Genomic DNA, 53743 nt, shown 5'->3' on the forward strand with positions numbered 1-53743 from the left:
GTTCCCGAGGCGCATGAGTCAGAAAAATTCAACCCATATGAAGAAAACTTAACCACGGTAGAGACACAAGATGACATATGCCAGAGGCGTATGAGTCGGGAAAACCTGACATGTGTGAAGAAAAATCTATCACAACGGGGACACAATGTAAAATATGTCCGAGGCATATGAACCGAAAAAACTCGACCTGCATGAAGAGAAATTTGTCACGGTGGATGCACAAGATAAAATGCGTCCGAGGTATATGAGTAGGAAAAACCTAACCTGCGTGAAGAAAAATCTGCCATGACGAAGGCATAAGGTGAAATGTGCTCGAGGTACATGGGTAGGAAAAACCTAACACGTATGAAGAGAAATCTGCCACAATGGAGGTGTAAGACCAAATGTGTCTGAGGTGTGTGAGTCAAAAAAATTTAACCCCTATGAAGAGAAATCCATCACGTCGGAGGTACAAGATAAAATATATCTGAGGCACATGAGTCAGGAAAATCTAACAACATGAAGAGAAATCCATCACAACAGAGATATAAAGTAAAATGTGCATGTGTTAGGAAAATCCGTTTGCATGAAGAGAAATCCTTCATAGCAGAAACGTAGGACAAAACGTACTTGAGGCATATGAGTTGAGAAAACCTAACTATTAGGGCCCTTTTATTTTATGAGTTTTTGAATAATATTTATTGAGTTTGTTTAGTTTAGTTAGAGTTGGGTAGAGATTTATTTAATATTTATTTATTATTAAGAATCCAAGTCCTAGTGGACTCTAGGTGGAACTCTATAAATAGTGATGTAATCATTTCTTTTCGATAATTAATGAAATATTATTCCAGTCTGTGGATAAACCGTAGGAGGCCGATCCCCTCGAAGTGATCATCCCTTTTTCTCTTCTTTCTTTTATGATAAGACCTTAGGATCTTACCATTTGATATCAGAGCAACGATCCTTGGCATTCTCGTTATAGTGTTGCCATAGTTATAAAAAAAAGGGAAAGAGATCTTGTGAGAAAGGGTGAAGTCGGTAGCCACACACTTGTTGAATCTCAGATTTTGATGATGAAGTTAATTATAAATTATTTGATCTAATTTATATGTTGACAAAAATATGCAGGATTAATTACGATAGTAGTAAGACATAAAGTAGGTATTGTGCCGGAGTCAAGATTGAGATCTCATTGGGAGTTCGAGAGTTCGTTGGAAGTCTGGACATTCGTCGGAATTCTATCGGAACCAACCGAGAAGTCCAGGAGCTTGCCAAAGAAGCTTGTCGGAACTCGCCAAGCAGATCATCATAAAGTCCAAGAGCTTACCAGGAGTCCACCGGAATATTGTCGAGAGTTCATCGGATGTTCCCTAGAAGTACGCCGGAAGCTCGTTAGAAGAGCAATTGACACACTGGAACAAGAAGCGTTGTAATTATGTCTTAGTTATCGTAGTTAGAGCGTAAAAGTATAAATTAAGTTAGGATTGGGAGGTAATCCCACTAACTTAATTAGGGGCCAATTGGGCCCTTAATAGGACTGAATTGGGCCGAATTGAGCAGCTAATTCAGCCCTTGAAAACATGGTCGACGGTGGCACCGCATGGAAAGCAGTTCTCCAGGATTTCTGGTTGATGGTACCACCCAGACTGGGTGGTGGTACCGCCAATAGTGAAAGCTGTCAATGGTGGTACCACCCTTGTCAGGCGATGGTACTACCCAATGTCAAATCAGCGATGGTAGTACTGCCTAGTAATGGCGGTGGTACCGCCAGTACCCCATAATCCGAGGATGTGACACTTTTTAGCTCCAATTTTGAAGCTATTGGGGCCTATAGAAACCCCTCCCTTTTCTGCATGAAAGGGCACGAAAGTATTGGCTTATCTTAAATTCTTGAGTCTTAAAATTGTTGTAAAAGTTAGAAAGAGTTCTCCTCCTTTATCTCTTAGCCTTGTAACCATCCAAGAAAGAGGAGTATGACTTATAAGGGTTGTCTCCTAAACCTGAGAAAAGGAGAAAGCATTGTAAAAAGGTGTTTGGTCATCATCTATTGAAGGAAGGCCTTTAGTGGATGCCGGTGATCTCGTCGGAGGAGGAATCCAAAAGTGGATATAGGTCACATTGACCGAACCACTCTAAATTCTAGTTTGCTTTTTATTTGTGTAATTTACATTACTGTAAATCTTCTTAATCTTTACTTGCACTTTTACGAAAGCTTTCAAGTTCAACTTCTCTTTGAAATAGAATGAATCGAAACCATTTTTCGTTGAAATTAGTTTTAATCGAAACGAATATTTTTCTGAAATCGGGAAAGTTTTCCATTACACTAATTCATCCTCTCTCTTAGTGCTGCTCTTGATCCTAACAGCACGCCGATCCTTCTCAACCGAGAAGGAAACTCTGCTTCCCGGTCAGCGACCACCACCGCCACTATTTTCCAGCCAGCGACCACCGTCGTTGCCCCCTGCTAGTGACCGCCGCCGCTGCCTCCCTCCATGCTGCAACCGAAATAGGGCAACTCACCAATTGCCCTTATTCTTAGCCGTGCCGCCACCACTTCCCTTCCACATTAGCCATCATAGCACCGTCGCCTCCCAGCCAAGCCACCACCACTACCAGCCCCCATGTGCCATCGCCATCGGCTCCCTCTATGGTGTGACGGAAACAGAGTACCCTTTGTTGCCGTAGCCACCGGTCCCTCTGTTGTTGCAAGCGCTGGTTACCACTACCATCGCTCACTGCCCAATCGTGATCCTCATCGCCTCCCCCTTCCTCTGCATCCTTGGTGATAGAAACAGGGCAACTCAATGATTACCCTTGTTCCCCATAGTGCCACCGTAAATTCCTATTCTCCACCGCAGCCTCAACCCCGGCTGCTCGACGATCACTCCCTTGGGTCGCAACTACAGTCGCTCGACCATCCCTCCTCACAGTGATCAAAACAAGGAAACCACGACTGCCACAGCCACCGTCGTTTCCTCAACCACACGCGATCCCTCAGTGTCACTAGTGCCTCCTTCCATAGTGCGATAAAAACAGAGCAACGCTGCCTTCCATTTGCGCCGTCGTAGCCACCGCAGCAGTGAGCCCTTGGTGGCATTGCCTCCAGCCGCACCACCATCGCTGCCTCCCAGCCCTCAACAGTAGCGATCCCTCAACACAGCAACTGCAACAAGCATCGCTAGCTCCCACGCAGCAACCGTAGCTATATCCCCGTATCCTCGCAGCAACCCTTCATTCCCACAGTGCTACCACCGACTACATCACAACTGTAGCTTCGAATACGGCAGTGATTAATGCCCGAGTCCCGACACCAGAAATAGGAGTTGAGATTACATATGCAATCTTACATAATGACCACCAATAACTCAGTGAAAGCATAAATGGAAGCATCGGAAATCAGAATTGAGAACCGATTGCAAGAAACACTTAATGATTTAAAAAAGAGCCTACTAGGGAGTCTAAACAAATTTCAATATAATGGGCAGCTCACCAAAATTTGTCTGACTTCTATAGTGCTAGAATATCATAGCATATTTGAATAATTATCAAATCAAACAAGAGATTGATCTGAATGATAATTGGTGAGAACATTTATTGAAGGAATTAATCTAGATATCAGGTGTGAAGTTAAAGCTTGTCAACCCCGCACTGGCTGCGATCTCATTTGCACATCTACATGAGAAAAAAATTAATAGAGAAAATCATGGAAACAGAAGTGACAACAACCAGATGATCAGCAAGCTACTCGCCCCATCTATTCCCAACCAGAACCTTGACACCCGAAGACTAACCCAAGAAGAACTCAAGGAAAGATTAATAAAGGGTTTGTACTATGATGAAAAGTGGAGTATGGAGCACCGATGTAAATAAGGGCAACTTCTGATGATTAAACCAAATGGAGAGGAACCGAAAACTAAGAATGTGGACTCCGATTACGAAGGTATAGATTCTAATGAAGATGTTAGACCTACTATACACACAATACATGCATTAACTGGCTACTGTAACTCGCAAACTATGAAAGTTGGCAGAACTCTGGAATATTAGCATGTTATAGTTTTGATTGATATTAGTAGCACTAACAATTTTATGGACAGTGAAACTGTTGACCGATTGGCCCACCACATTAAAGGCGGTGACAGATTTGAAGTAAAGATCACTGATGGATGAATTTTAACTTATGATAGCAAATGTTCAAAGATAAAATTGATTATACAGAGCCAGGAGTTTCTTGCAATGATTACTACACTAAAATACTGATATATTGATTACACTATCAAAAAGTGGAGACCATACTTACTTGATCATTGGGTTGTAATGCGTTGCAGATAGCCTATGACTGTAGTGTTAGGAATGAGTCAGCACTAAGAGGGAGGGGGGGGGGGGTGGTGGGGTGAATCAGTGCAGCGGATAAAAACGTCGGTTTCGAAAAATCTCTTTCGTACGATTAAAACTGATCTCGGAAAATGTTAACTTGAAAGCGTAAGAGAGCGTAGGCGTAGTAAAAGCATAGTAAGGAGGAAAGACAGTTTGCTATAAAAGTAAATTGCTCAAAGTAAATACAAACTGAGTTTATAGTGGTTCAGTCGTTGTGACCTACATCCACTCCCAATTCCTCCTCTATCGAGGCCATTGGCATCCACTATCGATCTTCCTTTAATAGGCGAAGACTAAATATCCTTACAACTCAATTCTCTTTTGATAGGTTCAGGAGAGAACCTTTACAACCCCCTTCACTCCTCTCTTAAACTAACACTTAGAGCGTAAGAGGAGTTCTCATAAGATTACAATAGCGTTTTTGTATCTTTTTTTCACTCAATTCTTGTATATTTTAACTAGGGATGAGGAGGGTATTTATATGCCTCAAGTTGATTCAAACTTGGAGCCTAAAAATGTCTTATCCCGGGTCTCCCGGTGATAGGACCCTAGTAGGGTTGGGTCCTACTCAATTAAGAAGTAGCTAAAAAAACCCTGTGAGATTGTAATAAACCTCACCTAGCCACTTCTATCCTATAAAGAAGAGTTGCTAGGATTTATATTTGGGCCTATGGGCTTCCTAGTCGTTGCCCCTTTTATTGGGCTGGTTGGTTAGGGTTGAGGGCAAAAAGGGTAACTCACTTAGGAAGCAGCCCCTAAGGCTAGGGTTAGGAGGTTATTTCTTAGAGAAGTATTAGGAGTTGTAAAGGAATATAAGTCTTGAATAGGAGTCCTATAAGGAGTTGGCTAAAAGTCCTATTAGGAGTTAGGGTTTAGAAGTCCTATAAATAGCCATGTATTCATCCTCTTTTCTTAAGCAATAGATAAATCTTTTCTGCAGCCTTTGAGCGGTAATTTGGAGGAAGGAACCCCTATAGAGTTCTAAGGAGGTCGATCTCCTAAAGAGATCAACCCCAAGCTTAGAATCTACAAAGGTTCTAACATCTAGTATCAGAGCAGCGATCTTACCGCTTTTGCTACCATCCTTACCGCCCACCATCAGCCAAATAATTTTCACAATTGCTCTTGACATCACCATCTCTACTGTCATCTTCTGCTGTAGATCAAATCAATCTACTACCGTCACCTCCAATTGCATTAGAGATCTGGTATTCTCCTATCACTAATGCCTTTTGCTGCTATAATTTTCCATTCAAAATACCAAGAAGAAGTCTTCTTATCTACCTCGTGCTGCGAATTCCTTTCGTCGCAAAAGTTATCATCTTTGCGAACGAAGGATTGCTGCAAAAAATTTCAACCACATATTGTTACCTTAACCGATCAATTTGAAATCCTTTTTGAATGAAATTTCTTATGCACTTCATTGAGAAACTGTTGTTTCTTCAATGATAATTCTGCTATTATAAGACAACATATATCTGTAGCAACTTCTACTGATTTATATCAAACCTTTGCTGCCATCTACCACAGATCTAAAACTTTTTTCCCTAACTTTCATCCACTACTATCACAGCCCTAAAACTCTATTAAATCATACCCTCAAACTGCACCTAAAACAGCCACAAAACAAGCCTAAACCGCAGCCTACACCCACCAACTCTTTCGATCACCACTTCTCTCAACCTATACATGCCTTTAACCCGACAACAAAAGAAAGATCTTAATATTATAGATTTGGAGGCATATACTATGGCATCTAAGGAGGCAATTAATGCTAAATTCAAAGCCTTCGAGGCACGAATGGAGGATAAGATTCAGACTCTTTTTATCGACCACCAAGCCCGAAGAAATCACATCAAGGAGAGAGCTCTGACCAATCACATCAAGCCCGAAGAGATGATTTCCAACATAGGGGAGGCTCTATGACCGATCCCTACTATCTATGCATGAGGGTGGATTTCCCTAGATGGGAAGAAGGAGACCCAATTGGTTGGATCTCATGCGCGGAGCAATATTTTCGGTGCCACAAAACCACGGATGCATCTATGGTGGAAATTATGGCTATACATCTTAAAGGAGATGATATACAATAGTTTAACTGATTTAAACACACTCATGAAGTCCTCTCATGGTGACAATTCAAAGGAGGACTATTGATCCGCTTCGGACCAACCGATTACGAGAACATTGACGGATAACCAGCAAAGATCCGAAAAATCTCCACCATTCAGGAGTACTAAACTAGGTTTGAAAGGTTATCTAATCAAACTCATAATTGGTTTAAAAAATAGCTATTAGGAACCTTTATTGAGGGCTTGAAGCTAGAGATTCGGGGAGAAGTTAAAGCGCAACAACTGTACACGCTTATGGTAGCCATCTCTTTCACATGACTTCAAGAGGAGCGATTGAACCATGAAGTCCAGAGGACTAGAGTCGCTCCCCGACCAGCAATACCAAAGCCCCTAGTCCCCCCTACTATTAACTAAGCCCCTGCACCAAAAAGGTTGACAAGAAAAGAGCTTCGGGAGCGATCTGCGAAGGGGTTATATTGGCATTGCGATAAGCTGTGGAGCCACAAGCATCGCTGTAAAAAAGGGAGAATTCTTATGATTGAACTAGTAGAATAAGAGGCCATTGAATATCCAAAAAAGAGTCTTAAACATGAAGAAGAAAATGTGGAAGAAGAGCCATAACTGACTGACTTTACGGTACACACACTAGCCGGCTACTCAACCTACAAACGATGAAAGTAGGAGGCCTTCTCAAACAACAATCGATCACTGTTCTTATCGACACAAGCAGCACTAATAACTTTCTAAATAGTAAGGTTGCTGCTCGGATGGCGCTCTACATCAAAGGTTACAGCAAGTTCGACGTAAAGGTCACCAATGGAAGAATCCTAAAGTGCGACTAAAGATGTCCATAGGTGAAACTATTACTGCAAGACCAAGAAATTATCATCGATTTCTTCCTCCTACCAATTGATGATTATGAGGCCATGCTTGGCATAGAATGGCTGACGATGCTAGGTGATGTCTCTTGAAATTTTTTTAAATTAATTATGAAATTCTATTGCAAAGGCAAACATATCATCCTACGCGGGAAGTGCGAAATCAACGTAACCACCGTTTCGACCTAACGAATGGAGAAAGTTTTACACAAAGTAAATTGTAGCTTTTTTTATGTATATCTAGTAGCAACCATAGGGGAAAGAAAATATTATTGCAGATGCACTCTCACAACTACCTAAGCAAGCTAAGTTTTCAATCATCTCCTTTCCTACCACCAGCTTCCTCGAGGACACTAGGGAAGAATGGAAGAAGGATCCAGAGATCAGCAACATCATAAAAAAATTAGAGGATCCAAGTGCAATAGCCCACTACACTTGGGATTCGAGGGATCTATGCTACAAAGGTCGCATTGTGCTTATACCTGACCCCCCTTGCATCAAAATTATCCTGCATGAAATGCACTCCACACCTTCAGTAGGGCACTCAGAGATCAGCAACATCATAAAAAAATTAGAGGATCCAAGTACAATAGCCCACTACACTTGGGATTCGAGGGATCTATGCTACAAAGGTCGTATTGTGCTTATACCTGACCCCCCTTGCATCAAAATTATCCTGCATGAAATGCACACCACACCTTCAGTAGGGCACTTCGAATTCCTGAGAACCTACAAAAGAGTTAAGCAAATTTTTTATTGGAGAGGGATGAAAAAAATTATTGCTGAATATGTGACACAATGTGATATATGTCAATAGTACAAGGGTGAAACAGTGGCAAGTCCAGGGAAGCTACAACCACTACCCATACCGGACTCGGTATGGATTGACATCTCCATGGACTTCATCGAAGGGCTACCACCTTCCAAAGGTAAAAGCATAATTCTCATGGTGGTTGATCGACTTACGAAATATGCTCATTTTTGTGCTGTGCGAAATCCCTACACTGCTGATAGTATTGCCTAGATTTTTATAGAAAATATTATTCAACTACATGGGATGCTAAGGTCTATTGTAAGTGATCATGAAAAGATCTTCACCAGTAAATTTTGGATCGAGTTATTTCAATTACAAGGCACCAAAATCAAGATGAGTACAGCATATCATCCACAAATTGATGGCCAAACAAAGGTAGTAAACATGTGTTTAGAGACATACCTTTGATGTTATGCTAGTGACCGACCAAAGGAGTGGGCGAAATGGCTTCCTTGGGCCAAATGGTAGTATAATATTACATATCATTCATCTACAAAATGTGCCCCTTATGAAGCACTATATGGTCGGCCGACCCTTGTGAATCCAAAGTATGTAATTGGCTCGGCCAAGGTAGATCAGGTTGACCAAGAATTGATTGATAGGGACAAACTCCTACAATTGTTAAAGGATAATCTCTCTATCGCTCAAGCCAAAATAAAGCAACAAGCCAACACACGACGAAGCGAAAGATAATTTTTAATAGGAGATTAGGTTTATCTTCGCCTACAGCCATACAAGGAACTCTCCATCAACACTCGAGCCTCCATGAAGCTATCCCCATATTTTTATGGGCCTTATCATATCACAGAGCGTATTAAAGCCATGGTGTACAGACTTAAATTGCTTGAGGATGCCAAAATTCACCTTGTTTTCCATGTGTCATGCTTGAAGCCAAAGTTGGGATAACACGAGTTAACCCAAATCCAACTGCCCAATACCACTGAGGATGGAGTTATTTAAGCCCAACCACAAGCCATCATCGACCGTAGGATCGTGATACGTCATCGACATCCCTCTACTGAAGTACTAGTGCATTGGAATAATTTACCATTTGAAGACGCCACATGAGAATCATATGAGGAGCTAAAGATCCAGTTCCCTGAGTTCATAGAATCTCAACCTTGAGGACAAGGCTGATTTGGAGAGGGCGAGCTTGATAGGACCCTAGCAGGGTTGGGTCATACTCAACCAAGAAGTAGCTAATAAAACCCTGTGAGATTGTAATAAACCCCACCTAGTCACCTCTAGCTTATAAAGAAGAGTGGCTAGGGTTTATATTTGGGCCTTTGGGCTTCCTAGCCGCCGCCCCTTTTATTGGGCTGGTTGGTTAGGGTTGAGGGCAAAAGGGGTAACTCACTTAGGAAGCAGCCCCTAGGGCTAGGGTTAGGAGGTTATTTCTTAGAGAAGCATTAGGAGTTGTAAAAGAATAGGAGTCTTGAGTAGGAGTCCTATTAGGAGTTGGTTAGAAGTCCTATTATGAGTTAGGGTTTATAAGCCCTATAAATAGCCATATATTCATCCTCTTTTCTTAAACAATAAATGAATCTTTTTTATAGCCTTTGAGCAACAATTTGGAGGAAGGAACCCTTATAGAGTTCCAAGGAGGCCAATCCCCTAAAGAGATCAACCATAAGCTTAGAATCTGCAAGGGTTCTAACACCCGGGTATGGGCAGTACCATCACCTGTGCTGGGCAGTACTACTGCCTCCAGCACTAACACTGGGCGGTACTACCTACCAGTCTGACGGTATCACCTCCTGATAATCACTCGGAGACTATGTTTGGGCGGTACCACCGCTTGACACAGTCTCAAAGGCTGTGCCACGACGGTGCCACCTGTTAGGTCACTGTTTGGGCCTTTTCACTTGGCCCAACATAATCCAAACTTGGGCCTAGTTGGCCCCTAATTAAGTTGGTCTAATTACATTCTAAACCGACTCAATTAGACTCTAAACTAACTCGATCTAGACATAATCAATTACAAGCGAATCTTTTATTGTCTGGCATGTCATTGGTTCTTCCGGTGCTTCGTTCGATCCTTCGGTGCATTGTCCTTTCCTTCGGCGTATTGCCTAATTAGCATGTTGTCTTCTCACAACATTTGATCTCCTTGGCGCAATGTCCGATCTTCTTGGCCCAATGCCCGAATTAATGGACCAAAGTTTTCTATCAACACATCGACCGATCCTTTGGCTCAACATCCCATCTTTTGACATGTTTGCTCTGACCCAACATCTGATTCCTCCTGTTTTAATCGATTTGTCTCTTCTAATCAAAGCTAGTCCCACATCACTCAAACACACATTAGATAAATACTATCAATTGGTTTTATCATCAAAATCTGAGATTCAATAATCTCTCCCTTTTTTATGATGACAACTAATTGATGACGGAGTTTAAACAAACTCCCCCTATCAATATGTCATATTGATAGAACTCTTGGATTCAAAAATCCAAGCAACATGTCATGATAAAATCATGCATAACATCATACTTCTCCCCCTTTGTCATCAACAAAAAAAGGAGAAATTCAATTATCAAGTGTTTAGATATACAAGTTCAAATCATTGCATAATCTCCAATTCTATCATCATGCAAGTTTTATAACATACAGCTAGCAAATTTGTTCATCACCTTACAACATGCATAATCATCAAATCATCATTAATTTTGAAGATGTACAAGATTGTAAATTTTGCAAGTTTACATTTTTGCTTCTTAAGATAGGCAAGCTAACAATCTTTGGTAATGTTTAAGATAGCATTTTCTTCTCTTTGGAGAAGTACGATTTTTTTGCTTCCTTTGCAAAACGTAAGCTAATAAAATTTTACATCATTTTACAACATGGAAGCTAGCAATTTGGCAAATGTTACTTCTCTTGAAAGTTAACAAGTTTTTGAAAAAGAATGCAAGATAGCAAGCTAGCAAGATAGCAAGATAGCAATGCATCATTTTAGAATATGCAAGCTAGAAAATTTTAAGTTTTGCAAGTTTATAAATTTTGCTAGATGTGTAAGTTAGTATGTTTGCTTTTCTTTACGATGTTCAAACTAGCAAGTTTTTCACACATGAAAGTTGTAAAAAATTTTGCATCTTGAGCTAGCAAATTTTCTCCCCCTTTGTCATTGTCAAAAATAAGGAAAGAATATAATGTTGTAATTCTTTTTCCCTTTACATCAATTTTCAAATCATAACAAAGTTAAAGCATCAATCTTTTTTTAATATGTTTGTGCATTATTAAAACATGTAAAATTTCAAAACCTTACATTTCATCTTTCATGCATAATACAAAAAAAATCAATCATTATGGGCATATCATACATGATACTCAAGCATTTATGATACGTTATTTTGAGCATAACATTCATGATGCTAAGATATTAACATTTTTAAGTACTTATTAACATTTTGATCATGATACCAAACATTCATCATTTCTCTATACTAAAGCATTCATGATACAAAATATTAAATCAATATTTTTAAGCATTTATCACTTCATAATTGTTGGTACCAAAGATTCATCATTTATTTTCTCTCCCTTTGTTATCAACAAAAAGGAGAGTCATTCAACAATGCAAGTGTTTGAAAGCATGTCAAGTTTTATACCAATTTATCCAAGCTAGCAAAAATGAGAAGTTAAGCAAAAACTTTGCATGAAAAATGAGAAGCTAGAATCTTTGCTTAAGAGCTTTTTTGGTTCTTCTTACTAAGTTTCTTTCTTTCTTTGTCATGAAAAAATAATAAGAAGAGGAAGAAGAGTAAGGGAGAAATTTATTCTAAAAAAAAATCAAGAACCAAATTTATTAAAAGATTTGAACCAAGTCAGATCCATAATAAATGAGTTTCATTGAATCAAGCTTGTATTTTAGAAAAGAGAAAGGATTCATTAAAAGGATCAAAATGTCCATACAAAATCAAATCTCTTTTCTTGTAAATAGAAGGAAGAAGGATTCAAAATAATTAATTAAGTCATTAATCCAAAAATCCATGAATCAAGACTCTTCTTTTACAAATAGAAAGATGATCTCAATTTAAAAAGAAAATTGAAGTTATGAAGAACTGAAAAATCTGAAAAAGCAATTAATACATTTGGAGGATTTAGCATGCATAATTCTTTTCTAATGAAATCAAATTGTTCCTCATTAAATTTCAAATCGTAAAATCATCAAAATCACTTTTCAAGAAATTCATAAAATTCATAACATAAATATATTCATTAATAAGGATATCTAAGATGAGAACTCGATAAGATAGAGATTGAGATATTTTCAAGAAATGTATTCCCTTTTTATTTCATACAAGCATGCATTTGTTAAATAAAAGCATGCATCATCATTTAAAACCAAAAAAGTAAATTTCATCACGACAAAGATCAATAAGCCATAAATCACAAAAATCATCATGTATAACTTTGAAATATAAACTCATTAAACATGATTTCAAATCATCATTACATTATTTCATCAAGCATGATTTCATAAAGTATTTTTAATCAAAATCATTTTGTTTGTTGTAGTAATGCATTTTCTTTCTTTGCATCAATGATTCAATCATTTCATAAGATATACAAATCATAAATACAAAGGAATCATGCCATGAAAGATATAAGATCAAAAGTATGTCACATAATTCTAAAATATAAGATTTCAAATCATTATGTATTATTAAATAATCAAGTATGATTTCATTAATCATAAATATTTTTAAATAAAATCAAAAAGCAATACGAAAATCATTAAGATACACATTAATGCTTCTTAAAAATATACATAGGATTTATCTTAAGCATTAGATTTAAGTCTAATATTTTGTTCCTTTATCATAAAATATGTAATTTTCATGATCATTTTCAAAATTACTAGAAGGATAAACATGATTCCTAAATATTTTTTTTATTTTTATTATATCATGTAATTTTTTAAAAAAATTATATATAATTTTTATAAACTAATTTAAGAACAACTCATGAAATACATTATGTAATTTCAAAATAAAGCAAAGGAGTTTTGGTTATCTCGTCATCGAAAGTCGTGAAGGCATAGTTTGCCACCTCGCCTTTGTTAATTTATTTTTCATCTTCGGATGAACTTGATTCGTCCCAAGCCACTTTGAGTATTTTCTTCTTCTTTTTAATTTTATTTTTATTCTTTAATTCTTATTTTAAGAGTTTTTTAAGTTTTAATGATAATAGTTCAAAGTCATCATCACTTAGCGCTTTCGCTCGAGTGGTTTTCATTTATTCATAATGTCAAAACCTTCCTATTTTTTGAAAGGTTGTTCTCAAGCTCTTTGTGAGCATTGTAAGTCATCTCATAGGTTATTAATGACCCGACAAGTTCTTCGAGAGGAAATTTATTCAAATCCTTGGCCTCTTGAATAGCTGTTACTTTAGGGTCCCAACTCTTTGGAAGGGATCTCAATATTTTATTAATGAGTTCAAAATTTGAAAAACATTTACCAAGTGCTTTTAGACTATTGACGACATCCGTAAAACATATGTAAATGTTTCCAATAGTCTCACTTAATTTCATTCGAAACAACACAAAATCATGCATCAAAATATTAATTTTAGAATCTTTAACCCTACTCGTGCCTTCATGTGTGATTTCAAGGATGTGCCAAATATCAAAAGCGGTTTCGCAAGTAGAACCCCGATTAAATTCATTTTTGTCTAAGGCGCAAAACAAGACATTCATAGCCTTTGCATTCAAAGATAAAGTCTTCTTCTCCAAATCATTCTAATGGTTAATTGGAAGAGAAGACATTTGAAAGCCAAATTCGACTATATTCCATAACTCAAAATCCATAGAAATCAGAAAAATCCTCATTTTGGTCTTCCAATATGTGTATTCCGTTCCATTAAATATGGGCGGACATGTAATTGAGTGACCCTCTTGGTTGCCAACAAATGTCATCTCTCTTGGGTTTCAAACTAAATGAAAGTGGCCTTGCTCTGATACCAATTATCAGGAACGAGTCGGTGAATTAGTGCAGTAGATAAAAACATCAATTTCAGAAAATCTCTTCCGTACAATTAAAACCGATCTCGGAAGATGTTAACTTGAAACCGTATGAGAGCATAGGCATAGTAAAAGCATAGTAAGGAGAAGAGGCAGTTTGCTGTAAAAGTAAATTGCTCAAAGTAAATGCAAATCGAGTTTATAGTTGTTCGGTCGTTGTGACTTATATCCACTCCTGATTCCTCCTCCGTTGAGGCTACCGGCATCCACTATCAGTCTTCCTTTAATAGGCGAAGACCAACTATCCTTACAACTCAATTCTTCTTTTGACAGGTTCAAGTTCAAGAGAGAACCTTTACAACCCCCTTTACTCCTCTCTTAAACTAATACTTAGAGCGTAAGAGGAGTTCTCACAAGATTACAATAGCGTTTTTATATCTTTTTTTCACTCAATTCTTGTGTATTTTAATTAGGGATGAGAGGGGTATTTATGGGCCTCAAGTTGATTCAAACTTAGAGTCTAAAAATGTCTCATCCCGGGTCTCCCAAGTACGGGCGATACCACCGCCTATGCTAGGTGATACCATCGCCTACAGTACTGACACTGGGTGGTACCACCGCCCAGTCTAACGATACCACTAGTTGACACTCTGTCACTGGGCGGTATGACCGCCCAGACTGGTGGTACCTCTGCTTGACAGTCTCTTGGAGACTGTGTTTGGGTAATACCACCGCCTGACATAGTCTCGGAGATTATGCCACGACGGTGCCACTTGTTGGGTCACTGTTTGGGCCTTTTCACTTGGCTCAACACAACCTAAACTTAGGCTTAGTTAGCCTTTAATTGAGTTAGTCTAATTACATTCTAAACTGACTCAATTAGACTCTAAATTAACTTGATCTAGACATAATCGATAACAAGCGAATCCTTTGTTGTCCGGCATGTCATTGGTTCTTCCGGTGCTTCGTCCGATCCTTCGGCACATTATCCTCTTCTTCAGTATATTGCCCAATCAGCATGTTGTCTTCTCGCAACATATGATCTCCTTAGCACAATGTCTGATCTTCTTGGCCCAATACCTGAATTCACGAACTGAAGCATTCTACTAACACGTCGACCGGTCCTTTAGCTCGACATCCAAACTTTTGATATATTTGCTCCGGCCCAACGTCTGATTCCTTTTACTAATACGTCGACCAGTCCTTTGGCTCGACATTCAGCGTATTGACCAAGATTTTGTTTAATCGAAGCTAGTCCTACGTCACTTAAACGTATATTAGATAAACACTATTAATTAGTTTCATCATCAAAATCTGATATTCAACATGAAGTGCTGAAAGAGAAGTTCCTTGAGTTTGATGTTGCTCAGCTTTGAGGACAAGGTTGATTTGAAGAGGGAGGAATTATTAGGACCTTTTTATTTTCTAAGCTTTTGAATAATGTTTATTAAGTTTGTTTAGTTCAATTAGAGTCGAGTAGAGATTTATTTAATATTTATTTATTATTAAGAATCCAAGTCCCGGTGGACTCTAGACGGAACTCTATAAATAGTGATGTAACCCTTTCTTTTCAGCAATCAATGAAATATTATTCCAGTCTGTGGACAAACCCTAGGATGCCAATCCCCTCGAAGTGATCAAAGAGGTCAATCCCCTCAAAGTGATCATCCCCTTTTCTCTTCTTTCTTTTATGATAAGACCTTAGGGTCTTATCATTAACCCACAAGACGAAATCTTGAACTCTCGTATCGAATGAACTAAATGTCATACTTCAAGTCCCTCTCACAAGAGCCCCAAAGCACATCGTCAAGGGCACATAAGTGGTATAGGATATATTATCGGCTAATCATTTGATGTGTCACCATCACGTGATGCCTAGAGAGAGAAGAGAAGATGAAGCTTCCTTCTTACCATTTATGATAAGAAAAGTAATTATAAGTTTCTTTCTTATCATTTATAGCCAAAAAGATAATTAGAACCTTCCTTCTTTAACATAGAGAAAAGGGACTTCCTTTGACTACTCATGTCTGTACTCATATACCTTAGATTACTAATTTGAGTATCAAAAGGACTTGGTCAAAAAATCTCTCCCAACATCAATCTTCGTATAGATGATATTTAAAGAGCTTGACATTTCTATCTCAGGAATATCTTAGATAATCTTATGCATACGGGCTTAGACCACGTCGGACTAACTAAGATATCAACATTATTTTTCTGTACTTTAAAATCATAATTCAATTTTAGAGATTATTTTCTAACCATTTGGGGCTTTTAACCTTTGAGAACTCGCAGAAAATAGTACTTCATAATGGCCAAGTCTTATTTATTATGTTTTTTTAATTCAGGTTCTTTTAGACAAATATTTGTCTGATGTGTTAAATCTCATATTTTGATGATGAAATCAATTGATGAAGTTATGATCTAACGTGTGTTTGAGTGACGTAGGACTATCTTCGATCAGATAAGGTAAATCGATTGAAGCAGGAAGAATCGGACGTTGGGTCGGAGTGAACATATCAAAAGATTAGATGTTAGGTTGGAGGATCGGTCGATGTGTCGGCAAAAGGACTTTGTGCCATAAGTTCGGGCATCGGGTCGAAGGATCGGATATTGCCCTAAGGAGATCGGATCTTACGAAAGGTTAACATGCCGATTGAGCAATACACCAAAGGAGAGGACGATGCGCTGACGGATTGAACAAAGCACTGAATAAACCAATGACACTGGACAATATATGATTTATGCTTGTAATCATTTATTTAGATTGAAGTAGTTTAAGAGGCTAATTGAGTTAGTTTTTTGTCAAATCATGCTAACTCAATTAGGGCCAATTGGGCCTAAATTAGGACTATTTTGGGCCAAGAGAAAGGATCATTCAGTGACCCAAAAGTTGGGTCAAGTGGTAGTACCACCCAATGTTAGTGTGTCAGACAGTGGTACCGCCCAGTGTTAGACTGACAGGCGGTAGTACCACCAGTACCTTAAAAACTTAGAAATTTAAATTTTGGCTCTAATTTTTGAAGTTATTTAATGCCTATAAATACCCCATAAATTCCTACTTGGGTACAATAAGAAAGTGGAACAAAAACTTTGTGCTTCTAAGGTTGTAAACTCTTTTAAAGTATAGAGTCCCTCCTCTTAGAGTTTAGAGATAGTCCTAAGGGAGATGTGTAAGGGAATACTTATAAAAGAGGGGTGTAAAGGTTCTCTCCTAAACTTATGAAAATCAGAAAGAGTTGTAAGAGTAGTTGATCTTCGCTCATTGGAAAGAAGATCAGTAGTGGAAGTTGGTGGCCTCGAGTAAAGAGGAATCGAGAGTAAACGTAGGTCATGACGATCGAACCACTACAAATCTGATGGGCCCTTTTCGTTTACTATTTACCTTCATTGCTTTCTTATTTAACTATCTACTACTTTTGCTTACACTCTTATGAATATTTTCAAGTTAAACATCTTTCCGATATGAGCTTTACCGAGAGAGTTCTTTGAATCGATGAAAGTTTTTCAAAAGTACTAATTCACCCCCCTTTTAGTGTTGTTTATGGTCCTAAGCGTTGGAATCAAAGCCAAGTTTCTCTTTATTTAGTTTAACACCCAAGAGAGATGACTTTTGCTGGCAATCAAAAGGGTCACTCTATCACTCATTCTCATATATTCAATAGGACAAACTACACGTATTGAAAAACTCATATGAGAATTTTCTTGCTTTCAATGGATTTCAATTTATAGAATATAGTCAAATTTAGTTTTCAAACACTTTCTAAATCTATGAATGAATAGAGTAATTTTGAGAAAAAATCGTTTTCGTTAAATGCTAGAGCTATAAACACTCTATTTTGCGTCTTAGATAAAAATGAGTTTAATTGTATTTCTTTATGCAAAACTGCACATGAGATTTTGCACACACTAGAAGTAACTCATAAAAGCATGAATAAAATTAAAAAATCTATAATTAATCTTTTGATGCATAGTTTTAAGTTGTTTCAACCAAGTGAAATTATTGGAGACATATACACCCATTTTACGGATGTCATCAATGGTTTGAAAGCAATTGGTAAATGTTTTTCTAATCTTAAACTTATAAACAAGATTCTAAGAGCCATTCTAAAGAGTTGGGATCTAAAAGTAACTATAATACAAGAGGTAAAGGACTTAAATAATTTTCCAATGGAAGAACTCATCGGTTCATTGATGATATGAAATGACATATTTGGCATATGACGAATATAAGGACAGCCTTCCAAAGAATAGGATAGTTATTATACTTAGAACTAAAGAAGATCACTCGAGTAAGAGCTCAAGTGAAGATGACATAGAACTCCTCACAAAAAAAATATAAAAAGTTCATGAAAAAGAATAAGACTAAATTAAAATAAGAAATTAAAAGTGAACTAAAAAAGGACACAACTACTTGCTATGAAAACAAGAAGCCATGGCACTCTAAAGATGAGTGTACAAAACTGAAGAAGAAGTTGTCAAAGAAAAAGAAAGCATTTAAGGCGACATGGGACGAGTCGAGTATATCTAAAGACGATGAGTATACCAACAAAGGCGATGTGGTAAACTACATCTTAATAACTCTTAACAACGAGGTAAGTGACTTAAATGAATTTTATTTACCTTACGATGAATTACTTAATACCTTTCATGGTTTGTTTGATGAATGTAAATTAGTTAATAAAAAATATAAATTACTAAAAAAGGATCATACTTCTCTTTCTAATAAATTTAAAATTTAAAAAATGAGTATGATAAATGCTTGTTAACCCCTTGCATTAAGTGTGAAGAAATAGATTCACTTAAGAAAAAAAAATAGTATTACAACAAATGTTAGAAAATTTTAAAATTGGTAGTAAATCATTAAGCATAATTCTTGTCAATAAGGGTCATGTCTGTAGAAAGAATTAGATTCACTTAAGAAAAAAAAATGTAGTATTACAACAAATATTAGAAAAATTTTAAATTGATAGTAAATCATTAAATATAATTCTTGTCAATAAGGGTCATATTTGCAAAAAGGAAGGAAACGGTTATATGAGTAGCAACACTCAACAAAAACTAACTTTATTTGTTAAATGACTCATATTGGATAATACCCCTAAGGTTAAGTATAATTTTTGTAATAGATATAGTTATTTTGCATATAAATGTCCATTCAAAAAGTATAGCTCACATAAATTAGTTTGGGTTTGTAAAGGAACCATAAATGACATTATGCCGAAAGATAAGATAGACAGATCCAACCATAAGAGACCCTAAGCTAAATGGGTACCTAGAACAAACCCACCCTTCTTGTAGACATCTCTATAATCGAAAGCTAGGAGCAAAAATTAAAATCTTAATAGTGGATGCTCAGGGCATATGATTGGAGATCCAACACACATCATAAAGCTCACTAGCCAAAACAAAATGGTTTTGATTAAAGATGCATTGTGTTTAAGGATGTAATGAAGTAATGGTGATTTGAAATAATGCTTGATGAGTTTATATTTTGAAATTATGCATGATGATTTGAAGTACTAATGATTTTTATGATTATGACTTATTGATCTTGATGAATTTTGTGATAAAACTTATTTTTTAGTCTTTAAACATTATGCATGATTTTGACATTAAAAACTTGGGGATGATTATATGAAATTAATCATATGAAGTGAAATAACTAAAAATGAGGAAAGTATTTTTCTTGAAAAATTTTCAATCCCTATCTTATCGAGTTTTCAAAAAAAGATTGATGAATCTATTTATGTCTTTTTTTTTATGAATCTCTTGAACTATGAAAATGATTTTGATGATTTGAATTTGAATGAGATTTTTTCAACCGACTCATGAGCTTTCTCTTGATTTCTCATAATTATAACTTGAGATTTTTTTTATGAATCAAGATTGTTTACTATGATTCTTTCTTTTCGCTATTTGACTATTTGACTTATTCAAATAAACCATGATATGTCACTTGACTACTTGATGTTTACAACTTATGTTCTATTATATACAACTCCCTTATATATGTGGTTTTATACTTTTTGTCATGATTTAAAAATTGATGTAAAGGAAAAATTATTATAACATTGTACTTGTCCCTTCTTTTTTACAATGACAAAGGGGGAGAAAGTCTTACTAACTTACATATCGCAAAGAAAAATAAAATTGCTAAACTTGCACATCTCAGGAGAAATAAAGAATTGCTAGCTTGCACATCTCAAAATAGAAGCAAGAATTGCTAGATTGCATATCCCAAGAGAAGCAAAATTGCTAAACTTGTACATCTCTAAAACTTGCTAGCATGTATATTCTAAAGTGATGTAAAACTTGCATATTTTAAAAGCTTGATAGTTACATTTTTCTCCTTTTTATTATTGATAAAGGGGGAGAAGTTATGATGATGATTTGAATCATGCATGGTATGATGCACCTTGATATGTTTTGAAATTATGATGATTTTAAATTATACATGCAATGATATTTTAACTCATGATTTGATATTATGATGCATATAATAATAGTATTTCGACTTGAATTCAAAGGTTATCACTCTTTTTGAATTTGAGTTTACTTTAATTCAATATGACATATTGATAGGGGGAGTTTAGTGAAGCTCTATCGTCAATTGGTTGTTATCATCAAAAAGGGGGAGATTATTAAATCTCGAATTTTGATGATGAAATCAATTGATGAAGTTATGATCTAATGTGTGTTTGAGTGACGTAGGACTATCCTCAATCAAAAAAAGTAAATCGATTGAGATAGGAAGAATCAGACGTTGGGCTAGAGTGAACATGTCAGAAAATTAGACATCGGGCTAGAGAATCGGTCGACGTGCCAACAGAAGGGCTTCATGCCATGAGTTCGGGCATCGAGCCGAATGATCGAACATTGTGCCAAGGAGATCGGATGTTATGGAAGGTCAACATATTGATTGGGTAATACGTTGAAGGAGAGGACGATACGTTGAAGGATCGGATGAAGCGTCGGATAAACCAATGACATACTGAACAACATAGGATTTATGCTTATAATTATTTGTCTAGATTGAAGTAATTTAAGGGGCTAATTGAGTTAGTTTTTGGTATAATCATGCTAACTCAATTAAGGGCCAATTGGACCTAAATTGGGACTATTTTAGGCCAAGAGAAAGGCTAATTCAGTGACCGAAAAGTTAGGTTAAGCGGTGGTACAACTAGATTGGGTAGTAGTACCATCTAGTGTTAGTGTGTTAGGTAGTGGTACCACTTGATTGAGCGATGGTACCACCCAATGGATTGTCAAGCGATGGTACCGCTCAGTGTCAATGTGTTAGGTGGTGGTACCGCTAGTACCTTGAAAACCTAGGAATTTAAATTTTAGCTTCAAATTTTTTAAGTCATTTGGGGTCTATAAATACCTCACAAATTTTTACTTGGGCACAGTAAGAAAGTGGAATAAAAACTTTATGCTTCTAAGGTTGTAAACTCTTTTAAACTATAGAGTCCTTCCTCTTAGAGCTTGGAGATAATTCTGAGGGGGGGTGTGTGAGGGAATACTTATAAAAAATAAGTGTAAAGGTTCTCTTCTGAGCCTGTGAAAATGAGAAAGACTTATAAGAATAATTGATCTTCATATGTTGGAAAGAAGATCGGTAGTGGAAGTTGGTGGTCTCAAATGAAGATGAATCGAGAGTGGACGTAAGTCGACGATCGAACCATTATAAATCTGATGTGTCCTTTTCTATTACTATCTACCTTCAATGCTTTTTTATTTAACTGTCTACTACTTTTGTTTATACTCTTATGAAAGTTAAACATTTTTTCGATACGAGTTTTAACGAGTGTCGTTTACGGTGCTAACATGATGATGATTGATGCACAAGTGACTAGATTGATGTCTTCAAGACTAGCATGAGTTTTTGACATTTAAATATTTGCAACTTTAGTCAATTGTACTCTTAGTTATATATTGCACATGAACCATAAGTGAAGTTACTACTTCCTGAGTGACAACAAGTTGCATAATGCATAGATCATATTATTCAATGATGTTCACAAACTTACAATTTACAGTTTGCTTTACACCCTTGGCCAACCGAAGCATGAATGACACAGGTCTCGGCAAACATATCTGCATTGTTTCAGCCTGGGTGCAAACTTACCTGAATTTTAGCTGGTTTTTCATAGTTTTCAAGGTACTTCTATTACCCGTAATGTGCATCCGAAATCAACAAATCCAATCTCACGTCTTTCTCTAAAGATCCTTTGACTTTGTGTTATATTGCATGAGCTTGGTATTTGCTCTCATACAGTATATATAATATACGAGATGTTGAGTTCAATGAAAATTGCTTTTACGAGTCACGCACTTGGACCAAATTTGGTAGGTTTCCTCTCTCGGTTTTTTGTCGCTGATGTTATGAAAGCACATCTGATCTTGGGCATATTAATATGATTAACTTAAAAATGCCATTTGAGATGGCCTGATAAATTAACACAAGTGATTTTGCTGGATGATAACTATTTTTCTTATTTCAATTTGTAAACTAATAATATGGATGTCTGACTGTCACGGACTTAGTTGGTTTTGCCTAAGTCGTACGGCACCCTTGCGTATCTGTCCGCAAAGGTCAGTCTCCCCGAAGCCTCCCATGTCCCTTAGGACCCACAAAAGAGAGAACGGATTAAAGAAAACGCCTCATTCGGATCTATAAGCAAATATTTCCGAAAACACTTCATAGACAATGCAAATTACAAACAGACTTTACAAGCTTTGAACAGTTATACGACAAAGGGTTAAAATGGTCCATTACAGACCGAATCTCTCACACGTGTCCATATGACACAACCTTTATGTACAAGCTTAAAACGGTCACCAACCTAACTAAAATGAGACTATTAAGCCTTCGGCCGTCCCTCTATATATTGTACAAAGCATGAACATACCAAAAGACACGGACATACATAACCATTACATCAAATATCTTGTTTAGAAGTTTGTCCGTGATAAACCGTATCAACTATGCTAATAGTTGATATTCATGCTGCTTATATTATTGCGAATTATATATAAAATGTTTCCACTTAAATACTTGATCCATGTAAAGGAGCAAAATCGTCCCTGGCAATGCATCAGAATGCTACATGGTATACATATTTCATATTCTCTCTTCCTCAGTATTATAAACATATCAATAACCATATAAATGACACTCAAGGCAATTGAAAGAATTCGTCAGAGTCTCTTAACATTATTATGTCCAGCTTCTTGCCACATTCAGTAAAAAGTTTACTGTCTAATGAAGACTTGGGTGATCAATGTAAACCTTAGTGACAAATCACTGTGGATTTGATTTGATTTTTTTTAATTGCACATACTATTGTACTTGTGGGATTGTTGGAACACAATGTTGAAACTCATCTTTTGCTTCTTGTTGGAGAAAACATTTTTCTTGTTATATTTAAGGTTTGTGGCTCAAAAATCAGCCTGAGAATTGGCCGTCTTCTGCACTTAACAAAAGGTTAAGATGTCCCACTGCTTCTACTTCTTTTGCTAGATTAGTTTAGTCGTATATGTGGCGAAACAGCATCACTAGCATGCCTGATGGCAATATGTCAGAGTTGCAAACAGGATTTTAACTAATCCTTCCCTGAATATTTTGCTCGAGTGGATTGCACTTTTGTGTCTTGAAATCCTTAGCAGAGGAGGCACATATAGTTCATTTAGTCCAATTAGATTGATGCTTCATCTGATTTATTTGAATTGGGTTTGGGTATCTTTCAATAGGATTTAAAATGAATTCGGATAATGAAATAGGTACCTGAATCAAGTTGTTGATATGTTCTGCAGCTAACCTTACGCTAGCTTCGACAAAATCCAAAGGCTGATGGAGTGAGGTCGACGGTATACGACGGTACCTACGAGCGAGTAAAAGGCAAAGGAACAAACACCATGAGCGCACCGAGGACGAGCGCCATCGTCGTTTTCGCCTCAACCCGTGCTGGCTCTGGCGTCGAGTGGGTGCGATTACTGCACGCCCAGCGCGTCTCGGTTCACGGGACACGCAACCACATCACGTCGCGACGAGCCAAGGAAACAGCTCCTGTCGAGTGCCACGACAGAATCGACATCTCGGGCCCCTCCGCTCTGCTCCATTCGTCAGGCAGGTACGCGACGAGATGTCCACCACGTACGAGACAAGTGTCTTCTTCCCTTGCGATAGCCGTTCCATTTTTTGAATTATCGTGTTGCCAATTTGAACACTGCAGCGAAAAGTGTTCAAAATTCAAAGCCGGAACCTAATTCTACTTCCGGACAGAGGAGGACGAAGAGGAGCTGCTTTAGATTGTGGGATCCACTGGATTTTCCTGAATAACGTCTGGGCTCAGGCAGCTCAGCCGTAGAGCCCAATAATGGCCATGTGTCGTAGAAACCGCACACACGTCCACGTCCTGTCACCCGCACACACCACGCTAATAGCAGTGCATTTTTTTCACGCCATGTCACGTCCTATAATATCGAATCACGGCCGTCTGACGTCCCACAGACGGTTACGGGTGGCTCTCTAGCATGGCTATGTTACCGGATAAGCTCGGGCTCGACCTTTGATGTGCCAGCCCACACAGTTCACCTGTTTTCTTACACGTGGGCCTACCAGATACTTCGTTGGGCCCGTCAGCAGCAGCACCAGTCGAAGAGAGACGGTTGATGCCCGCGGGTCTGTGATTTCTTTTCTGGCAGCGGGTACGCGGGAGAATATAATTGACGGTACGACAGCTGTTCCACGACGTCAGCGCAAAGCGACGCCCTTTGACGAAAGCTACTACAAAGATCCGACCCGAAACTCTCCGACGCTGGGCCGACGTTTATGGCGGGACCCAGCGGCGGACAAAATATTTTCTCATTGATGGGTATCCTTTCGGGTGGCCGCAGGACGTTCGAATTTAAAAGCAATGGGCAGTAAAACCGGTCACGCTTTTTCTTTCGGAAGGGGGATTGACAGCTCGCAGGCGTCAGAGTAACAGCTGGACTCGAAACGCGTCGTCGGTTCATTGGCTGATTGGTCGTCTTCATCCTGACTCGTACGGCCCGGTCCGGGAAAACGGCTATTTCTTCCGACGTGGCTTCCCGTGATCGGGTCCCATAATTATCTCTAATCCTCCGTGGCCGTCGCGGCTTCCCCGTCAAGCTAACGGGAGCGGTCTATAAAGGAGGGGTTCCACGCCGAGGAGCTGAGCGCAGCAAGTTACCCGCTCTTCTTCGTTTTCTTCTCTGCTTCCCCGATCTCCAATGGAGTTGAGTAATGGAGGTGGATGGCGAATGGTAATGGTGCTATATGTCGCGGTCTCGATGGTGGGATCAGGGTGGTGTTCGAAGTTCGACGAGCTCGTGCAGCCGAGCTGGGCGACGGACCACGTCATTTACGAAGGGGAGCTTCTCAAGCTCAAGCTCGACAACTCCTCCGGTGCGTTTCCAACCCATATACACCTGCGAGCTCCTTTTCCGGGTTACCTTGTCGTTTGCAGTTTCATGGAACAACGTGTTATTTGTTTTGTTTTCGTTGTTTCAGGCGCTGGATTCGTCTCCAAGAGCAAGTATCTTTACGGCAAGGTCACTGCAGAGCTCAAGCTGGTGGAAGGCGACTCCGCGGGCACCGTCACTGCATTCTACGTATGATTTCCTTCCTCTCCTCGCCACCTTGTTCTACCTCCTTGTGCTTGCATTGTCAATCGAGCTGGTTGTGTGTGTATGTGTGGGAGCAGATGTCATCGGATTGGGTGAATCACAACGAGTTCGACTTCGAGTTCCTGGGGAACAGGACGGGGGAGCCGTACCTGGTGCAGACCAACCTGTACATCAACGGGGTGGGCGACCGGGAGCAGCGCATGGACCTGTGGTTTGACCCCACCGCCGACTTCCACGCCTACTCCATCCTGTGGAACCCGCGGCAGGTGGTGTTCCTCGTGGACGACACCCCCATCCGGGTGTTCTCCAACCATGAGAACCGCGGCGTCGCCTTCCCCCGCGACCAGCCCATGGGGGTCTATAGCTCCATCTGGAACGCCGACGACTGGGCCACCGAGGGCGGGCGGGTCAAGACCGACTGGTCCCACGCTCCCTTCGTCGCCACCTTCCGCGGCCTCCGCATCGACGGCTGCGAGTGGGCTCCCGAAGCCGGGGCCCCGGCGGAGTTGCGGCGGTGCGGCGGGAGCGGGTGGGGGAAGGAGGGCCGCTACTGGTGGAAGGAGAAGGCGATGGAGGCGCTGAGCGTGCACCAGAGCCACCAGCTCATCTGGGCCCGGGCCAACCATCTGGTCTACGACTACTGCAACGACCCTGGCAGGTTCGCGACTCACCCTCCCGAGTGTGGGAAATAAACCCGGTTCTGCTCGCACTTCCACTGCTTGTACAAAAGACCCCCCTTTTGTTCACCGTTTAGCTTGTAAGTATCATGTCTTGTGTGCTTCTCGTTATCAGTGACTTGGTCGTTGGATGTATCAAAGTTTAGGGAGTAGAGAAAGGTGCTTTCGTCTTGTTTATTGGTGATGTTGGATCGCAGTGCATTGATTGACGTGCAATTTGGTTACATCACAGTTCACAGTTCACAGTTCACAGTTCACAGTTCACAGTTCAATACAATTCGATAATTTGGACGGCTACAGTGAAGATAAGGCAGCCCATGCAACATCTGCGGGCTTTTTGTCTACTAGTATGTGTGCATGTATGTCCATGAATGTATACATGTCCATGTATAAGCCCAAACGAACAAATCCCAGGAACACTCTGGCCCGTTCCCGTTTCAACGCCATTGGAAAACGCTGTCCGATCTGTTGGGCGAACAAGAAGCCCTAGTCGACGAGTCCGTCTCTTTCTCGTGCATCGATCCGATTCAAGCTCCCCAAGTGCGAATCATGGATTTGGAGCGCTCGGTAATGGCTCACGGCAAGGCGGCACCTGCTGTCCAGGCTTCCTTCCTCGCCGGTAGTGCGTGTTTCTTCATCGTTTCCCATTTCATTCGCTCCTTGAATTCACGATCGTGTCGCCGATTCGTTTGCAATCGATGACATCTTTTGGAACATTTCTTCTTTATTTCTTGTTTTTGATCTTGATGTTGAATGAGTGGATTGGTTCAGTAAAGAGTAGTTTCTGGTTCCAAGTGGATTATCTCCATTTGCTGTTTATTATTGCTCTTCTTGCAGTCTCCTTAACCCTTCTATTCCCTCTACTGGACTTCTACGACTTTTTGCATGGATCGTTCACTGAATTGTTTTCTGTTTCTCTTGAGGAGGAATCTGGCGTAGGAGGTGGATTGCTTGTGGGTATGTTGGCTAGCTTCCTGAGAAAATGTTGCTAAATGGGCTTCATTGTTCTTGGTTAGTACTCTTGATAGCATGACGCAACCAATTTATCCATGCTTCTTTGGTTCCAATGAATAGGCTGGATCTGCTCATGACCTTCTGCAAGCCCAACTAGTCTTGTATTATTGATGCATTTATCTTGAAAAAGGGGTGTAGCAGCAGGTGCTCGATCGACCATTATGATCCTGGTTGATCTTGCATGACCTTCATATGTCTGAACCACTAAGAATTTATTGCTGCTGTTGTGTAATTCAGGAGATATCTTTATGGAAGTCCACTAAATGGGGAAATACTGTAAAGAAGAAAGACAGGAATATCTAATGCAGAAGAACAGACAATTCATGGACCGATGGTGTCTTAGTACTAAAAGTGTTCTTTGAACAATATATGAGTTCTTACTATGAATTACACAATATAAGATAACCCCTATAAATACAAGATTTACTCAATTTGGGAAAATTGCTTTACACTTTTTCTTATTTGCTGAAAATTTTTTTGGTAAGACGTACAATCAAGTAGTATTTGTTTATATGTTTAGTTGAGCAACCAAATCCTCAAATAATGGGTCTACCTATGAGGAAATTGTGGATTGTCCAATGGCTTGCGGCACCCTTGCCCACATGGTTGGATGGGCTTTTGGGGTATTGTTTAGAGTTGGTTCATTGCATTGTTCCACAGCAGTATCATGTGGATACTTGTGGGGGTTTTTGATTGCGTTAAACCGTCTTGGATACTTTGTTGCATAATCGTTTAAAGCTCACGAAGTCTATGTTTGTAATTTGCGTCGCCTATCAAGTATTTGCTGAAATATTTAGTTGTGGGATCTCGAGTAAAATGTTTCTTCTAATTCATCTTCTATTTTGTAGGTCTAAGAGACCCTAAGAGGTTATGAGGATGCACTAACCCTTTATAGATGGATGCGCAAAAGTGTCGCACGACTTAGGCAAATCCAGTTAAATCTATGACAAATTGCATGAAAAACATTCCTTATTATTTTGCTATTGATTAAAGATTGTTATACCAACAATGGGTTTTCCTTGATGCAAGCAATCTCATCAGCTTGGAGGTGGCACTCATCCAGATCTTAAGCACTTCCAGGGACCGGATTACATATAGATGACTAATGGAAAACTTTGAAGGTTTCACAAGAATTTATCTTGTTTGTTCTTCACACTAGAATCACATACATAGTTAGTAGAAATATGTAAATTCTCTTTTTGATTTTGTCAATGTTTCTAAGTCATTTTCAGTCAGTCATAAAGAAGTGTAACTAGCTCAACATCCAGTAGCTTACCATTTGCTTCTTACTTTGATGCTCCAATGGTTGCCGAGACCCAAGTTTTGCTATGCTTTGAGTACAGGTTCAGGACATCAACTAGGGGAGAGGCTCTGGTGCATGCTTCTGTTGAGAGATGCAGTTTCTTTTCAGTGATGCTGCAGCCTGTTTTGTAGATCAGAATACCTTCGTTTGTGTCACTGAGAAGATCAAGCTGAGCTTGAACCTAAGCTTCCACAATGGCACAGGAGAAAAAAGTTACTTACTACTCTCTCATTTTGTCACCTCAAATAATCCTGGAAGTCAGTTGGGTAAGCACTCTAACAAGAAACACTGAGTTGATTGAGTTAGTCTATTTTATGGGCAGTTTAATGTAAGTTTATCTTTCATGGTTTCAACAACTTGACTACAACACTTACATCTCTGTTTATAATATGCAGTTGGCAGACATCAACAGCAGCACACAATATGGTGACTAATAACGCCCATCAAATCTGTATTTGCCAAGCTAATGGGAGAGGTAACAACTCCATTCATAAGACACCGAGTTATCATCAATTACTGTCTTGGGATATATCTTGTGGACAGTATATAAATGTGTGTTGAAGTATGTAATCTCCTACTTATCGTGAGGTATCGTGGAAGCCGTGTTGACCCGGGGTTCCAAGAAATGGCAAGCGCTCGCATCTTATCTACACGTGGCGGCAGTGCACGGTGCGCTGGGTCAACTCCTCCACCTTGCAGCACTCACCAACATCACAGAGCTGTTGTCGCCACCATATATGCCCTGCACTGTGCCCGCGTCTCCTCCTCTTTCTTCCTCAGCCTTCTCTTCTGATGCCCGTCGTTCCAAGATTCACTTAAAACATTGTCATCGTTATTACATGCATGCATGTAACTTTTCTTTACTTTTTATCCTCGGTTAGCGGTAGAAAAGAAAAGACTCGATTGGTATGTAGATTGAAGTCAGTGGTGACGATTAAGACGTCCAATATCGTACATTAGGTATGGACGAAACGGAGGATGATACGGCGTGTTTAGTAAATGATTTTGACATTTCCGTGGCCGTTCTGCCCATTGTTAAGAGGTCAACTGTTTTCAACACCAAATCCTTCATCAAATCACACCATAAAGACGTGCCAGTGCCGTATCCAAATCTAATCTTCCATCTACGGAAGAAAGATACATCCAATCCTAACCAGGAATATGTATTTTATGTCGGTCAAACCATGCGACCCCTTCGTAGCCACGATTTTTGTCATTTCCCAGGGCGTTGACTCGCTGCGCTACGGTGCGGTGGAGGGAAGGAACGTGGTCAAAGCTTTTGTCGGTACATTGTACCGTTGGCGACACGGGATTTGGATTTGGATTCTGGGGCGCGTCGCTTTCGTCGCTTTTGACCCGTAGGCACGCGTGCGCTAGAGCGGGTCCCGCGTCGGTCGCCGCCTCGCGAAGTGATAGGCCGAGAGGGGCCTCGTTATCCTCACGCCAGGTTTGTCCTTCACCACCACTCGCTGCTCACTCTCTCGTCGCCATGCCTGTGAGAGAAGAGAAGCAAAAAGGAACGCCTATTTATCGGACGGTGAGGTCACGTTTTAGCGTGGAATTGGGTCATGATGTTTGTGCGATTGAGAAGAATTAATCCTTGGTTTGAATACTATGAGTTGGTGTTGCACTGACTGAATGAAGTGGAAAGGTTAGGTGGGAAGCTCTCTCTTTTCGAAAACTGCTATTATTCTGCATCTCAATGGATTTGACATGGTAAACAGCAACAACATATCTGTAATCCCAGATGGTTTAGAGTTGGAGAGACTGAGAAGCAGAATGGCAAAACAGCAAGAAGTTAACAAGCAAATGGTCAATATCCTCCTGTAGCTCTCTGGTGTTAATCTTCATAAGCTGGACCGGCCCATGCAAGTCAAAGTATTTATTAGTTAATATCGATGTAATTAATCTAAAGCTTCTTAAGTATTTGGTTGACAGATGTTGCAACGTAGTAGAAAGCATTGCACTCATCCGAACTTGCACCAGCTCATTCGACCGGCTCCACACACCACCACAAAAAGCTTTATATAATGGCAGGCCAACACACCAAACCTCGGAAGACTTGTCAGTGCGAAGCGGCAGAAGAGAAGAGTTCCATGGCGGATCAGTTCCAAGCAGGCAGCTGCAGCGACGGGAGCTGGTGGAACACGGCCAGGACCGGCGGCCCGATGATCCCTGCGTCGGTCTCGTGCTCGACGGAGATCACTAGCAGCGGGGGGAGCTTCCACTGGCCGGCCGTCGGCGACGTCTTCGAGGCCAAGTCGAGATCCCGCGATGAGTCGCCGGTGTCGATCTCGAATAGCTCCATCACCTTCCAAGATCTCCAAAACTCCCACGGTTCGGCTCCGGTGATCACCACTCCACCAGCCATGGATTTTGGCCTCTCGTCCCCTACCGCCGACTGGAGTCAGCCTTTCTTGTGAGCAGTAGATCCACAGTCAACGGTATTGTAGCTTAGTTTGAGGTGTTGAATCATACGAATCATATGCTTTTGCAGTTGCAGTAGCATGAACGGATCAAGTTTCCTACACGACCACCATGTCTTGAGCTCCAAGATCAATAACATGCCGCTCCTTTCGGCATCCGGTGGATTGCCTTCTGCACTGCTACAAGACCTTCTCGAGCCAGACAGCAGACTGGAAAGATCACTTCACGACGCACAGGTGATGAAGAACAAGTCCTCCATCGACTACCACGAGCAGCTTTTACCTCCGAAGCAGCAAACGCACTACTCCGACAAGACACCCTTCTGGGATCCATCAGAGAGCAGCGTGACAGAAGCCCACTCAAGTTACTGCAACAATCCTTTCGCCAAGGTCACTGGCTTTTCTCTATCGACCTTCTCATGTCTTCTTCTCCGACGATGTCGCTAACTTGGCTTGCGTGTAGGCGAACTCAGGAGTTGGTGTCTCTTTCCCCACCTTGGAGAAGAAAGGTGGAAGTGAACCAGCAGGCAAGAAGCCCAGGATCGAGAAACAATCGCCATTGCCGACGTTCAAGGTATCATCGAGCACTTCTTCTGAGCTTCCTGAATCCTTGGTGAGAGATCCAACTATTGATGCAGGTGAGGAAGGAGAAGCTAGGAGACAGAGTGACCGCACTGCAGCAGCTGGTTTCACCTTTCGGAAAGGTAAAGCGGTCATCGTTCTCGGAGTCTTCCTTCCCTTTCGGTGATCTCTCCTTATGTAACTTAGCCGCAATCCTTTGTTACAGACCGACACTGCATCGGTACTTCACGAGGCGATCGAATACATCAAGTTCCTTCACGATCAAGTCCGTGTAAGTCTCTCGCCACCATCGTCGATCGTGCTCCTCTTAAGGAAGCAAGAAGGCAGGCTTTCCTCACGTCCAACCTCTCACGCATGATATGTTTGTATTCGATGCAGGTCTCAAGCGCTCCGTATCTGACCAACAGCCAGCAGATGCAGCAAGTAAATGCAACCAAGGTTTATCTTTGAAGTGATCCGCCATTCTTCCGATTGCTTCCTTTGCCATTCTGCAAAAGCTGATGAGTTGTTTGGCTGTTCATGAAACATGCAGAGCCTGGACAAGACGAAGGATTGCGAAGGACAACATCAAGACCTCAGGAGCCGAGGGCTGTGTCTGGTTCCAATCTCAAGCACATTTGCGGTTGCTAATGAGATCCCTACCGATCTCTGGAGCACTACGTTTATAGGAACGTTTAGGTAAGCAGAAGATAGTCCTCTTGAGGAGGAGGCAGATCAAGCACTCCTCCACAGGCAGTCTGCTGCCAAGCAAAGAAGAGATAGGATGGTGCGGAGAGAGAGAGAGAGAGAGAGAGAGAGAGAGAGAAGGGGAAGGAAAGAAGTGAGAGGTGGATGAGGGAAGTGGAGGAGGTGTTGGAATGTGGAAAGCTGACACCACTTATTTCTTTCTTTTCCTTCTCTATTGTCAAACCAAATAATGTTATTGTAAGAAGGATTCGAGCTGTTCTGCTTATTCGTTGGGCTTTGGATGTGATAGTGGAAGTCAGACGGTGGTTCATTTGGCCACTCGTCTTCTCTCTTTTCCTGTGAAGAGTCCGTCCTGTGTACTTGTCAATGCTCAGGTGATGCCCACACTGTGATCCCGCTCTCCGTAAAGAGTAAGCGTCACTCGAAACATCAAACAAGCATCATTACTGTGCCAGCCCTGAAATCATGAGTTGCAAGATGCCATGTCACAACAATTTCTATCACAGATCCATAGTCAACAAATGAAGATTAAATATCCCAATATTCCGAAACTGTGAGGACAAATATTTTGCATTAGAATATGTGAGTCCATATGAATAGTTCATCTGTCAACCAAAACGGTGATATTAAGACTATCGAAGTTATCACATCTCTTTGATCGATCATGATGATTCCTCCTATCGGGATTTTAGAATTGTGACGTGCGTTTCTTCTTCGTCTTCTCACAATCTCCTTTTTAATCTTCTCCGAGTGCTCTTTCAAAGACTATAAAAGCAAAAGGCCTTTAGTTTCTATTAGAATAATGTTGAAAGTCAAACTATTTCATCATAATATCAAAGTCATGCATCAAAAGTCTCCTTTATCAAGAGTAAGACCAAAAAAATACATTTGAAATGAAATGGAAGCAAATGGTGCTTCTCATTAACGGCATCAGACAGCTAAATACAAGGAACAGTGCTTCTTCTCAAAGTAGGCCATCCAGGAAAAAGATCAACAGCAACATGAAACCCAAATTGTGAACGATCACATGATATTGATGGAAGAGTTTGCACCAGGATGTGTAAACTTATATGAAAGCTCAAAAAACTCACTGACTTCAAACATAAACAAAGAGTTATGTTTATCTGGCAATCCAATGATAATTCTATCTGGGCTGATATCAGGAGGATCCCTTTAGCTTCCTTGCAATGCCAGCAAAGTATTTTCCCTGGTGAAAAGCCTGCTCCAGCTCAACCTCCGATGGGTATCGGGATCCATCCCCAGCAAATGTGCCTGCACCATAAGGGCTGCCACCCTTTATTTTCCCCATATCAAACATTTTGGCACCAAAGGTGTAGCCAATCGGCACAAAGATCATCCCATGGTGGACCAACTGAGTTATCGCTGTTAAACTGCAGCACAGGCAAAGAGAGTAACTAAATGTTCGGTTGTCCAGTCGCAGAAATACAAAGAAATGGTAACAAAACATCATCCATTTTCAAGTGATAGATCATAGATCATGTTTCAGAATTGAAGTGCTAGGACAGCAGATGTAGGGATAAAGGGAAGTCCATTGTTTAGCTTCAGGTTCCTGTTGCAGTTGCACAACGGATACGTATTAGAGCTGGTATATTAGATTAAACCAAGCATGCTAAGCATACAGAAGAGCCATTTTTTTTGTGAAAAAGAGACCACAAAGAGGATCAAACAAAGTCTTAAGTCTCAGCATTTTGGGAGGAAGTAACAAGATATAGAGATGTGGGACGAATCAATCAAAGAATTTAGTAAACATGGAAGATCAAGACGGGATTAAAAAAATTGGCTCTGTATCTGAAAAGGCAAGTTGATAAACTGCTAAGTAATTTTCCTTAGTGTTGTTTTCATATTCAGTAACTCTTTATCATGGTAGTGATGATAGTTATCCGAGCTATTTAAAAATGAATCAAGTTTATGTTAAATTATACTGAAGATTTTTTTTTTTGTGAGAATTATGCAGTAATTAAAACTTACGGAGTAGTCTCCTGACCACCGCCTTGTGTTCCAGTGCTGTAAAATATTCCTGCTGGCTTGCTTGCTAGCTGCTGTGCTCTCCATAGTCCTCCGGTTGCATCAAGAAATGCTTTGAACTGTGCTGCCATCATGCCAAATCTAGTTGGGAACCCAAATAAAAGTCCATCTGCCTCAGCAAGTTCCTTTGGTGTAATGATGGGTGCATTGCCCTTAGGAGGTGCACCCATCTTCGCAAGTACCTCCTCCGGCAAAGTCTCTGGTACCTTTTCAGACATTCTTAACCACAGTTAAAATGCTATACCATAAGATGTCATTCCTAAGCATATTTGGCTGGAAAAGCAATTGTTTTCTATTTATAAGGACTTCAAATTCTAATGTACATTATGTCAAAGACAAAAATGCATTTTGATGCACACTGAGATTATCTCGGATCTGTATTACAGTCCACGAATCTCACTAGGATTAGCAGAAAAGAAATTTAATTCAACAGCTTAATTGGGGTTACACTATCTAAATAAATGACAATTCACCTGCCAAAGTTTAGCTTCCACTCCTTCAACAGATGAGGCGCCCTTTTGGATCTCCTCTGCTAGCTTTTCGACATGTCCATACATGGAGTAGTACCTTCACAAACATCACAAAAGTAGTTCCAGTGGCTATGCTTAAGTATTCAGAAATCAACAGAATAGGTAACTGAAGCATATATGGTTCATCAATTGTTTTTGCTGAACATTTATGCTTCCGGTAGCATAAGAATGGTGATCAGTAACAACATAACTGAAGTTTCTGATTGGTCAGTGTCAAGTGCAAAATCTAAAGTACAGACTAGAAAAATATGACAAAAAAAGTCTGCATCTTGTTCGTCACAACGAAATAGAAGGGGAAACTTTCCATGTAGTAGCGCATATATTTGTCTTCCAAGAGGGAACTTTCCATGTGTTATGCTATTAGTTACTTTGATGGTCAAATTTCCTCAAGTTTGGTAAGGTCTTCATCGAGAGGAAGGGCAGCATGCATGAAATAGAGAATTGAGCAACTTATATCAGGGCAAAGTTCCATGAGCTGCTCATGAAATTGTGAAAGATAATTTACTAAAAGACAAATTAAAGCCCAAAGTCTACCTGACATATAGCTCTCTACGAACCAATAGAGGAAACACTAGTTTAGCTGTCCAAGGATCAAACTCTACAGAAAAAAAATTCACTTATATAACATATAGCAGCTATACGGGTACTTTTGTGAGAGACACGAAGGCAAATGGCAATTAGTGCATATAAGCACAGCGGTTTTGAGGTCAGAACCATAACTAAGTTCAATAATCCACAAAATTATCGAAATAATTCAGCTATAAAGAACGGTTCTTTACTTCGCTTCGTCAGACATCAATGATAGTCATCGTTTTGGCAGTTTCTTCCATCGGTAAGTACTAAAAATTTGATCTTTATTACTCAAAAAGCAACCTTCTTTTAAGAATCCACAGGAAGACACAAAAGTAGCATCAGAGAGCTAGCAGTTCAATGTCAAAGATTGCACATCGTTCCGTGTAGATGGCCCCATCGAGAAGCTAAATCAGGAAGCATCCGATGAACAGGTCGATAAGATCAAAAGGAAAGCCAATCGATCTCCAGAATCCAAATACCAGGCAACAACAAACCCCAATCGAGTCCCCCAAAGTCTCCCCATCCTCCCAAAACGATAAGAGTGACTACCCCTGTGGATTATTAGATCCAAAGGCACGTCAATCGGCAAACCGGCAGAGCGAGTGGTGCTTACACTATATAAATCTCGGTCACCATTGCGGCAGGGCTCGCAGCTCTGCGCCTCTGATCACGGAAGAAGTAAAAGAGCGACCTTTGTTTCGCTTGAAGCGAGGGAAGAGGAGTGGAGGTCGGCTATTTATAGTTGCGGTGGGAGAGGTAGCTCCCACGGAGTGGGGGAAGGGGAATGATGCTAAGTCTTAATTAAACCTGTCATTAGCGCTTCCATCATGACCTTACCTTACTTAATGCCGCAATTATGGAATGCGATGTCCATCAGTACCGACCAGCCACCACTGTTCTGCTTTAAGATTTGCGAAATTTCTGATGTCACTTTTTGATATCTGTGAAATCAAAAGCTCCTTAATATATATATATATATATATATATATATATATATATATATATATATATATATATATATATATAAGAAGTAGTAATAATGAAGATTCCGATAAATGCGAAAGATACCAATTAGTTTTGTTGACAAAAACCTCAGTTGCTAATGTTCTGGATATCTATATATCATATTTATATATAGATGATATGATATTTTGCCCACGACACCCTTTACATATCATATTTCCTTGCTATTAGACAATAGCAAAGCTGGGAAAAATCATATTTACAATTATTAAGAACCTCATAAATGTCACTTACATTAGCATTGATTCCAGAAAACTCAGGTTAATCACTTCTAATCATGATTTAAGATTCCCCTAATAGTTTTGCTGAGTACCTCTCTATACTAGAGGATATCAATGTGAGGTAGAGTTTCAACTAACAATTAACTTATAATAACGGCTAAAATTTAACTCTAATGACATACACAAGTTTCTTGGTTTTTGAGAAACATATATTTGCTATGCTTAATTTTAGAGGGACAAATAATATAAAGAGACATGAACATTTGAGAATTTGATTTTGGTGTAGCAACTGAATGATTCAATCTTTATGTGTTTGTGATGGTTGGAGCGGTAGGTGCATTTGGCACACAAAGCAAGCATTCAAACCTTGGAGAGGAACAATTCCCACTTTGGGTTGTGGAAGAGGCAGAGAGCACTAGTTGAGATGGCCTCCTCTCGCTGTGCAACGATGCCTTAGTGGGGAACAATCATCATGACGACTCCTCGCCTCACCATGCTTATCCCCTCCTCCTCCATCACGACTTCCTTCCAGGCGTGCAGCTCTCAGTTGTGCTCCCCATCAGAAGCTACTATTTCACCCAATTCATGCGCCATTGATGCTGCTGTGAGGGCACGATGGTTTCCAACTCTTCACATGATTGACTCGGGTCATTATTGCTGTCACTTTGTGTTGCTTAAGCAAATACCTTTTGAATCCATTCCACATGTTGCAACAATAGAGATCTGCAACCCATAGGCTTTGACTCCATTCCACATGTTGCAACGATAGAGATCTGCAACCCACAGAGGGTTTGAATCCATTCCACATGTTGCAACAATAGAGATCTGCAACAGTTCTGGTGATTCATATAAGAAACATATACAGGCTGAGTCCATTCCACATGTTGCAACAATAGATATCTGCAACAGTACTGGTGATCATGTAACCCACAGAGGCTGCATACAGTGAACAAGACTTGATATAGGAGGAAGAGAGGGGCTGACTTCACCTTTAAGGATGTCCCTTCTTTGTTAACAATCATGGCTTCTCTTTCTCTTGATTGTGTTTTGGAAGCAGCAATGATGGTCTGGTCTCCGTTCTAAACGTATCATCCCAAAGTCAACATCTCCAAGGTTAGATGGAGGAGAAATGCGTGACACAGCTTCTCACTTCACTGTAAAAGAAATAGAGGAGGCAGTACCAGAAGCCAGCAAGCTGATCCCACTCTCCCATCACAAGGAACAGCAGAAGAGATCAACATAATTGGTCATATGCCCAGCATTATTCTTAGGCTGAACATAATCCTCATCCCTGGTAACATTATACACCACAGATTCCATTTATTTATCACTCTATAAGCTAATGCTTAATAAATTTGTTATTCCATGTAGGTTGAGGACCATGCTTAATCAATTGAAGAGGGATTAACAGATAGAATACTCCAAACTGAGGACCAAAGTTGGATCTGGAGTCAAAAATTTATGTGTGAAGGATAAATCTTGTGGACAGTCTATCCTCTTGAGCAAAAAGTTTCAACATTGCAGCCATGTTTGATATTGTCTTCTTTTGTCTTCAATTACTCCCTCTCAGATTCTGCTCTTCTGAAAGAAGTTCCATGGAGATTCAACAAACAGCGAGGGTTTTTGTTTGAACATTAGCACCTGTTACTTGCTTTCCCATGCCTTCTGAAACTCTATTTGCTTCCGCTTGATGATTCAAACACTTGTAACGAACACAATTTCTGGGTGCCATATTTTATCAAGATCCTCTTTCTGATCTAGTGGAGGCATTTGAAGCTCATTTAGTAAATCTGGGCATTCCTCTTCTCAGCTTGGTTTTGGGTGTTTCCTTCTGCTCAGAGTAGGACAGCATATTACCAGCTTCCCTTGATGCAAACTTGCATAAGATTTAATGTTGAAGACTAACCAGCAGCAGCAGCTGTAAACCACTAAATATGCACAGCTTCTGCAGATCCTCTTTAAGTAAAAGGGACATCTCCATTGATGCCTGGCTGGACTGGAGTTATCAAAATTTTGCAAAGATGTGGAATTCCTCCATGAAATAATCAACAGAGCTTTAGATCTAATTTAGTTCAAGACAAGTGTCTGGCTCAAAAATGACATGTTTGAAACGGACAGGAAACTTAGGGTGACCGGGTGACCATTTCTTCTATTTGGCATGTGGCATTATCTTCTTACACATCAATGGTATTATTATGGGAAAAACCCAAGAGCCAGGTGAGCATCAGCCACAGGGTTGGCTACCATGCCTTTCCTCACAGGCAATGGAGGGGCTGCTTCACTGCAAATTGCATCAGATGATAGATCTGCAACTTCAAGTGATGGTTTTGGAGGTAATTATCTCGATTACGCTGGTAAATGGAATCAAACTAGATTTTCATTGCAATACACCAGAGGAAGAAATTGGCTTTATTCAGTAATAAAAAGTGAGTCTGGAGTATGAGAAAAGAAGAAAACCTGTTAGTTTGTACATGAACTGAATAAATTTGCAGGATGCAGGAAACAAGGAAGGAAGCTCGATGGAAGGTGCAATTACTTACAAAACCTAATGACAAAGTCCAGTCAGGCACAGAAACAATAAATCTCTGGTACACCAGACTCCAAAACTCAGCAAGCAGCCATTTAATTCTTTCCATGCACAGTAGCAAGCCTTATTTTAGGGGACCACCTGATAACTTTTTGGCTGGACACCAATTCAGGACTCATGTCAGTTTACTGAGCTCCTGATGGAAACAAAAGGCCCCATCTAAATGAGGCATCCTTGGATGTGGTAGGTTGTAATATGAATTATGCTGAATCCCTTCCCACTTATATCAGTATACTCCCAGGAATCTGAGACTGCCTCAGTTCTTATTCAAATGAAGCCTCCTTGCGAGCTGACCCAAAGACAAACTTAATTCATACAACATTCAAGAATATACCGAACCTTACTTGGCAGTAGGTTAAGCAAAAGTTTTGTTTGCCAAACAATTGGCAAGTGTAAATATTAACACCTTGTAGTACATTCATATTGGATATGCTTTCCCAAATACTGAATAATTTGTGTTTCTTGCATTTCAGTCATTACTAGAGCTACATGATGGGCGGAAAACTTTCACAAGTGAGGGTGTTTTGAACGCCCATAATTCCACGAGGTCTATATCTAAGATTAATAAAGTCGTAAGTGGAAAGTATTACCAAATCATCATCAAAAGGGAATCCCATCCACCAATTTATATTTGTAATTCAGCTGAAAGCAAAACCACTCATCCATAATTTCCACCTGCATGCTTCTTATGAACTCGTGAAACCAACTTAGTACAAGCACATTATGTACTTGCCAAGTCCAAATCTCCTGTCGAACTAAACCATGTCACTACAGATTTCAGAGAAAGACATTTCAGGTTTAGCCTTAATGGACTCACTTGCTACTGGAAGCAAACAGTTTGACATAAGAAAATATATAAATATATACTGCAATTAAATATTGTTAACATAATTTAACCAAAGGCAATTTCAATTATTTCACCACCTCAATTATCATGTAGAAAAAGAAATGAGTCCTGTGACACGATGATCAGCAACATAATTTCAGAAAAGTTGATATTTTGAGTTGTCTTTATTGCTCCGAAATCAGTGTGTCAATTGTTCTCACAAAACAGTCCTTTAAGTAAATAAGATGAAGCTCCAATTGTCGACGTTGAGGACTTCCTTGTACCAAGACACATAATAAATGGTTACAGTGTAATTCATAACCACCTTAAAGGAAAGAGTACTAAACGGTACTACAACACGGTTCAATTACTATCATAATTAGAAATACAACAAGGGGATTGTACATCCAGCTGGCTGTAACTGTTACCAATGTTAGAAATGATGTAAAATGCTGCAGCAACTTCTAGGCTTATTGACTCGAGTTAGACCGTAAATGGGTTGACATAAGTCCAGTGCCTTCACTACAGAACACTTGTTCCACTTTAACATTCATCTATGTCCAACTTGAGACCATCAAAGTTCAATCTACATTATTAAGTGGTCCATCCCTATTTCTAACCAGTATCTTGTTTCCCTTTGATCTATTCCTTGCTTCCAGCTCCAAAAATAGTAATCACAGTGCCAATGGTGAGTTTTTTTTTTTTGTGATTTAGAAATCTCGACTACAGTTGTAAGACTGTGAATATTGACTGTCCCCAAAGGCCTCATAGATGGGAGAAGCATGCACTTCTTCAATCAGCATTTGAAGTACTTACCATTGAAGGCCATACTTGTATAGAGCATTGTAATAACAAGCATAAATAATGATGGACACATATCTGAATTACAATAAACTAATATTGTGGTATATTTTTTTGCTCACAAAACCTCTTTGACAAAATTAGTTCAGCAGATGATCAACTACCATTTATGAAGATGGAAGATTCTTAATGTTGGACCACAGCAAGAAATAATTGGATGGTCTTGCTTGAACAACAAGCTCCTTATGATAATTATTCAAAAATGACTGTCACATTCCATTTTATATTGTTTGCGCTTTTGCTTGAACAAGATTATTATGCACATGTATTTTGCATAAGCTAAAATGTTGACCCAAAAATGTCCATCTTATCCTTATGTGCATGCAGATGATATAAATTTGACATCAAATGGTGCAGACAATACTAAAGTAAGAAACAAAATTTAAAATATGCAAAAGTTACCAATACAAACTTTCTCATTCAGATCTATGGACCAAGATGAATCACCTGGTAGCAAATTGTCAGCTTTGCACAACTAAACCTGGGTTTCACTGTGTACTAGCAACCCTAACAATATTAATAGTCAGCCTAGCCTACTCTAAGAACTTGAGCAAATTAAAATCACTCTATATACAGGTTCTTTCACTGGATGCAAATATATACCTTATTACCCATTACCTCTCCTTGTGACTCTTATACTCAGCATTTAATATCACTCATCTTCTATCTTGAAGAACCAAATCAGGAAAAGATCTTACGTGCAACCACCAGTATAAGAATCTTGATAATTATCATAAAGATTGCTTGAAACAAGTTCAAGCAAATGATACTGGACCAAGGGATTCAAAACAAGCACCAGGCAACACAATTTTCCAGATCACCAGAACTTGATACCGGTGGTGGCAACTTGGAAACCATGTTGATTGATCTCAAAGAGAAGATGACAACTCAAATACCACCATTGAACTAAATATGGGAATACACCATTCTAAAAAACCTTGGTGCAATACTTGCAATAAACAGAGTCAATATGGACTATCTGATTGGAATTTCATTAACGGATCATAGATTCAGCTAACAATTAACAAACTTTTTGGTATAAACAAGGCTAATTATTCCTTAAACTATTCCAAGACTAGGAAGCAGAAGCTCTAGCAGAAACTGAGAAAGGATTTAAAGATGACTTTTTTACAGCAGGTGTGAGAGATGAACTAAAGAAACCCATTAAGCATAAAGCTTCACTAACCTAATGTTTGCCGGCATGACCCATTTCAAAGAGCAAGACAGTGATGATAGAGATAAACTCCTGTTCATGAATAGCCAACAAATAGCCCCTTCTTAAGGATCAGAGCCAACTCCATGGCGTTCTTACTAGTCTTCAGATTCACATCTCCGGACAAAATCGAGCAGAGATCCAAAACCCCTTCTTCAGTGGCCTCGACAGCCATAACTTTGCTATCTGAGCACACCAAATTCAGCACCAGGAGGGCGTGTTCAATGGCTCTGGGGCTTCCGGCTCTTACCACCTCAGCCAACACCCTAACAAATCCGCTCAACTTCCTCATCTCTTCCTTCCCTTCACGGCACTTGGCTAGGAGGCCCAGGACCCGTACTGCCCTCTCCGAGCCCTCGCTGACGAGGCGGAGGAGCGGTGGCACGGCACCAGCACGGATGGTCCGCCGTCTGTTCTCGGCGAACTTGCACAACTCGTAGAGGGCCGTGGCCGCCTCCCGCCGCTCCCGACCGCCGCCTTCACGGAGGAGCGCGGCGAGGCGGGGAATCGCTGCGGGGTGGGCGCCGATGGTGGCCTTGTTGACCTCTACGACAGCGAGGCTCGTGAGGAGCGTGGCAGCGAGGGCGGGGGCGGATGAGCCGGAGCCGCCGCGGAGAGCCGCTACGAGGGGGTCGAGGGCGCCCTCGGCGACGAGGCCGACGCGGGCGTCGTCGCCGTCGAGGGAGAGGTGGAGGAGGGCGTGGAGGGAGAGCTCTTGGAGGTCGGGGCGGTCGGGGGCAGCGGCGTGGCGGAGGAGGACGGAGGCGGCGCCTGAGTCGGCGAGGAGGCGGCGGGCGGCGTGTCGCCCGTGCTGGGCTAGCCGGAGGACGGCGGCGAGGGAGGGGGTGTCGGAGGGGAAGGAGAGGCGGGCGAGGAGCAAGGCGTCGTCGGTGACGGCGGCGGCGGGGCGCAGGGAGAGGAAGTTGGAGATGAGGCTGCGGAGGGCGTGGTTGGGAATGAGGGAGGGGGAGGAGGGCAGTGGGAGGTTGGTGAGGGGGCAGGTGCGGTTACCGGAGTCGAGCCAGCGCTGGATGGAGGCGCGGTCGAAGGTGTGGCCGGAGGAGAGGATCACCGGGTCGGTCATCACCTCCATCGATATCGGGCACCGGAAGTCCTCCGGCAACTCCGCCTCCACTTCCATCCCCCTCTCTCTCTTCTTATTCTTCTACTTCTTCGTAGGGAGGGAAGGTAGGAAGGAAGGAGGCAAAACAGCAAATGGTTGTGTGCGTTTGGGACAAGAAATAGAAGGGGGAGAGATAACGTGAAATGAAATGACTAAAATTTCCATTGGCGAAGCGCTGGGGTTTGGAAATGAAGGTGGATTTGTTTGTTTAAAGAGGGGTATTAAAATAAAAGAGAGCAGTTCTTTTTTACATATTTATCGTTCCACAGTTTAGAAATATATTAATATTATAGAGCGATTTCCCTCACATTTTAGATATTTTCCAATCAATTACTTTATTTTATTTTTTTAAACAGTGTTTTTATTTAAAAAATGTTCAAACTGTTCCTCAAACGAGTCAAATGAAAACAAAAACTAATAAAAATTTGTTGAATTTTTTTAAAAAAGATATTTTAGATATTTTTAAATTAAAAATATTATTTGAAAAAACATAAAAGAGGGGCACTTTAGAAAATACCCAAAATATGGGTATTTTCTAAAGAAACCGCCCAATATCATACACATATCTCACATCCATAAAAAAAAATTCATTATTATTAACTATATTTGACGCTGATAAATAGAACATATATATATATATATATATATGTATATATAATTTAACTCTAAATTTTAGGTATCATGCGATATGAGAATGAAATATTTTTATACTAAAAAAAAGAAAATAAAATTGTTGTAGTTATAATGGGCAGAAGCATCTCAACCTAAAATCAAACATCAAACATACTGTATGGATTACATGATTGGGATTATAGTGACTCATAATTGTTTCAGAAGATTACCCAAATACGAGGACAAAGTATCAATTAAAATGAAAGAATGAAAAGAAAAGAAAGAAAGACAAGTATTTAGAGTGGCACTAGACATATAAATTTAACAGTATCAAATTCTTGTTTGGTAATATACTCAGATTATCCACAAGAATATTTATTATCAAAGCAAGCAAAGTATGATACTTGGTTGGTCTTCAGATAATTCAAGTATCTGAGTGGTACATTAACTTATAGGTATTCACCATTGTCATTCATACAGTATGAGGAATTAGCACTTCCGATCCATAAATACTGATCACTACAAACTAGTACTAGTATTATTAGAATTAAAAACATTGCTTAGAACAATAAAAGAACAAGAAAAAGGGGATATGGCATATGAGGTAAAAAGCAGCAGAAGTATTAGAGAAAATACTTGATCAAGGTAAATGACTTCTTCAAAATCACCAAGTGAATTACGCAAATACAGAATCTTCAATGTTGAATGGTAAGAGGAGTAGTCTGATATGTGTAAGACAGGTACCAACATGTTGGTTTTCTCCTCTACAATTGTTGCTGGCACAGGTACGAGCAGTTAGACACATCCATCATCTATCAAGAAGAAGAAGACTGATTAGTTGAACATCCAATGCTGTCAAAAGACCTCAAAATAATCATGCAGATTGGACATGCCTTGTTGTAGATCTGAATATGGTTGTGGCATTTCTCCATCTCATCCACTATTATTGAAGAACATGGGATGAAGCATCCAAACTAGACCCACAAGTTCACAGGCAAGGAACATGCAGCATCAGTAAAATTCTTCACAACAAGATTTCTGACCTTGATGCTGTAGCAGAGTCTGCTACTAGTTCATGTATTGGCTGTTTTTATGTGCAGAAGCAGAAAAAAGAAAAGAAGAAACAAGGTTAACTCATACTTGTGAACTGCAGGTTTGCACACATATAGTTGTAATCTTTGCACAAAATCCATAATACTGTGCCTGGAAATGCAGATATGTAAAAACATGTCTAGGAAGAACAAGCTTCAATAGCTGCATAAGGATAATTTGCTATAGTTCTCAAGAACATTCATTAACCAAAGAACACACACTCGCCATGCTTCGAATGCACATAATATGTGCTTTAATTATTGGTCGTACCTCCATTTTGCTCAACATAAATGGAAATATGAGCAGCAGAAAAATTGGCAGCAGAAAAATTGACTACTAGTTCGTTAGTAGTCGACCCTTTCTTTATATGTCTTAACTAAAAAGCCATTTTGGAATATCATAATTTAGAAACACAATTACATAGTCACAGAACATAGGGCCCCAAGAGGAGGTTCAAACTTCAGGGGACCATACTTGGGACCTTGTTACAAATACTTACTTGACACCTTCCTCATTCTTACCTTACTTAGCTGGCAGCATCCATGTGCAGTAATTTCCAACCTGTAAACTTGGATATTGTAGTAACTTATCAGGTTTTCACAATTCACCTTGAAAACCAGATTGTAATGTTAGATCAGGAAACCTGCATTAGATGATGGATCATGAAAACTGAACTCCAAATCTTGGTGTGGTGTCTCAGCACCCTCAAACAACAGGGTTCTGGAATTGTCCTGCACCAGTTGATGAGTAAACGAGCATAATTTTTGACAAACAAGTAGCAGAAAAAAGTAGCAGAAACATGAACATGACATTTCAGTGCCTGGTAAATACAGAAGATACACTCAACAATTGTCCACTTTTTCAGAACTGACAAGCAAACCATGTGATTACTTAGTCTTCAATATACAAGCATTACATGGAGGTGTAGATCTGCTGAAGAAGTCACTTTCCAACGACCATCATCCATGTCATTTCTTAGAACTGAGTAAAGAGAGTTGCAAATTTATTTAACACCAGCTTATATGGCAAAGAGCAACTTAAATTAACATCATCAATGTCAACAAGGTACATAATGATTGTCATGACCATTCACTCACAAAGCATGCAAATAATTAACCAACAACTGATGCTTGGAGATTGTAGTAACTCATCTGGTTTTTACAATTTACCTTAATATGTGTTGTCAACCTTGTACACTATGATACCACAAACTGAGACAACTTTAGTTTGTCCCTTAAATGGCAAATGATCTCAAGTGATACTGAGTACCAGATACCTAACAGACAGCAGATGGGCCTACATTCTACAGAGATTTAGTTCGGTCATCACAACTCATCATCATACTATCGCACGTAGTATCGGTACTTCAAATCAAAGTTTCTGCAGTGGCCGATCAACATTAAAACATGGAGGCTCTAGATATATCACAAACAAATCTTCTGTTTAAATCAAAATAAGCAATATAAGGCCCGATTTTGATTGTATAATGGAGAAGAAAACTTGCACAATGACTCTAGAAGTCAACATGACAACACAAAGTGATTGTCTTCAGAGATAACCAGGTGCATTCAAAATCATTAAACAATTTAATTACTCATATGATACACATAACTGGTCTTCCTTGGTCAAGTTACCAAAGTGGAGCTTTCCTTCGTATCTACTGAACTGTGTGAGAAACATTCGGTCTTGCCACATTAAAGATTTAAAATCTTTAAACTGGTTTATAACTTCTAATCCTTAAAGCATAATTGATACATATACATTGCCGTAACAGGAAAAATATATATGAATCATAAATCCTACAACATTTCACTTCCCTTGCAGAGTCTATTCCACCAGTTTGACCTTAAAGCGAACAAAAGAATATATAAATTTCATAGGTATTATAGCTAAGATTAATTGCCAAGAACTCACAGTGATATGTATACGAAGTAAAAGTTCTAACCTTTGTGCTCATCGACGGCATCATGATACTCTTGCTCCTCTTCAGGCGCGGGAGGGAGCTCTACCTCCTCTACAGGCAATGCGGAGCCATTGACACGAGGTGCTAACAATCCCCCGGCCCCTGATGCGTCGCTGCCGGCTCCATCATCGGGATAGCGGACCACGACAACAGGACAAACACAGTGATGCACGCAGTAATCGCTGACGCTCCCGAGCCGGCTCTTGCTGCTCCTCCTGGAGACACCGAAGCCCCTGCTCCCCATAATGACCGCGCTGAGGCCGAGCCTCTCGATCACATGTCCCTTGATAATGTGGATCTTGAAGACGACAAGTGGCTGCGCGAGGTCCTGCGCCTTGGTGGTCGTGAAGGCGTCGAAGTCCTCCTCCAGCTTCTGCGGCGGCACCTCCTATCGCGGGTCGTCGAAGGCGGAGGCGGAGACGGAGACGGAAAGGTCGATGGCGCCCCAATCATCGCAGTAAGGACGCCGGTGGGCGGACATGGAGGAGGACGACGGCGTCGCCGGGGTGGAGGTAGTTCTGGACGGCCCACTTGATGGCGTTAGCGCTCTCGTCGCTGAGGTCGACGGCGATGGCGATCCGGCGGTGGGAACCGGGGCTGGCGGCAGCAGCGGCGGAGAGGAAAAAGCGGGGGGACGAGGGCTCGATTGCCGGCGGCCGGCCCTGTCTGTCGGACTTCTGGGGCGTCTGCTGGGCTTCCATGGCAACGATGGGAGGGTCTCTGTTGCGGCGACGCAAATCGAGAGGACGAGAGCGAGAAGGCGTTCGATGGGGTCGATCAATGTGTAATCTTCTTTCCCGTTAATCTCTCTCTCCTATCAAACAAAGGACTTCGATTTGGACAAGCAAGCAAGCAGGGTCGAGTCGAAGATCAACTTAATCCAAACCGTGGTCAAAATTTCGCATGGGCAAGGAGTAGAGGAAGCAAACCGAGGAAAGCGAAAGGGGTGACGGGTCGCATCCGCCATTGGCAGAGCCCCGAGAACCACGAGCTCCTCCTGCTCGATCATTTGCCCGGCATCGAATTGGACCGGCTCCGTCGCCTGATCCACCTCGATTTGGATTGAAGCCAAAGCTCGCTGTTCTAACAGGGTCAGTTGCAACAGAAGAAAACAGACGCACGAGAATCATGGCTTCTCGGTCGAGGTAGGTGACGGCGAGATAGGCCACGAATTGACCACGCTACTCGGCGGCGACGCCGCCCATTCCAAGGAAGACCGACTACAAACGCTTTCCATGGAAACATTACCTTCCAAATCAAGGAGAAGGCGTCTCTGCTGGCGGAGAGGGCGGCTAATGGCTACTCGCCGTTGCCAGAGAAATCCACCGGCTTCTCAAGAAGTCCTCCGTTGCTTCCTGTATTCCGCGACGAAGAACGATGTAAAGATCAAAAGGATGCGGATCCTATACAGCCTACCCGAATCCGATCAATGAATTGGGATCTGAATCCGGATCCTATGCCGTGAGGCATCTCTCGCAGGCGCTCGTCACCTGGCGATGCGACCACACGTCCCGCGGGAGCAAGCAACGCCACTTCCGGATCCTTCGTACCGCCACGTGCCGTCGGTCATTCTCCTAAATCCATCGGCAGAGGGCCCATCGTTTCCAATTACCCGGTGAACCTTTCCACGGCACCGGCTATATCTCGCCCAACGGAACGTCCCTCCCTCTATATAGAGAGCCTTGGGGGTGTTCCTGCGTGGCATTCGTACGGTGTGCTGGTGTCGGTGGTGCGTTCGCTGGATGAGCTTGCGGTACATGAGCCGGGTGGTGGTGCAGGGCGGGGCGAGGGCGGCGCAGGGGATCCGCGACCATGCGTCCAGGTCGGTTAAGGACGGCGCCGCCGCCTCCTCTTCCTCGTCCAACAGAGTGAGGCGGCTTTCCAGGGCGGTCGACGACTCCTCCGTTCTCAAGGCCAGCTGCGCCGCCGAGGTAGACAAGAGGAAGCGGGACGAGGAGTCTCTGCGCACGGTGATGTATCTCAGCTGCTGGGGCCCCAACTGAGTGACCTAAGAAGATGAATTAGTCTGTGCAAATGCAAAACAGAGGAATAAGGGAAATAGAAGTTCATATGTGATATTATCGTCTTTGTTGCTTTGTTCTTTTAGATTTTTCGCTTTTTACAGAGACTATTTTCTTGTATCAAAATCTAATCATTAATCGTAAAAAGTATAATCCCAGGATATAATTTTATCAATTATAAATAATATATATGTTTGAATTTTAAATCAAGTTTTTCTACTTTAGTACTTAAAAATATAAGCTTTTAGATGAAATGATAGTAATTATCATAACGATGGATCGAAGTGCCGACAACATAAATCAATAGATCGTCACCGAGACGGCGGAGGACAAATTAGATTCGACATCAAACATCTTTCGATCTCAGAGAGAAGTTCCATTAATCTGGATGAATATCTATGCGTCGGTACAAGCGACTCTATTTGGGTCCCCAGCAGTCCCAGTAGACGAGCTTGGACAAGGACGCCTCCGTGCGCTTGGCTCTCTCCGCGGCTCCCTCCCCGCCTCTCCTCCACTGATCCATGGCGGAGGAGACTCGCGTGGCCCGAGAGATGGAGGCCACGCTGCGCTTGGCTCGCTGGTGGAGCGACCTGAGAGCGTAGTTCCACCGGCACAGCCCTAACTGATCCTTGAGCGCCTCCACCGCCGCCACGCTCGCGGCGATCACCAGCGAAGCCTTGCTCGCTGAAGCCATGTTTACGGACTTGGATCTGCCTCTCAGAGTTCGACGGGGAGTGACAGCGCAGATGCCAGACTCTCTCTCTCTCTCTCTCTCTATATATATATATATATATATATATATATATATGTATATATATAACACCCCCGGAGAAGAAACTGCGGATGAGACGCTGATGGTTTCTGACCTGCCAGAATACGGGGGGCTAAGTTGAGAGAGAGAAATTATTGGCTCGGCGGTGGTCCAGAAGCAGGAAACGTAATCATTCATGAAGCGAAGCGAAGCGAGAAGCCAGTAAAATGGTTGGTTTGGGTCACGGCAGGCTCAACGATGGGTTAGGATGGGACATGTGGCTTTTAATATGTCAGAAAATAAGTGAGTCAGACCATTCACCATATCACCTGAAATCTTGATAGGAAAAAGTCTCTACCAATTAAGGATGATCGAAAGAATATTTATTTAACTATACATAATTACAGATCCCAAGCAGCGTTGAGAAGACATTTAAAATATATATTAAGAACCCAATACATATTAAAAAAAATCATATGTGATACGTGATATGTTAAAAAAATATATCATTCACGTTTTTATCAATATGACGTGACCCTGATATATATATATATATATATATATTCCTTTCGAGATAAAAATATCATGCTCCCGAACGTTACTTACACAATGATCAAAGTTGGAAGAGGCTTTCCGAGCTTATCCTCTTACGCTTAAGTTAGTCCCGAAGTCAAACTTTTATGGGTGTATATTTTTTATTTCAATGCACTTCTATCTAAAGTGAGGGTGTGTTTTTATATCTGACCTTGAAAATATAATTATATCTGACCTAGAGTTGAGGGTGTGTTTCAATAGGTCTAATTCAACCCTAGTTCAGGCCCAATGAACTCCTAATCAAGTTGGTATGATCACGCTCGAAAATTAACTTAATTAGACACTTAAACAATTTTGATTAAGTCATAATAATTATAATCATGAAACCTATGTTGTTCGACATGTCATCTATTCATCCGGTACTTCGTCCGAACCTTTGATACATTATCTTTTCCTTTGATATATTATCCGATCCATCGGCATGTTGACCTCACGCAACATTCGATCTTCTTAACGCAATGTCTGATCCTTCCGGCCTGATACCCAAACTTTGACATAATTCTCACGCAATGCCTGATTTCCTTTGATATAATTCTCCTGCTTCAACAATTTACCTTTCCGTGATCTAAGTTTTTCCTGTGTTACTTATTTTAAATGCTTATTAGTTCATAAATACATCAATTGATTTCATCATCAAAATTCGAGATTCAACGATCTCATCCTTTTTTATGATGAGAACAAATTGATAATAAAACTTTAACCATACTCCCCTATCTATATATGCTATTTTAAAATCAATAAAGTTGAATTAAAAAAAAGAATGATAATCTTTTAATGCTAGTCTTGAATTCAAATCGAAATAATTTTAATCATAAATCATAATGACTAATCATTTTAGTTAACATTTCAAAATGATCATTACACAAGACATCATCGTCATAAGTTAAAATATCATAATTCATCATCATAAGTTAAAATATCATAATTTTTCATCATTTTAGTACAATAGACTTCTCCCTCTTTATCATTAACAAAAAAAAAAATGTAAGTTTTTACTTCTCTTTCCTTTTAAAAAAGAAAAGAAGGATATCATGATGCTATTTCTCTTCATTTGCATTAATGTGTCAATTGTACAACTATTTTGATATCACATAAATATATTAATATTTATTTATAAATAACGAGAAATCAAGAGATTAATTTGATGATAAGATATATAAGTTATGAATTTATAAATAATAAAAAATCAAGATAATGATCCTTAAATGAATCTCTTTATAAAAAATCATATGAGAAGAATTCATGCTTTTGAAAGATTTCATGCCTAATTCTTTTCTAATAAAATTGAATTGTTCCTCATGCCTAATTCTTTTATAATAAAATCAAATTGTTCCTCATGATTTAGTAAAAATATCTACTAATTAATATTTTATGTCAATGAAATCCAAAAATCAATGAACATGATTCCTAATAAAATAATATTTAATATCAATAATTTATTTAAAAATTATAAATTGATTAACCAGTTAATAGATTTTGCAACAATTCAATTAGATAGATCCGAATGTTCCAATTTGAACTATTTTTTGTTAACCAAACTGAATAAAAATAATAATAATTCAATTCAATTCAACCCTTATCGGTTCGAACGTTTAAACACCCTGTTATGCTTGCAATACAAGCACCATAAACATAATCACATGAAATAAGGATCCTCTTGGTGCCGACAATGTCCAAGGAGTTGAACATTGCAAGTTTCAAAGAACGGTTTAAAACGCCAAAATAACCTTAACAGACAAGCTCAAGACCAAAGCCTTGATCTTATCATAAAAACTTCAATGATAGTTAGCTGGATAACAATGTCGTGTCGGTTTCTAAAACCGACGCTACCGGTGTACCCTTCCGATATATATCATAAGGGTACACCAATATCGGAATCGTGCTTGTGAACTGCCTTCAGGAATCGTGCTTTATATCCAACTCCTACAAATTTATGAAATGAGATATATATATGTATACATATATATATACATATATATATATACACATAAAACTAACAAAAGAAAATTCATGCATTTGATTTCAACTTTAAGCATGACCAGGACTAAATCCCATACATTTGACCTCAGCCACATAGATATTCCCACCATTAAACTAGCAACTTAGTAACATAAACAATTACTTGAATATGTCCAAAAAAATTTAGTGAATATCATATTCAGAAAAGCATAAGATTAAATGTTAATGAAAGCCAGAAAAAGAGGATACTTCAACGTGTTATAAATACAAACGGATGCTGCTGGCAGTTCCTTTTATCACACAAGCAGACACATAAATCACACAAAGACAAATTTGAATGGCGAAAACGCCAGATCATATGGTCATTGGTAGAATTTTCTGACTTGTGATGTGAGGCTTAATCTCCCAAGAAGTCATCTCTTCTGCTTCTCTAGGCAGAACAAAGGACAGTGAGATTTCTCTGATCATCAAGTCACCACAGAAAGGGCACTCATTTGCTATAGCATCATCCAACTGTGACCGTAGCTGTTTTATCAAATTAACTACATGTCAGCTCAGTTGTTATAGAAGCAACAAATCAAAGTTCAAAGTATACCAACTTTATCAAGAGGTGTCATGCTTGTGATAGATTCATCATTTGCGGAAACACTTGAATCATTTGTTGCCTTCTCTCCGAGTAAGCTGAGCTTCTTTTGAATGCCTAGTATATATTCAGCCTAAGCCAGCATATGATTTGTGGTTAGAACTCAGAAAAACTGAAGAGTGAGCTAAATTGTGGTTGTTTAAAACTAACAAATGCAAAGGAGGCTGTTAAATAGACATTCAAATGGCTGTATGAGCCATCAGGATTTATACAGCCATTTCCTGGTAATAATTCCTTCAAATTCTTGCTAAGAGTCCTGATGTCAGATTACTGAGCCTTCTCTCAGATGACTGACATGGTAGCTAAACAACACAATGAGACTAAACACAAACAAAATGGCTAACTTGTCACTTACTTGAGTTTCACTTGTGCACTCAGTCACATGACGAATTAGACATTGCGCATGGAAGGCGTGACCACAGGGGAAAACATAGAAAGGGGCCATAGGTCCAATTGATGTATAGCCTCTAGCCAGCCGAGGTGCCCCTCCAGCAGTTAATATTTTACGTTTGCAAACCTAATAATCAAATCAGAGAAAGATTAGATGCAATGTGAAAAGTAGTAGAACACTTTAAGGTGGCCAATCTACTCTTAAAAATAAAATGAGTTGAAGCTAGTCAAAAGTGGTTTTATGTTCCACACAATACACATTGCAATAAATAAACCATTCAAGCCTTG

At 40.1% G+C, this 53743-nt stretch overlaps 5 protein-coding genes and 1 pseudogene across 23 annotated transcripts in view; 2 read left to right on the plus strand and 4 right to left on the minus strand.

Annotated features, from left to right (window-relative positions):
• Positions 1-25279: 25279 nt before the first annotated feature.
• Positions 25280-29771, plus strand: LOC103988179 (xyloglucan endotransglucosylase protein 6-like). 17 transcript variants are annotated; one of them, XM_065113101.1, is made up of 8 exons: positions 25280-25517; positions 25623-25723; positions 25816-27034; positions 27342-27426; positions 28278-28550; positions 28773-28998; positions 29128-29207; positions 29321-29771. In XM_065113101.1, the coding sequence occupies exons 1-3, from the start codon at positions 25343-25345 to the stop codon at positions 26428-26430; spliced, it is 891 nt and encodes a 296-aa protein (XP_064969173.1). In that variant the 5' UTR covers positions 25280-25342; the 3' UTR covers positions 26431-27034; positions 27342-27426; positions 28278-28550; positions 28773-28998; positions 29128-29207; positions 29321-29771. The 17 variants fall into 17 exon arrangements, with proteins under 17 accessions (XP_064969173.1, XP_064969178.1, XP_064969181.1 ...); XM_065113106.1 differs by having other exon boundaries at positions 29135-29207; XM_065113109.1 differs by having other exon boundaries at positions 28278-28363; positions 28459-28550; positions 29128-29771.
• A 949-nt stretch (positions 29772-30720) lies between these two features.
• LOC135615080 (transcription factor bHLH112-like) lies at positions 30721-32557 on the plus strand. The gene is made up of 7 exons (XM_065113118.1): positions 30721-31151; positions 31230-31548; positions 31622-31732; positions 31797-31862; positions 31946-32011; positions 32119-32178; positions 32273-32557. Exons 1-7 carry the CDS (start codon positions 30763-30765, stop codon positions 32420-32422), a joined length of 1161 nt encoding a protein of 386 aa, XP_064969190.1. The 5' UTR covers positions 30721-30762; the 3' UTR covers positions 32423-32557.
• Positions 32558-33396: 839 nt separating this feature from the next.
• On the minus strand, positions 33397-36294 carry LOC103988181 (NAD(P)H dehydrogenase (quinone) FQR1-like). The gene is made up of 4 exons (XM_009406734.3): positions 36190-36294; positions 34947-35040; positions 34417-34679; positions 33397-33818 (listed from the first exon to the last, which is right to left on the minus strand). The coding sequence occupies exons 1-4, from the start codon at positions 36210-36212 to the stop codon at positions 33587-33589; spliced, it is 612 nt and encodes a 203-aa protein (XP_009405009.2). The 5' UTR covers positions 36213-36294; the 3' UTR covers positions 33397-33586.
• Positions 36295-37066: 772 nt separating this feature from the next.
• On the minus strand, positions 37067-43589 carry LOC103988182 (U-box domain-containing protein 8-like). 3 transcript variants are annotated; one of them, XM_018828098.2, is made up of 2 exons: positions 42281-43589; positions 37067-39252 (listed from the first exon to the last, which is right to left on the minus strand). In XM_018828098.2, the coding sequence occupies exon 1, from the start codon at positions 43446-43448 to the stop codon at positions 42345-42347; it is 1104 nt and encodes a 367-aa protein (XP_018683643.2). In that variant the 5' UTR covers positions 43449-43589; the 3' UTR covers positions 37067-39252; positions 42281-42344. The 3 variants fall into 3 exon arrangements, with proteins under 3 accessions (XP_018683643.2, XP_009405012.2, XP_009405010.2); XM_009406737.3 differs by lacking the exon at positions 37067-39252 and adding an exon at positions 39722-40154; XM_009406735.3 differs by lacking the exon at positions 37067-39252 and adding an exon at positions 39722-40175.
• Positions 43590-44401: 812 nt separating this feature from the next.
• LOC135615081 (universal stress protein PHOS34-like) lies at positions 44402-49207 on the minus strand (annotated as a pseudogene).
• A 3345-nt stretch (positions 49208-52552) lies between these two features.
• Positions 52553-53743, minus strand: part of LOC135615082 (vacuolar sorting protein 18-like) — a 30045-nt gene continuing 28854 nt past the window's right edge. The window contains exons 21-23 of the mRNA XM_065113120.1: positions 53421-53582; positions 53022-53138; positions 52553-52947 (exon numbers count right to left, since the gene is read on the minus strand). Coding sequence (XP_064969192.1) covers positions 52777-52947; positions 53022-53138; positions 53421-53582 — 450 coding nt within the window. The 3' untranslated portion in view covers positions 52553-52776. The remainder of the gene's footprint in view (positions 52948-53021; positions 53139-53420; positions 53583-53743) is intronic.

This window comes from Musa acuminata, chromosome BXJ2-6 (assembly GCF_036884655.1).
Source record: "Musa acuminata AAA Group cultivar baxijiao chromosome BXJ2-6, Cavendish_Baxijiao_AAA, whole genome shotgun sequence".
Lineage (NCBI taxonomy): Eukaryota > Viridiplantae > Streptophyta > Magnoliopsida > Zingiberales > Musaceae > Musa > Musa acuminata.

Coding starts and splice junctions, on each gene's coding strand:
- LOC103988182 (XM_018828098.2), bottom strand. CDS start 43,448: ATGGAAGTGGAGGCGGAGTTGCCGGAGGACTTCCGGTGCCCGATATCG.
- LOC103988179 (XM_065113100.1), top strand. CDS start 25,343: ATGGAGTTGAGTAATGGAGGTGGATGGCGAATGGTAATGGTGCTATAT. Junction 25,518..25,622: donor CAAGCTCGACAACTCCTCCG/GTGCGTTTCCAA, acceptor TCGTTGTTTCAG/GCGCTGGATTCGTCTCCAAG. Junction 25,724..25,815: donor GCACCGTCACTGCATTCTAC/GTATGATTTCCT, acceptor GTGTGGGAGCAG/ATGTCATCGGATTGGGTGAA.
- LOC103988181 (XM_009406734.3), bottom strand. CDS start 36,212: ATGGTGACCGAGATTTATATAGT. Junction 35,041..36,189: donor GTGACCGAGATTTATATAGT/GTAAGCACCACT, acceptor ATGTTTGTGAAG/GTACTACTCCATGTATGGAC. Junction 34,680..34,946: donor TGGAAGCTAAACTTTGGCAG/GTGAATTGTCAT, acceptor ATGTCTGAAAAG/GTACCAGAGACTTTGCCGGA.
- LOC135615080 (XM_065113118.1), top strand. CDS start 30,763: ATGGCAGGCCAACACACCAAACCTCGGAAGACTTGTCAGTGCGAAGCG. Junction 31,549..31,621: donor GCAACAATCCTTTCGCCAAG/GTCACTGGCTTT, acceptor GCTTGCGTGTAG/GCGAACTCAGGAGTTGGTGT. Junction 32,179..32,272: donor AGCAAGTAAATGCAACCAAG/GTTTATCTTTGA, acceptor TGAAACATGCAG/AGCCTGGACAAGACGAAGGA.